Raw genomic sequence first — 72,089 nt, forward strand, 5'->3', positions numbered from 1 at the left:
CAATAGTGTTGCAAGCTGGCACCAAGGTGGCAGCGAGACACTGCGTGAGAGACTGCAAGCAGTCTCACCCGATGCAGAGCTGCTGAGCCCAGCAGCTGTGCTAGTGTATCAGTGTGGTAACCTCATTTACTATTAGGTACGTATACCAGGTGGAAACAGGGTAGGTCTGCGACCTAGTTACCACAGAAGCAGTGTATAGGTATGCCCACCTATATTGCTTCTGGCCAACCCTAACATATGAGAGACTGAGGGAAGCCTGCTGTTAAGAGCCCTAACAGCCTTCCTAATATTGCTGCAAACAGGCACCAAGATAGCAACGAGACACTGTGGGAGAGACTGCAAGAACTCCAACCCGAAGCGTGTGTCATGGTAACGCAAGCCTGCTGAGCCCAGTAGCCTGTAAGAGAGCACAAGTCAGACGACACAGGGTGCTTGATCCCTGGGAAGGGGCGACTGGAGCCGCAGGCTTTGTACCGGGAGGGATGTAATAAGACAACAGCTGCATGCTAAAAATGTACGTATTAGTAAGGCTAATATAACTGAAAAAATACTATTGCATCTAATAGTGATAATTACACAAGCAAATACGCAGATAGAAGTAACGTGTTACCTGTTCATAGCTCTCCCATCAGGTCAAGTGAAAGGAAAAAACGATGACGAGATCTGCGTGTGCAGTCCACGTACGCCCTCGGGGGCGGGCATGACTGTGTCACAGGCTCTGACAAACAGCTTTGATATTTCTATTCAGGTTTACAGGTCATTAGGAGATAAATACCCATTAGGTAATGGTTACATTTTGTACATGATAGGGAACAGGGCCCTGTACTTTTATTTGTGCCTCCACCTCCCTTAGTGCCTGGCTGATTCAATTTCCATGTTAGTTTGTGAACTGTAGAAGCAGTTTGAATTAGGGCTTTAATTCTGATCATTTGGGCAAGGATGGTAGTGCTTTGAAATACCTAATTCCACCCCCAACACCCAATAATGATTCAGTGTTTAAAGGAGGGAAATAGCATTTATTTTGCTTGTGTGGTGAGTGGGTATTATGGTATTTTGTCAACTTGATATTTAACAGTGAACACCATCTTTAATTCAATGCATACATTAGAAACTGACCCTATCTTTCAAATTCCCCATTTTATTTGTTAGCACTATGCAGCTTAAAAATGAGGCCAAAGCATGAAGGCAGCCTGAGCTACTGAGCAGAGTAAAATTAAACCTGTTACTAAAACTTCATAAACAAAATAAACTCTGATTTCATATTAAATATGCACAAGTACAACTTAATAGTACTGTAGTTTTAAACCAAGAGGCTGTTTTGTAAGCTTACATATAAATACACTCAATTTTCTTTATATACTCTGGAAAGGTCTTAGTTCACTCCACAAGGGGCATGCTGCTCATTCCATCATTTATGCTCAAGTCATGGCCCTGCGAGTAATATTGGGATTGGCCTAGCAACACAGGTAAATAATAATACAAGCACAACAGTATTCAGTAAGATTTTAATACGTGGAGAATGTTATAGAACAAAAAAGACACTCTTTCATACAAACAAAAGCTGATGACATTGAGGCTTTTATTCATATTTTGGACATAATTCTGTCTCTAAGTTATCTTTCTGGCGAAATCAGCACTGCTTGTTGAAATTCTTAATTATCTGTCCCGGCACAAAAAACAATAAAAACCAACCCTATGCGAGTGTGTATATATAATACTATAATGGCTAGGGAGAGATTTCATAGGAAATTCACTAACAGGCTGTATTTTATAGGAACACTGTCACTAAAACTACCCCCGATGTGCAGTTACATGTTCTTCTGCTCCAATGCAGTAGTCTTTTTAAAACATGTATAAATATATACAGTACATGGTTTTAACAGACTTATTTAATTTATTCCCCAGTAAAAAGAAAATTATGAAAAATACAGAAATTTACATTGTACATATATATATATATTTTTTTTTTGAGCGGGGCTCTGGCACCGATGGTCTAATCTGCTGCCATTGTGAAAAAGCAGTCACTCATTATCGAGGTTCAGTATTTCTGCTTGTCCTTCGTCCGCAAGATGAGACAGCAGCCTTTTATAGGCATTTCTGAAACAGAATCATGTATTAGTGAGCAGATGGCAGATATTCAAAAGTTTTCACAATGGGCTGAATAAAATTAATAATACAATTACCATCTCACCATTACCCACTGAATGAACAATACTGTACTGCAAAGTGTGGTTCTTGGGGCTGGATGCCCATTCATACCATGGTGTAATGTATTTACTAGTACAATAAGTCCTACATCTCTCACAGACTACAACATCTGGGAATAGTTGTACAGAACACACCAAAGAAGAAAATGTGTCAAAATGAAGGTATACAAACATGATTACATTAAGTGACTTTCACATTTCCAGAAAATTAGTGGAAGAATAAACCCAACCATGTAAAGTGTATAAAGCAACAGGTTATTCCTCCCATTCCTCTGCAGTGCTACAGCACACAGGTTTTACACCTGACCACTCATTTAACCTTTAAATCTTTCTTTCCTAATCTACATGCCTGTTGTTTAACAGTAGTCTAACACTGTAGAACCTCACTCCCACTGGCACTGCTAATACACAGGAAGTGTCAGATTGGAGCTCTCAAGGCAAGGTAACAAATAAGAACCTGAACGTTTACAGGTCGTCCACCACGAGGATGTGCACGCTGAAACAGATTCTTGATTGGAGAATGAAAGTTCTGAGGTTTCTAATAGAATAGTAGTTCTCTTCCCCTGCCTTAGGAGCTCTTATCTGTGCATATGTCTATTATAGGACCAGCTTCTCTTCTGGTAAAGGAAAGTAAAACCTTACCTCTGTGAAGTGTTCTTGCCGAGGCCCCTCTTGTGTTCTGTGTCTCTGAGGCACCGAGAGGTCGTAGGGATCAGGCCGATGACTATGGACTGCTCCAGGACTGCCACTATCTCTAGCACATTGTACACCTGCAGGTCATACACCCCCATGTGCTCTTCGACAAACTGCCTACAAAAAACACACAGACTTTTCAGTCTACTAGTTTAATAAAATATGCTGCTAAGATTACTTAAATCAACACCTAAAGTGAAAGGAGTCTGTAGCTGCTATAGGTGAGTTATACCTCGATAACTATCCAGCAATGTCCACTCTGCACATGTCCTATGTCCATGAAGCAAAACTAGCTGCAAGTAGCTAAGAGTAAATGGTTTGTTGGATTGATTTTAGGATTTATATGTATTGGTTGGGCAACAAAACATGCAACACAATCCACAGGCAGCTAGCTCAGTGAATTTTATTGAATAAAATACAACTAAATTATTGGAGCAATAACATTACAAACATCATAAAAAGGTAAGGAAAAAAAGTCCAGCGCTGGAATTCAGAGTTCATGCAGCTATAAAATTGCTTTTTTGCAACGAGCTCTCATTGTAGTTCTTGCCATGCTTTTGTGGATGCTGGCTGCTGTTGGAGACTATGCTACTTTACCTACCTTAACACTGATGAGAGCTGTGTGCAGGGGCCTCCCCTCGCTACTGCTTGGCAATGCTCCACCACAAGCTGTAGGGTCTCCGTGCTCAGTCTCTTCACTACAAACAAGAATGCATCAAAAGTACAAAACTATTTAAAAATAAATACATTAAATAAAAAACAGAATGTCACGACAAAAGGTAGATATTAATACGGTCTAATATCTGACCCTGCTGTATAATAAAAAAATTAAAAAAAAAACAGTAAGGATGCCTGCTCCTAGAAAAGGCATGCGACTCCATTACAAGCAAACGTCTATGGAGCAATCTGCATGTGTTTTCGCTCTAGTATTTAAGGGCCACAGTTTAGAAGAAAACAGGATTATTTCATCAAAACAAAATGTTTATACATTAAAAAAATGATACTATATTTAGGGATCTGAAAACGGAACATTTCATAACTCCAAAAACACTAGATTTGTTTTGAAATACATTTTCAATATTTGGAAATATCCAACCTTGTGGCTCATTCACGAGTACCAGGCACTTCAGCACAGCTGGGAGTGGTTCTGTGTAGCTGGTCAGATCACTGTCATCGCTCCTTCTCAAAACCTCATGAAGGAAAGACAGGATGGATGCCAAGCGGGGCGGAGGGGCATGGCCTTTAAACTGCATGTAGCCGTCACTAACACAATAAAAAAAACCAAGGGGAGAAAAAAAAGTCAACTGGTCCCAGAAGAGTCCTTAATGTATGAAAAAAGGAAAACAACATTTCTACACTTTATGTAATAGGAATAATTGATTGCTCTGTTTGACAGCTATGGCAAGCCAAATTATCATTTAGGAGCTATCTCAAATTGCATTTCAAGATATCGTGAAATATTTAGAGACATCTGTAAATCATTTGCAAATATCTTTAAATTAATTTGAGATATCTATAAATGAACCAATTTTGAAGATATCGATTTCATTTTTAGATATCTAAAAATAAAAGATCTCTCAAATTGATTTACAGATATCTTTAAATAATGTTTTGCTGGCATGGTATGCTAAACTGTTATTTAGAGATATCTCTAAATAACTTCCTGTGAAAATGCTCTGTTTTGAATGAACTGAGATACCTTAAAATGATTTACAGCTGTCTCTAAATTAACAGAACGGTATTTACAGATATCTAAATTGAATTTCAGATATCTGAATTATTTAAAGATATCTCAAAAACATTTTGGAGATATCTTAACCCTTTGCAGTCCATTTATTAAGTGCGCGTCAGGTCCAATTTATTTTCACACGCGCAGTTAATTTTAGACGCGCTGTTTAAAAGTATTTTTTTTTCACAGTCAAACGGGTTTAAAAGGCCCTACATATCAACAAAGCACTCACTAGGCATCTCCAGCCCCGCCCCACCCTTTCGTTCGCTATCGCTTTCACATATGCTAATAAATAAATAATAATAATAATAATAATAATAATAATAATAGTCGTACATACCGATCGATCATCTCCTGATCACTCGTTTTATCACCAAGCTCCTCAATAATGCAATCCAAGTCATTATTTTATTACTATAACATCTCAAAAAAGCTCTGCAAATGTCCGTGATAGTCTCTGTGTGCTGATACAGTACCATTCAGCTTGTTTCCTTATGATCGCCCCTATGTAATGCCAGGGGCATGTATGACTAATCATGAGATACGCCTTTTTTTTTTTTTTTTTAATCGGCTTGTCTCGGCTCCTGTCGCTCCCACTCGGCCATTGAATGGCTTTCTCGGCTTTTTCCGGAGAAAAAACGACTAGAAACCCGTTTTTTGCGTTTTTTTTGATGATGTCAGACAGGGTCCGACAATGGACTGGATAGGAATAATTGCAATGTCGGACCAGGTCCGACATAGGGCCGCAAAGGGTTAATGATTTAAAGATATCTGAAAATGCGTTTTAGATATAAAGTCCCATTTAAAGATATCCGGAAATCATTTTCAGATATCTAAATGTATTTTTAGAGATCTTAAAATGATCTGTTCCCCACTTTAAAAACATTTGTCACAGGATGTGCAAGATTGCTCGGAAGGGAGTGTTATTTGAATAAGCCCCAAGGATATGACAATAAGCAGAAGAAATCGCTGGTTTGAGTCACATTTCTACAAACCTATGCAGCAGTAGCTGTTCAGTTTCATTTCATGGTACTTATAAGTCGATTTCTACTGTGACATCACCAAACTAACTTCTAAATACACATTGCCATAGGCTAGTAACATATTAAAGATAATTTTGCCATCAGACATCAGTAAATACAAAAAAATGAATCTGCTTACTAAATCCCGGTTACTAACCTTAAATCAAAAAGGACAGTTATCAATAATGGCTTAATTTCACAAGAAGATTGTTGCCTTCACTTTATAATGTGATAATTTCCAAACCACTCCCCCCCACACCCCCCACCCGAGATGGGTATTCTACATCAGGCTGTAGGGGGCTGTGTGGTCCAGTGGTTAAAGAAAAGGGCTTGTAACCAGGAGGTCCCCGGTTCAAATCCCACCTCTGCCACTGACTCATTGTGTGACCCTGAGCAAGTCACATAACCTCCTTGTGCGCCGTCTTTTGGGTGAGACGTAGTTGTAAGTGACTCTGCAGCTGATGCATAGTTCACACACCCTAGTCTCTGTAAGTGGCCTTGGATAAAGGCGTCTGCTAAATAAACAAATAAAATAATAATACTCTACAGTTTTCCAACTCAGATAAACACTTTATCACGTCACTTTATAAAACACACCTCAGTGTCTGTTTAATTCTATAACATTATCAGAATGGAGAAGCAAGTACTTACGTAATGACCTGAAGCACCGTCCTCCGGAGCTGGGCAGTCCTGGGGCTGGATGAAGATTCACAGAGTGCAAGCAGAATTGGATGATTCACAATGGCTGATAAGGAGGGAGATGCAGGGAGAAAACGTCCAAAATACTGCTGAATTATATTGCGGAGCTGCTGCTTTAAGTAGGCCCCCTGGGTCTGGGACACAGTTGATATAACAGACAGCCCCTTTAACAACAAAAATAAATAAAATAAAAACAGAGTCATTAAATGAACGCGAGTGACCAGCATTGTCAAGGTTTAACACAATGTTGGTATTGTTATTACTACATGCTTATCACTGTGGGACTCACTGGAAGTAAGCCGATAGTTTAGTTTCTCAGTGCTATTGTATTTATTTTTATGCATTTACATTTTTTTGCATACTTACACTCTTTACTAACCATTCTTATAAATGTAGACCACATGTGGCCTCACCACTAAAGGCTATTCAGTTCTACACCCCTTCTATTTTTTATTCAAAATTACTGATATTTTGATGTGGAAAAGACTATAAACAAATAAAATAAACATAACATATCTTCTTTTTGGAAATTGCAGGTCAACTGGCCGCATACTTTTCCATGAAGAGGGCTAGCAAGCCATTTGCTTTGCTACCTGACAGAGTCGTATAGAGTAGTGTACAGGCTGCTATATGAAATCTACTTGTTCCACTCACCTGGAGGAAGAGTGGAAGGTTGTCTCTCAAGACAGACAGCATGGGGGATGGGATCCCTTTGTCCTGCTGAAAGAGGGCATGAGGTAGCAGCAGGCAATCAATAATACGGAACAGCAGCTGCTGGGCTTTGGAGGTGGCCAATATCAGAGCCCAGTGCTTCACAAGACACCCTGCAAGACAGAAACAAAACCGGCTCTAAAAAACAAGACCGTAAAAGAGATTCAGCTTTCTTATTACCTGACACAGAACTTGTGACGAGCCCACCATTCAGAACAATTTTTCTGTCAGACCCTTTCAGTTTGGTGTCATCTATGTTTATTGGGATCAGCACTATTAAGACCATTTAAAAAAAAAAAAAGACAGCATCTTACTGTAGCTGTCATATTTTTCTGCAGTACTAATATTTCAGCTGAATGTCAATTCTTCATATTCATTTTTCAATTTCTTCATGTAAAGGAGGTGCCTGTAGGCTATGGTACTGACTAATGATTGGCTAAGACACTGTATCTTGGGAACGGCATGCCCGCTTTAAAAAAGGTATTGCACATACTGTGAATGTTATAAACTTACCTTGTTAATATGTTACACATTTGGTGACTTATTACTATTTTCTTTTTTTTTTACAGGTAACAAATAAAACTAGAACTGAATAACACTTGTGTATTTTTAGATACACTTTTATTCAAGATTTAAAACAACTGTGGACTAACAGAATTTTTTTGGTATGTTTGTTGCACTGTTAATCAAACCAAGCCCAACACCTATGTAGTGATGAGTCTATCAAGATAAATAGAAGTATCAAAAAGTCTTGGGCTTCCCAGCAGTTTTATATTGGTGACTTATCATGGAATGGCCCAGCAGCTCTTGTAAATTCTGTATGGATAGATACATTTTGCAGATTCTTGATAACAGTTGACAAGGATCCAGAAAATGAAGACCTGCATCAGTACTGATCTGCATTACATATTGGCTTGCGAACCAATATTAATGATACTTTTGTAATAAAAACAAAAAACACAGAGGGCAGCACGTCCGCTTCCATGACTAGTAACCAGCTTGTTTTATTTGTTGCACTCTCGCCTCTTCTGCTCATTCTCTTTTCAGCTTACCTTTTATTCTAAGATGAAAGGTCTCTGCTGCAACAAATCAGCTCTATTAAGATGCATGCTGTATCAAAGACAGCAGTGGCAAAGGTGACGGTTACTTCATTAACATCTTACTTAGGCACGATTGAGTTCATAACCGTGAACTCCCACAAACCGTGCATCCACGGGAAAGGCATGAATTAGAAACTAATTTTCCTTCTCATTCACTTTGTGTTGTTTTTTTGCAGTCTTCTATGTTTCACAATTCTTAGCAAGCGCCATCATTTAAAGCCAGGAACAATTTACTAGTAATACAAATAATATCATTACTGGGAGATTTATCAATATCATATCATAACATTTATCAAGGTATGCCTTCCCTAAAATTGAAAGAAATATGACACTAAATAAATGTTAGTAACATACCTGCTATTTAACTAGGTTCTGGACCAATTTAAATCAGGCTATTGCAGTAAAATTGTAGGTGGTAACAGGCAACATTGACATGACACAGTAATTATTACAGTATATGGACACTAATCGGTTTGGTAGAAGTACAGGCAACATAAGACAGAAAGGTTCCATCGTATACCCCCATATTCTGAAAACTGTATTTTTCTGATACATACCCACAGTCCAATATGATAACTGGAGACCTTCTGGTGGACCTTTATTAACCAAATAAGGTTTAATGTACTTCAGGATGTCACCCGCATATTCCAGTGCCTTTGAAACCATGGCTGATTTTTCAGCCAATGTCTGCAATCCAGCATAGGCCCTTCCAACAGCCTGCAGAAGTCAAAAAGGACAGTCAAAGCAATCTTGAAAACTGTCAAAATCCATTGTAGGAGCAAACAGTAGCATGTAGTCACATTTCAGCTGTGACAGATTAATACTAAATGACAAATATCATTCCTTGTTCTTAGGGGGCACAGATAATATGTATGTATGTGAAGCGTAGCAGAGAGTTTTGATGTGTGGAAATAAGTAGCTGCAGTCGGTGACCTAATGTGGAGAATCTGGTCGGGAACCACCTAGGCTTTAAATCACAGACCACAGGTTGTGACCCTCTGGTCTATTCAATTTATCCCACTATGTTATTGTTTAAAATGGATCCCACTTTGGCACTTGACTTTAATGATAGATAACTACAATGGAACTTGCATGATGAAGAAGGATCCTTGGGAGATGCGTCTAGTCAGTAAAAACTTTGTAACTTCTCATTGTTATTTGTAAAAGGTTTACCTTTATAAACAGAGAAAGTGCAGGCCTGGGCTCCACTTTGACAGCAGACTGTTCAATCTGTGCCTTCAGAAGCAGCATTTCCATCTCGGGCAGTTTAAACACCAGTCTGGTCAGCTCTGACAGCTGATCTGCATTCCCTTTGCCTGTAATATTCAAGAGAAATATTGTCTGCACTGATTATATATATATATATATAATCAGTGCAGACAATATATATATATATATATATATATATATATATATATATATATATATATATATATATATATATATATAATCAGTGCAGACAATATATATATATATATATATATATAATTTTCTGTGCTGTAGGTGACCTATTGATTTTGAAATTCCACACAGATGACGATTTCCACGAAAGTGATGCTATCAAGCCATAATCAAATAAAAAATGATGAAAGTTCATGAGACACAAATAGAGTACTGCACTGATTTTTTTTTTTTTTTTTTTTTTTAAATAAATGGATATAATATTAAGGAATATCTGCATGTAGCGTTTCTATTTATTTTTACATTGGATTACTTACCAGCAACACGGCCGATGTCAGTTTGGTCTGCATTGGGTGTCACGTTGATGTGATGCTGGAGAACACAGCGAAACCAGGACCGAACAGACAAGGCTTGGTATGAGCTGGACCCAACACCAGAGAGGGAAGCCACTAAGGCACTGCGTGACATAGAATCAGAGAAAAATAGGCTCTCTGAAAAGGTTCTGACTTAATGAACATCAACCATATCTGTTTTTATGCACATCACTGCTAACTGTATTCTCCACCACCACTTTAAATGCATAAGTAGAGCTCAGTAGCATGAAAAACAAAATCATCATGACCTACATCCACTGTGACATGTAAAAATGTAAATGTGGTTTACAGAAGTTCAGGCACATCATTATATACCAAGATTAATGGTTATACAAACGTTTGATAAAGAATGTCCAAATCAAGTTCAATGGGATAACTGATATTACATGAGGAGCTGACTCTTCATACCTGTCGACAGCGACATGCATTCGCAGGGATGGGAAAATAATTTAGTTTACATTTTGAACACAGCTGATTTTTTTTTTTTTTGTACATACAACACATATCTAAAGACGGATCATTTTAACCAGTGTAATTTTATGTCACCCCAAGCCCCTGCAAATGCACCAACTCCAGGAGCATGGTAAGAACCAATTCTGTACAGCAAATCCTGTATTAAAAAGGGTCAGCTGAATGACAGGGGCCTCTTGAAAAAGCAGCCATTTTGGTTAATCAAGGCTTCACTGTAATTGGTTTGGAACCTCCTAGCAGGACCTGTATTAATACCTGTTTTGAATGAGGTGGCTGAGGTATCTGGAGACGAGCTGTGGATTCAACATCTCGTCCCATCCGAAGTTCTGCATTATTGACAGGAGTGGCTGTGGCTGGAGGTCGGAGGGAGCTGTGCTGGGCATATCCACTGCCAATAATGAAAAACCTACAACATTGATGAGCATGTTGAAAAAAAATATATATTAAAAATCGGAGGATAAATAATTATCTTCTTGTTAATATTCAATATTATTTCACTTTATTGCATCAATGTACAGTCTACCCATTAGTTGAATAGCTTTAGATTATTATTATTTTTTTTTTTTTAAAATAAACTGCATTTTTTTTAATTTTACATTTTCAGTTAAGCCTCAGTAAAAACCTTTAGAATTACTGCTACTATAACACACTTAGAGGAATCTTTAAATTGCTTCTGCTCCACTATAATACATCTGCATGTCTAATTTAGAAGTGATTTTGCCAAGCACAAAAATATGCACTGCATGGCAACTATTTTAAAACATTTTTTTTTTTTTAACAAATCTAAACATCTTCTCATTTTTGGGTTTTTTAATTCTATTTTTGAGCATATATCTATAATAGATCCAGGTTCAGTGGATTTGAAAGGAAAACAACTTTTAAATGTGTCTTTACTTTTGCACTGGCAAAAACATTTTCTGCAATAGGGTTTTGGCAATAGAAAAATAAAAGTATGTTTCAGCTCTGTTTATGTTCCCTGCTGCCACTGAAAGGGCGAATTAGCTATAAGAAATACAGCTCAGTGGTGGTTTCTGGAGAAACATTTCAATCAGTTATTCAATAAACTGAATAACTAACTGATATCTACCTATCTAGCTATATAAAATGGTACATTCAGAAATATTTTAAAAAGGCAACTGATTCTTATTTTACTATAATGAGAAATACTAGAAATGTATTGAAAGCATAACAAAAAAAAAATCTTCATATAAAAGACACCTGCACATTTGAAGTTTATATTTACATAAATTACTTTGAACATTGATGTTACTCGTCAGAGACAGCCATGAATTTTAAAAAACAATTACATTTTTTTTTTTTACTCTAAACCAGTCCTCGCTGAGTGTGGTGTTAGCCCTTTTCAGAAAGCAAAGGAAGGTGGGATTGAATCCCTTTGTGTGTGTGTGTGTGAACATCATACTGACCTGCAGCTGTGTCGGCAAGCTGGGGAGGAGGTGTCTGTGACAGCCTCAGGCTCTTGAGGAAATGAAAGAAATTCCTCCAAAGCGCCCCGGCGATGGCTAGGTGGCGCTCTTTAGCTACGAATGGAGAAGGAGCTTTCTGAGCTGCAGCTGTATGGCTCTGTTGAAGTGACTGAGATGAGCGTTTGTAAACACTCCTTGGGAGGGGGAGGAAATAAATAAATAAATAAATAAATAAATAAATAAAAGTAAGAAAGTAATTAAGAACCAGGTCAGGTTTTCTGCCATTTTTTCCTTCTTTCCAGTGCACGACGTTAACCCTATAAATGCCATTAAATTGTGGATACCTGCCATGGAGAGACACTATGTTGTTCTAGTAGGCTTTTTTCAAACTGGTGGGCTATAGTCTGTGAAAGATGCAAACCACACCTGCCCAAATTTATGCTCCACCTGGTGTCCACAACAGAACCTCTGCTTCAAAGGCACAGCATAAACAAATCAAAGCTAAGGCTCCAGTTGCCAAGTATTGAATTCAAAGGGAGCACCATAAAATGTTTATCATGTTTTTCAATGAAGGCTGTTTTTTATCCTTCTCCTCTGCCCCCAATTTCTGATACTGGCAATTAGAAACCTGTATCACTTTGCAACCAAACACAGTACACAATACAGTCATCGCCTTTTACCAGCTCACATGCATTTCTAAGCAATTGTGCTAATGTGGACATTTTAAACAAGTACAGCCTTTTTTTGGTTAAGACGTTGATTAGACAGAATACAAGTAATTGACATATATAATAAAAATGCCAGTGAAGGCTTACTTGAACAAGTAAGACATGTTTGCCAATTAATAGTTGAGAATATTGTTGTGGTATTTTTATACAATAGAACTTAGCAAATAAAGATGAGGATGACCTGTAACAAACAAACATGATTTATTATTATTATTATTTATTTATTAGCAGATGCCCTTATCCGGGGCGACTTACAATTGTTACAAGACATCACATTATTTTTTACACATTATTTTTACATGCAATTACCCATTTTTACAGTTGGGTTTTTACTGGAGCAATCTAGGTAAAGTACCTTGCTCAAGGGTACAGCAGCAGTGTCCCCCACCTGGGACTGAACCCAGAGCCCTAACCACTACACCACATTGCTGCTCCACAACAGTGTGGATACTACTGAATTATGATGATGATGGCGATATCTGGTAAGGCGATACATTTGAGGTAACTTTCAATAACTAAAGACAATTATGTCATGTATTTTTTTTTTTCTTTGATTTCATATATTTCTTCATTAGGCTAATTATGTTAAATTGGCTTCTAGATAATCTTGTTTGTGTACATGCATGCACGCAAGACAAGAGGATTTAAACTTTACTTTTTCAGATGTGGCTTAGAAGGGCTCACTGTAGGCATGTGAATTTGTGTATAAAATAAATAAATTAAAATGGGAAAATCTGTTTGGCAACATGAGTCAGTACACACAAATCCACAAAAAATATTTTGGAATTTGAGTGCATAGAACAGACTGGTTAGACCACATCAGGTGAGGAATGTAAATCACACAATTCCTTTTATAATCATTTTGCAAAATCCTTAATGACCTTAGTCCTCAAACTTGTGCTCCCAGAAACTTCTTAATACACAAATATCTACATTTTTATTTTCATTTCATATATATATATATATATATATATATATTTTTTTTTTTAGCTCAATATATATATATATATATATATTTTTGCTAGTTCGAAAGTATTCGACTCACTTTTAAAATATCCATATATTCCAAAATTAAGCCACATGGAACAAATGTATTATGAGTTGAACATGGTATAGTAAATAACATATGGCTTGAAATGTAAGCGCAGAATTGGAATTCAAAATCTGGTGTTAATCCCCACAATTAGATTTTGAGCCTTCTGCTTCTGCAGTACACCTCTTGGTTTATGATGTTACCAGGTCTTGATCCAGGATCCCTAGGCTGGCTCGTCAGACAAGGTTCAATGCCACACAGTGTGTAACCGAAGCTCTCTCAACCAATTACAACGACATGACATGATAGAACACATAGTATTACTATACATCGCTGCATCAGCATGTATCAGTCTGTACTGTTACAATATGAAATATTCATAGAACAAAGAATTTGGGAACAATGGTTTATGAAAAAAAACACATAATGTTGGGATAATAATTATGAAAGTACTATTTCATGCTGAATGCCCACCAAAAATGTTTTGCATTAGACTGCAATAGTAGGATATTTCCAGTTAATGGGGTCTGTTAAATGATCTAAATACCACTTTTGTTTAACAATCACAAGTAGTACGTTTTCTGGCGTTTTGCATATTTTTACTGACACTCGCATCAGATGTTTGATTTTCTATTTTAAGGAATCTAAACGTGTGTGAAACGAGGGCTCCTACATTTATGATAGTCATTTTTACATGTTAAATCATAACTGAGCCATGACAACAGATATACATATATACGCATAGCAGATATTTTTTCTTCAGTCTCTTAAAAATTGCAACAAAACTTGATCAAAAGAATTGTATTTTATTTAAACACGTTTTGCTAACAGAGTGTCACAGTCAGGATCGAAAACGCATGACGTGCGCCAAAACACGTGAATATTCCCAAAATTACCACCATATACACGTGGATTCACTGCACGTGCAACATGCAGAGGTGGCTATAAAAGTGGAGGGTTCACAGCTTGCATGTCTTATTGGTGTTCGCTGTAGACACATTTGAAGTTATGCCTAGACTTACTGAGGCTCAACGTAATAATGCTATTGGACATCTGAAAGCCGACGAATCTCAGTCTGCCATTGCCGTGTCTGAATGTTTCCCAGAGCACTATAGGACGACTTTGGCACTGATACCAGCAATGTGGAACAACACTTGACCGCCCAAGATCCGGTAGACCATGTGTGACAACAGCAGCCCTGGACAGATTTATACGCCTATATCATTATGTGATAGGTTCACCACTGCAACCTCTACAACATCTGCAGTACCAGGAATGCATAGCATTTCCGACCAGACTGTCAGAAACCGCCTACGGGAGTCAGGTATCCGAGCAAGAAGGCCAGTTAGAGGTATGATTCTTAAGACGCAACATCGTCAACTACAACTTCAGCGGTGTCAATCACAGAGTATGGCCCATACAAAGATGGAGAAACGTGGTGTTCAGCGATGAATCCAGATTTCTGCTTCAACGTGCACATCGAAGCGCCCGGGTATACAGGCGACGTCATGAACGTTTTGCGGCCAACTGTGTGCAACACGTTGTCACATTTGGTGGTGGGAGTGTCATGGTGTGGGCGGCAATCTCAGACAGTGGCAGAACCAGCCTTGTTCATGTTCAAGGCAACCTGACAGCTGAGCGCTATTGTCAAGAGATCATACAACCTCATGTGATCCCATTCATGAACCATCGTAACGTCATTTTCTAGCATGACAATGCACGATTGCACATAGCTCGGGCCACCACAGCTTTCCTCACTCAGAAAAATGTTCAAGTGCTTCCCTAGCTGTCACCAGATCGGAACCCCATTGAGCATTTCTGGGACGAGCTTGATCGATGTGTACGACGATGTCACCCAGAGCTACAGACGTTACAAGGCCTTTTCCAGGCACTTCAGCAAGAGTGGGTTGCCATTCCCCAGCATGTTATCCAGGCTCTGATTCGATCCGTGGGCAGATGTCAGGCCGTCATCGATGCCAATGGTGGGCATACCCGTTACTGATTTCTGTTGACCTTGAACTTTGTTTGGCCTTTGAAAGTGACTTTATTGAATGTCTTAATGATTTCTGTACAGGTTAAGGTTCTTTGGAACTGTTTATTTTTATTATGCAAACTGCCATACTAATGCTATGAAAAGTACATTGAAAACACCTATGCGTTTCTTTTTTTGAAGAGTATATATATATTAACGAAATTAACGGCGGCCATGCGGCAATGCCACTCAAAATGTATGTCTATTCATGGCCATGATGGCCACAGTGCCCTTCAGCTTCACCTACAGCAACTAGAGATGCCTGTATTAGAAAGTGTTTGGATCCAAACAATAACATGATTTGCGTGGTTGAGTCACATCAGCAGGCGAAAAAACAACTACAAACAAAGAATGAACAAACCCCTTCAAGCACATGGATTTCTACTGAGCGTAACAGCGCCATCTCCGAAGAGTCCAGAAAAAAAGTAGAAAGCCTGGCTCAATTTACAAAGAAATGTGCAAATCTTGGATCATGCAGCGGACAAAGCTTTATTTAACAGTCACCGTTCCAAGCAGGTTATCAGTCACATTTTACTACTACTAAAAATATTAATACTACTAATACTAATAATAATGAACTTACGCTTGTCAAGTGACCCCAGAGATTGGTTATGCCTCCATGATACGAGTCAGTTGCACAGTTTGCATTCAACTTTTTTTTTTAGTTGTCTGGGCATTTAACAAAAAAAATGCACAAACAGCAGAGGGGTTTCGAGACATTTCTTTACATACAGCTTACGCTATACAATGCTTTGCTGTCGTGATGGCGAACGAAGAAATTAAAAGGTTTGCCTCTGGAAAACACGAGCTGGAGAGGGGAGGGGCAGACGGTGCTCAGTTTTTCTAAATTAAAATTATTAGTGTTAGCGTATATTTTGCACGTTTCAAACATATTCCACCATAGCACGTGTCTTACACTGTCTTGTACACTAGGTATTCAGTACATATTTTACTGAAGCAATACAGCCACTAGAGGTACGAGCCCACTGCTTTGGATACTATACCCTGCTCAAGTTGTTTATATATAACGATTTGGTAGCAGATTTTATTAACTTTTTTTTACATGATATGCATTATACAAATCAAAAGATCGAATTTTGCATGCAAGTGACATTTAATGTGTAATTAATAGTATTCACACATTGTCAAACAGTTTCTGTTTCAGTTTGTGTTAAACATACAGTGCGTGAACCCGTCTGACAAACCTTCGAAGGTTTAAAACAATCTTCGAATCCCTGGCTATGTTTTTATCAATTATTCACATTTTTGTGTATCTACATTACCTTATTCTTTATTTTATATATTAGTCTTTATTTTATATATTATTATTATTATTATTATTATTATTATTATTATTATGTATTCATGTTTTTGGCAGTTAATAGATTTATAGCCATAACTGAGGGGGTGGGTGGGGCACTTAAACTTTCAAAAGAAAGTGGTAAAATAATTATTATATTGCTGTTCCAAGCTTTTCACCTGGCTGAAAGGGCTGGCAATGCGATCTATCAGAGGTGGTGCATTGCTAAGTGAAGGCAAGACACTCTGTAATTCCGGCTATCTCACACTGAGACAATGTGGCATGAATTCAATAACTCACTCAATTTTCTTTGATTCCACTAGTTCCATTTCTGCTACTTAATCTAATTTGGAAGTTGTGAGTTTCTAGAGGTTTAATAGAGATGTCTGGAGGGAATCAACGTTCCTGGTGGGGAAAAGAAAAGAAAAGACATTAACAAATGTGTCTAGGAGAGCAGGTTGGGAAGGCATTACAGCACCAAGCTGAAACTAAATAACATGCTTATTAAAATCTGTATGAACGAGCTTTCGTTCCCGTTTCCATTTATCTTCTAGTCAATTCAATTGAGAATCTCCATTAATGCACAGGCGGTATTATTGCGTTTGTGCTATTAAACTCTATAAACAGTGCTGCTGTCTCATTCCTGTGCCACTAAGCCAGTGCTCATTTGGAACAGAAAATATGAAAGTGTTATTAACCTATGAGGAGGCTGAGGAAACAAGGAATCAGTATACATGTCAGTTAATTATAGTATTCCCTTTCAAGGCAATACACCCCCCAGACACACAGAGAACAATTAATAATACTATTATGTATCATTAATAAAATATATAATTCTTTGTGGTGCAAGGTCAAATATTTCAATATTAAAAGACACACTGCTTGAAATCTAAAAATTTAAAAAAATAAAAATATATAAAATAAACCACCTTGTGCAGTTTTGTAAGCCTCCCTGACATGAAGTTTTAACTGTAATGTATTTACTGGCTGCAGCTTTGTAACTTGATAGGCGGTACAAGTAAAAGTCCTGAGATATTACTCAACCATAATTTATATATATATATATATATATATATATATATATATATATATATATATATATAAATATAAACATTTTCTTTGGCCCAATTTAAAATGAAAGACATTTCAAAATGTAATCTGGATTTTAAAATTATATTTAAAAAAAATAACCATGTTTGCTTCATAAACTCCTTAAAAGATCAAGAAAAAATACACCTTGAGAACCTTATCATAGACAGCATTTTTGTAACCCTGCTTAGCAAACATCAATAAGTATTCATGTAGGTGCTTTAAATAAGGAAAACTACTATAGTGCTGGCACAGATACTTGAATATTCAAATAACTACTGCTTCAAATTTTCAATTGCAAAATGTTCTTATTCATTTACAGTATATGGCAGACTTTATAAATGACAGTATCAAAAACAAAATCTTGCAAAGGAAAGTAATGCAAAAATGACTACTGAAATAAATAACACACATCAGGTGTTTCTCTCCTTTATTTAACGGGGTACCAGGTTTATTTGATGGGGTACAAGGTTTATTTTACACCTTTACATTATATATATATATATTTTTTTTTTTTACAGCAATATGGTACAAATCATACTTTCTTTTCTCGAGCTAATTTATAATTAAAGCATATTTAAAAAAAAAAAAAAAACACTAATTAGTAAAAAGTGATGTAAAGAGAAATGAACAATACAGTAAATTGGAACACCAAGGTTTTATCTCTTGCTCCACTAAGAAATTGAGTTACTTGATTGAGAAGCTCTGAACTGAACGAGTCTTCCATGTAAACTGTTCAACATAGTTTGAATCCCAATTGCTGAGAAATGAAATGCTTTGTTACTCAATTAATCTCAAGAGCACTACGAGGAGGGACAGGATACAGCTGTATAAATCTAACAGCATGCAAAAAAGCTGCTGCAGATTATTTCAAAATACCTGCTAAAACAAGGAGGAGTCAGCTGCATTGCTTTTCATTTGCAATGCAGCAGAGTGCTTCAAAGAAAAAGCATTTTGTACTATGAAATATTTTGGATCCCTTGTTGAAACTTTACCGTTCACATTTTGATTATACTTTTAATTTCTATTAATCAAAACAATCAAAACACAGTCTATATTTTTATATTTGTTGCTAAAGTAATTTTCCAATAAACATTTGTACTATAATATACTGTACATTTGATTTTCATAGAAAGATTGTTGGCCATGTGTGTGTCAGGATTACTTTAGTGATTTGCCAACCCCCTTTTTTTTTTAAAATGAAAAATCTACTTTGACAGTACGTAAATGTAAAACATGTGTTCACACCGACAGTCACCACCTTAAATTCTCAGATTCAGATACTCTCAAAAACTTGTAAAGAATATCAAATTGATACGAGTTTTATAGATGTATGTAAAAATATAAGGGTAACATATGGGTAGATTGCTGCCTCTATGTATTCCCTGATTCTGTGCCATTCATCCACGATATTTCTGTCACCGGAGATATGCAAAAGGTTTTCACAAGTTCTCTTAGAAAGGTTTTATTTATTTCATGTGTATTTTTGTTTACAAATTGCCTGCCATTTTTTGGTAAAACAATCTGCACAACAGAGTGCTCTTATCTGCTCTTATCTTCCAGCACACATCTCAAGAGCAAGTTCTTTTTCTTACAGACCAAATGCTTCCCCCTATATACATATGGGTCATTCCACGCCAACTCAACCAGAAAAGGGACATTTCTTTGCCTCAGATTTTCCTAGAAAAATTCACCCGGGGGTTTTCGGACACACTGAGTTCAGAAATGATAGCCATTATTTTTTTTTTTTTAATTTCTCCTTCGACCTATGACCTTGCAAAGGTCAACCTAAAGTGAGAAAGGGACCTATACATACACGCCACCCACTCGATATCGCGGGTGTCGAGGCCCAATATAAATTCACTATATATCGAAAGACCCGTAGAAAAAACAGATAGTATAACTAATATGCATTGAAATTCACTTTATTGTTTAAGAGATATAGAACACAGGCAATCACTGTATGCTACGTGGCAAACGGTAAAAGTAATACGTACATTACATTCTGCACCAGTATTACATGAGCAAATCAAGGTGTTTTTTTTTTTTTTTTTTTAATCATTTACTTACTTTTGTTTTTTCTTGTTCACGTGGATGTTCTGTGGACGTGTGAGCCCCTATAGCAAATTCATCCGCCATAAATGATCGATGCTCTAATGCGGTGAATAATATTCAAGGCATGCGCAGTTAGACTGTAAAAATGGGGAGCCAACTCGAGAACCTCTATATATCCAAACCCGCAGTATAGCGAGGGGCGACATAACGAGCAATGGGTGTGTATATATATATGTTACTAATTACTTGCGGGGGGGGGGGGGGGGGGAGTGTTCTAATGGGGTGCTCGCTTGGGTACAAATCAATAGGATGGGGCTGGCTCTACTGTCACTCACAGCGGCTCACTCAGAATCCCATAACTCTCCAGCATGGAGGAGGATTAGCCTGCGAGCACAGAGCTGGCTGATGATACTCAGTAAACAGTCTCTGTTGTAAACCCCATAGGATGTGCAAAGCCACACTAGTTGGCATTAGCCCAGATAAGCTGCTGAACGAGCTGTAATCTTATTTAGGCTTGAGCTGGTCCTCCGTCCTTTCATTCCGCAGGATGAAAGCAAACCACTGATGAGACAGCAACCCGTTTGTTGGGCGCTGCTGTGCACATTTCATACATTCTGCTCTTTTGAGCAAGTTTGAGCTGAGACAATCGATTACAGTCTGAATTCATTAGTCCCCTTATTACTTTGGAATAGGGGCTTTCACACCCATCATGGTAGATTTTAGGAGACAACGTTCGAAACCTAAATGTATTCTCTTTTTTTTTTTTATATCAAACAAACACATGACAAAAAAAAATAAATCACATTGAGATGTCACAGTAAAACTAGTATTATGATCCTAACAAAATGGTGCTATTATTTCAAATATCCTCAGTCTTCATTATGGCATTGTGCTTTAGAGGGAGTGCATTCGGTGTACTACAATGACAGCCATTTAACCTTTCTGAGAGTGCTGCAATAGATCAGTCCCCACCTTAGAAACACTAGCTGTAAGAAGCCACATTGCATATCCATCAGCATTTGTAACTAAGGGTCAAAATGTTGAATTATAACAGCTGTCATTTTGTAGCCACACTTTGGTGTCATAAGAATAAAGTGATGAGGGCTAATTATTTTTCACGTAAAAAAAAAAATCTTAAAAACATCTCTGACAAAATCCTAAACAAGGAAAGTGATTGTCATTGCATCATAACACGTTATCTTTAAAGTTAAATGTGTATATTTCTCTGTGGTCCTTGGGAGTCATCTTTTACATACAGTAAATTGATGAATGCAAGGCATATGATGTATCCGATTGTAACTTTATGCAGATTAACACTAGCATAATTATTCCTTGTATATAAGGATAGCAACAGACAGGTACTGTTCAGAAATGCCACCACCGATTTGTTTGGTAAGCATGGAATACACAGGATTCCTTAAACTGTGCAGAAGAGTAAGCAATTAAAGATATGTGTGTACCGTAATTACCACCCGTGATCTGTAAATGCTGTATGCAAGTCAACTGCTCACCAGACAACTCTACTATTGCATAGCAGGTCAGGTGCCTACCTATAGTAAAAAATAACTGATTTCTGTCATTTTTAATGCGAATACCAATAGATTGAAACCAAGCGATTTCCAATTAATCATCTACAATCAAATACAGAAAAAGTGGAAAATCAGCAAGGATATGTTCCGACTATGGAACTTGAGAGTTTTAAGCAATAAGACACATGAATAAGCCACCGAAAGTGTGATTATTAACAACAATGCACAGTCTGGAGTGGCTTATTGGGGTTATAAAATGGTGAATATAAAATAAGAAAACAAAAGCAATTTGACATTGATCCCCGCCCCCCCACCAACCATAATTTGAAAAATAACTACTAAGCTGAAGTTCAGTCAATTGCCAAACTCTATTTCTTTTGAGAGAATAAAATATGTTGCCGGTCCCTGCAGCCCATACAGCTGTCAAGGGCAGTGCTGTAATCTTTTCTGGTCATTCGCCCAATGCATTACTGGGCAATGCCTGCACGGCTGGGACATCAGTTGGCCTTTCACAGGACAATCTTTGCCATGCTATTAATTAACATTGCCTGGTCCTTTCAATCTAGTACAGGAGTACCACTGTTAGAAAGTCAGAAAATAGAGGGAAAAAAAAAACAAAAAAAAAAAAAACAAAACACCACCACCAACTTCTGCCCACTCGCTGTGTTCATTTCTTTGCAGCATGATATAGCTCATGTGGTTTGAAGTCGCAGATGTAACTGATTGGTGAGGATTAGATGCCACTGCCATGGATGAAATGTCCTTGCTACAGAACAAAATACATCAACACCCCACTGTGATATTATTAGACTAGAACACTGGTAAGTGTGACAGGCACTGTTGTAAGTCTGAGACAAAGACACATGTAATAAGTAGGATCATATCAATTGGTAGTTTATTATTTTGCAACTCGGTTGCGATCGAGTGATTTGCCATTTTTGATGAATCTTGCAGATATAAAAGGTCCTCCAGTCAATTAGTTAATAGTAAAACTGATAAGTATCAGGAGTCTAATTCTTCTTATATTTGCAAAATCAGCTCCCCACTAATGACGATAATGCCACAATAGCAAATTGCAAAACTATGTAATTACACTTTAATTGTATCGTGAAAAAAGCATTAATCAAAAAATATCAGCTCTGTGGAAGGAATTATAATAATTTGGTAGAGTAAAACAAATTTGAGCTAGCTAAGTAGGTCACCGCGACTCAAACGCAACAGGAGACCTTTGGGAATCTATCAGTTAACGGCTATTTATGTGCAAATGAGTGCCCTCCAACACGAAAATCCAGACCAGCTAAAGGGTCTTAAAGTTAACGAGAAGCTGTGTTTCAGACCCGAGCCAAAAAATTAAAGCACCCTGTTAAAACAGTTGGATTTATTCCACAGCTTGTATTACTGTAAAGGTTTTATGAGACAGGGAAAAATGTACAAAATCAATTTTATTAACATGAGCTCTATTTTCTTCCAGTTTTACCTGATATTGCCTGACTTCTTTAACCGTTCATTTTATATTAGTGAATTCTACTTTACTGTTAGTTTATACAGTACTTTAACTTAGCTTCAAGAAAAGACACCCACTTTTCTCATTTAAGGAGTGGGGGGATTAGGGAAGGCTAATGGCACCTTAAAATAAACCGCAGTAATTTATCATAAATAGCACTCGCTGGCATCTACAAGAACCATTTGAGTAGTCTTACATTAATAACAGCCACTGCAAGTGAAAAAGACCTGCTTTAGAAAAAGTTAATGTTAAAAAAAACAAAAAAACAAAAACAAAACAAAAACACTTTTTGCATAATTGTAATAAAACAGTGTGTTCAGACAATGAAATGTAAATGAAATGAATACGTGCTGCTTCTTCATTCACCTTGTGTAACAGAAATTGGCTTATTACTGTCGCTACTTCGAATGTCTATTTTGTGACAGATACAAACATATACTGTAAGTGACACTTGTACAGTTACAAACATAGGATAGAGAGCATGATTTTGCTGCATGTTTTAAACTAAACTAAAATAACCTGCTGCACATTAGAGTGTATTAACCTCCTGGATGACCTAACCCTGTATACAATTCATATTCTGCACAAAACTGCTGTAGCGTTAAACGTATGCTTCTGAATAACTTCCATGACCATACAGTTTCAACCAGTTCTGAAGATTGCTTTATGAGCACGTCCAATCCAACACCTGAACCTATGCAAATGAGGGCATATATTTTAACAGGTTGTTAAACAGGTTGTCAACATTAAGCTTCATGAAAATTCGGATGAGCTAAAAATTATAGAAAGTGTGACACACAAAAGACTCTACATGGTTAGAGGTAGCCACAGATCATTCAATGTATAAACATATATATTTTTAATTTAATTTTGTATTTATAATTGTGCAATGTCCTTCATATTGTGGTAGACAGGTATATTTTACATATTACATGTAAATATCATTGCTGTTGCCTCATGTTCCTCTTAAATGTATTCATTACACACACATAAGTATAGTCTATCTCTATTGTAAAATGTATGCACAGTAATGTCACCATAAAACCTGTACGTGTTTGTATGTAAAAACAAAACAAAAAAAAAACAACATTACTAATTACAACTATGGCACCTCTATCTATAACTATGGAATTTAATCAACAATATAAGACAAGACCAATAGATTTTCAGGAAGAGATCCTTGATAAGAATTTTAAGACAGAATACCGAACATTGTAAAAATGATTGTGGAAAAAAAATAAACAAATAAAATCAAAACAAAAAGCCTATTTAGTAATAAAAAATGTCCCTTTATTCCACTTACCCACCCCTTTACTTCTCTAAATTCCATTCAGCCCGCAGTCATTCTCTTGTATTTGTTCAGCTCAAAGCCATTATTGGTTTCTTTCACTTGGAAGTAAAATTGGCTATTACAGCTGCACCATTGAGCTCCGGTCTCAGTCTTACCCCTAGGCTTTAATTAACCCTGATTAGCGATTAACTGGAGCCGCTGGCAGAAAAAGGAGTGAATGTTGACTGGGTCTGTAGTGGGTGACATGGAGAGGCTTGGAGACATATCGGGGGGCTTTGGTACAGATATTTGATTTTATAGCTCACACCCCACTTAAGCACTCCTTTACTGTACCTTCAGCATGAACACTTCAGCTGAGCACTCAGAGGAACTCATCTTATTTCCAATGCAAATGCAATGCTGCAAAATGATTCATTTTATTATAAGCCAGATTAAACAGAATTTTAGAGTTGGATATTGTTACTAAAACATTTACCAGCATTGTACAGACATACATCAGCTTCAAATGCAAGCAGAAACAGTCTAATTTCAATTTGTATGTCTTGCAAGGCAAAATACCTTTACAAAACATGAACTTTACATACTCTATCCAGAGTTGTAACGAGTCACCAAAAGTGGGACTTGAGTCAAGTCGAGTCATTGGGGAGTAAAGACTCGAGTCGAGTCTTTGACATGCCAAGCTCAAGTCAAGTTCAGTCACCAATCTGGCTCGTATCACTTCGAGTCATTAGTTCTGACAGTTCAAGATATCTTGATTTAATCAGATTAGTTTTACAGGAGATTAGCAATCTATACATAAAAAAAAATCTGTTAAATACAAAATTAGGTTGTACAATACTGTGGTCATACTTGCCCTACTTATATTCACCATTAAAAGTCCACGGTTTCTGCTTTGTTTTCATCTTTCCATTTTAGTGAATTTGATTCCTTGATCTATTTATAAGCACATTTTGCCACTGTATAAAGATCCCTTTCTCTGTGCTCAATTAGATTGGGTGTTTAGTAATGAATGATATGACAAAACAAAGAACATATCTAATATTTTCTCACTTCTCAACACTTACAGTGGCACTGGAACAATTTTTAAAGTGGGGGTGCTGAAAGCCATTGAACAAAACTGTAACCCCTATAGGATATATGATGCAAGCCATGCAAAGCCAGGGGTGCTACTGCACCCCCAGCACCCCTAGTTCCAGCGTCCTTGCTCCCTTATAGTTTTGTTTCAGATACATTAACCAAATGAAAGGAAAATCGGTGGCATTTAATTTCATGTTGAGATATTACTTCAAGGAGACAAATAGAGAAATAAAGAAACTGAGGCAAAATTGTATATAATTCACAGGTAACATAGAATCTACATATCTCTCCTCTTAGTGTAAGCTGAGCTATGGAGTCTTTTTCCATTAAATGTCAACAAGACATTTTAAAGCAACAGATACTGTTTCACAAAAGCATAAAAGATAATAAAAAGGTGTCTGTTGGAGTCCTAATGGCATAACAAAATATAATACTGTACTGAAAAAAGTACAAAAACAAGTTAATCTTTTAAACTTTCTCTCCAGTCATGTCTTATACTTAATATACACAAACCTGTGTATGTATATGTATGTTAAAGTATAAGATGTGACCAGAAAGAAGAAAAAAAAAAACATTAAGCATTAGTTAAAGTCTTTAAGACTTTAAACATAAACCTTAAGTTTCACAGACCTTGATTTGCACCTTGGACTACCTAATATTAGTTTAGGTAAACTTTCAAATGTTTGTAGTTTTTATTTGTTTGCATTAGCTTAACAAATGTGTACTGTAAACAATGTTTTATTCAGAATTTGATTTAAAGGGGGATTTAAAAATAGATACAAAGCACCAACTCCCTTAAGAGATATGGTGTCCATAAATAAATAGATAAAATACATACAACCATACATACACACATTAAATAGAAAGAGAATAGTGACCACCAAATACTTCCCAAATTATTTACTTTTCAAGCTTTCACTAGGCAAAATGTTTTCCATACATCCATTACCTTTATTTGTGTGCTAACAAAACCTGAAAACTCCTAATCAGTGCTTTTTCTGCCGTGTTGTTTAATTTGCTCTGGCATTATTTTTTTGTATTTTTTAAAATACCGAACATCGACTACCTACTCATTTTGGAAAAATACTGCTGTTGCATTGTGCCCGAGTTTTAATTAATTCAGTTTCTCATTTTAGCCGTTGAAACAAACTAAAAACCTACTGGTATAAAATTAGTGGCAGTTACTGGTGCTATGTTTTGAATGCAGTTTATTCATATTGTCGCTTTACAGTGCTGGCAGGATGCAGCCTGCTTGTTTCTCTCCTGGTCGACTGGATAATTATAAAAACTGAACTCCACCACTGCAGGTACTTTTAGTGTACTCTTCCATGTTGTTGCTTTGTTTTTTTCGTGTCTGTGAAAACTCCAAAATCACTATTTTCCTCAGGATTTCCTGTGATCAGTGATCAGAAATCTGTCTTTGCTTCCCGCCTACACATTTTGATTCCCGGGCTCCCTGCTGCTTGTGACGTTATGATCACAGACCGGTGCTATAAGTGTTTTTCTATTTCCTTAGCAATGGTCTTAACAACCATGGCAGGAACCTGTTTATGTGCAAAATGACAGATGACTGTGTGTGTTAGAGAGGGACTGCATGTATTGAAAATGAAAAGTTTGTTATTGTTTTTATCAATGACTCGAGACAGATGGAGACTTTTTTGCGTGACTCGAGTCGAGTCACGTCTTTCGAGCAGGGAGTAGAGTCTCTGCTTGCAGGGATTCGAGTCAAGTCGAGTCGAGTCACGAAAAATTGCGATTTGATTTAGAGTCGAGTCATTGACTCAAGTCATTACAACTCTATCTATAAACTTCATATTTACCAGTTTTAGTCTGGGGTAACAAAACAGATTTTGTAAAACATGGCCATAAAAAGGTTTAATCAAATTCAAGATTAAGCCTTAAATAGCTTGACATATTGAAAGTTGAAAACCTTGGCCTACACCAACACTATTTGGAGTAACTTTCGAAACAATAACATACAAAAAAAAAAAACACATGCAGGTAATCCACTGGCTACATTCCGGAGACTCTTAACTTCTGGTAAAGCATTTCTATACCATATTAATACTAATAATAATACATTTTAATTTCCTAACAGCCAATCCTGACAGTGGTGAAAATATTAAATGAAAAAGTAAATAAATAAATAAATAAATAAATAAATAAATAAATAATTACTGCATGAAAACTTAATGAACAAAAACACTTCTTAACCAATCCTGTCTGTGACTATATTGAATGGAAAAAATTTCCACAGGACAGAATGCATTTTTTACCCACTCCAAAAAAAGTGATTCAACAGGTCCGTGAAATGATGGAAGTGTTTGTATGAGACGCGGGACGTGGATGGGGGATGGGGGGTGGGGGGGTTAGAAAAACAGTTCTAAGCAGCAGGAGGTGGCAGTGCCGGCTTTGCCAAATGCTTAGCTGCAATCTTTATTCTCAAGTCATAACACCAGATGACAATGTTCCCTAATCCAGCCCAAGGTGATAAGTACCATCACCCTGTCACTTCCTATATTTCAAATTCGAAAACGGCCGGCTTCAAAGGATTTTTACATTTAGATTCCTTTTGCTGGCGGCGTCGGTAGCCTCTCATTCACCGGCGCTGTGCTAATGCAGCTCTCGCACACCAGGGTTACTCCCAGCCTGAATAGCAGGTCGTCCCAGCTCGCTGCACTCATCTGAGGCCTGGGCGGCAGGCAATTTAGATCCAATCAGCCCTTATTTAGCTCAGGAGGAATGAGCAGCACAGTGACACAGGCTTAAGCCTGACCCCAAGGACACTACCCATCAAGCAGTAAAAACATGACAAAATCACTCATCTTCTATCCGCTAGCAAAAAATACTTGTGCTCCCCATTATTAGTTTGATTCTCACACACACACACACACACACACACACAAAAATGGGTTGTTGAATCTGTTGCCCATTGTACCCAACTAAGACCCCTCAGACTGACAACAGTGTGTTCTATACACCACTGACCCCACTGCTCATACAGTACAGCTAAAAACATTATAAAAGCATTCCTACACTACACAGACCTGTGAGTATACTGTAGATGTTTGGGGATCTCTCTGAAATGTTTTTATATTATGTGCATCCACTTACTACATGAATACACACACACAACTTTTGGGTAGCATTTTGGCTGTTATGAAGACAAAAACAAATTGATTACTTCCAACATGTATTTCCTGGGTCCACACTTGGTTTGGCAGAGAAATACTGTACCTGAATTTCTCTTGTGACTCGAGCCATTTTACAACACTGCAATTTGCACAAAAGAAGAATATAGAATATTAGAATATAAACATCTGCAGATGCATTCCATGACAGCACCTGCTGTATTTCTGAATAAATGTAACAAACACGTGACCCCCCCCCATTCTGGAGACATAAGAAAGAATAGTGTTTGTTATCAGCAATAGCCTATTTGACCCTTTAAGCACTGAAACATTATCACGTAACAAATACTGGTGTACTTCAAATGAACTTTCAGTTAACTGTCATTACAAAAGGCTTAAAACAGTTCCCAGTAGCAGCTGACAGACACCGACTAGTCTTCTGCTTCCAGACCTGTGTTCACTTGACCAGGTCCAGGGCTTTCCCATAGGGACCGGTAGTGACTAATCTCCGAGTCTCAGTCTCTCAAGGGTCGTCACTATGGGCACTCCCAGGTAATTTAAGAAGTCACTCCACTTAAGCTTTTTAAGAGTGACATGGGGGCCGTCTACACTGTCAAAACACTTTGGGATGAATGAGGTTGAAAAGAGAAAGGTTCTATTAAAGAAATAGCTAGAGGTTCTTTTATAGTAATTATTTCAATACAGAAATGTATGTATATCTATTTTCGGCTTGCATGAGTTTCAGCTGGCTGGGGGAGCATGCAGTCAGTGAGGGCTTTTGTCATTCCAATTCATCCACTGAATACCAACAAAATGGTCCACACTTACAGTATGAGGTATTTATCTACTTAAAACACTTTAACCAGGAAAAAGATGCTACAGATTGACACAATAGCTTTCCAATAGAAATTAGGGTGAGTAAGGGTAATCTATAATCTTCAAGTACTCAAAATAAAATCATTAAGTACTTTGATTAATATTTATAATTTTATTCAATCAAATTTGTAATTTTGTTGCCCCACTGGCTGTCAGTGGATTAGTATGCAAGTACCAGAGTACTCAAAACATATAGAACTAGACTAGTTTACTCAACTATGATTTTGAAAAATACACACTAATAGAAATCGATAATTCTAAGAACAGTAAAGCAATGAGTTCATTTGTCTTTTTCTAGGAAGAACTTTAAAAAAGTATTGTCCAAAAATACGCAAAAACTGTTTAGTTATTAAAAAGAGTTAGGTTCCGAAAAATATAGCGTTACACATATATTCCGCATACACACGTACGTTTAATTTTTTTTTTCGTTGTTAACGTCCTGACAACTTTTTACACTTTAAAGTCTGTTTCAAAGCTATTTTCAAAATGTCCGCTCTAGTGCACTCAGTGTAAGGATTATTGTCAAACAGGTAACATAGCAATAACGATCCGTGATGTGGTATGGGAAAAGCCAGAGCACTTGCTGTCATGTTTTTACACTCTTCCAGCAGTGATTTAGAGGACAGATCTCAAACCTCAGTGCACTATAGCAACCATTTTGAAAAGAGCGTTGAAACAGGTTTTAAAAGTTACAGGGCATGAAGTTAAGGTCATGAAGGGCAAGGCAATGTTGCCTTCATTGGGTGTGAAAATTTAGGGGCAACAAGGCAGTTCTAGGGGGCAAAGGGGCAACACATACAGTACTGTGCAAAAGTTTTAGGCAGGTGTGAAAAATGCTGTAAAGTAAGAATGCTTTCAAATAGACATGTTAATAGATTATACTTATCAATTAACTAAATGCAAAGTGAGTGAACAGAAGAAAAATCTAAATCAAATCCATATTTGGTGTGACCATCCTTTGCCTTCAAAACAGCATCAATTCTTCTAGGTACACTTGCACAAAGTCAGGGATTTTGAAGGCATATAGTCAGGTGTATGATTAAACAATTATACCAAACAGGGGCTAATGATCATCAATTCAATATGTAGGTTGTAACACAATCTTTAACTGAAACAGAAACAGCTGTGTAGGAGGAATAAAACTGGGTGAGGAACAGCCAAACTCAGCAAACAAGGTGAGGTTGCTGAAGACAGTTTACTGTCAAAAGTCATACACCATGGCAAGACTGAGCACAGCAACAAGACACAAGGTAGTTATACTGCATCAGCAAGGTCTCTCCCAGGCAGAAATTTCAAGGCAGACAGGGGTTTCCAGATGTGCTGTCCAAGCTCTTTTGAAGAAGCACAAAGAAACGGGCAACGCTGAGGACCGTAGACGCAGTGGTCGGCCAAGGAAACTTACTGCAGCAGATGAAAGACACATCATGCTTAGTTCCCTTCGCAATCGGAAGATGTCCAGCAGTGCCATCAGCTCAGAATTGGCAAAAAACAGTGGGACCCTGGTACACCCATCTACTGTCCGGAGAAGTCTGGTCAGAAGTGGCCTTCATGGAAGACTTGCAGCCAAAAAGCCATACCTCCGACGTGGAAACAAGGCCAAGCGACTCAACTATGCACGAAAACACAGGAACTGGGGTGCAGAAAAATGGCAGCAGGTGCTCTGGACTGATGAGTCAAAATTTGAAATATTTGGCTGTAGAAGAAGGCAGTTTGTTCGCCGAAGGGCTGGAGAGCGGTACACGAATGAGTGTCTGCAGCCAACAGTGAAGCATGGTGGAGGTTCCTTGCAAGTTTGGGGCTGCATTTCTGCAAATGGAATTGGGGATTTGGTCAGAATTAATGGTCTCTTCAATGCTGAGAAGTACAGGCAGATACTTATCCATCATGCAATACCATCAGGGAGGCATCAGATTGGCCCCAAATTTATTCTGCAGCATGACAACGACCCCAAACATACAGCGAAAGTCATTAAGAACTATCTTCAGCGTAAAGAAGAGCAAGGAGTCCTGGAAGTGATGGTATGGCCCCCACAGAGCCCTGATCTCAACATCATCGAGACTGTCTGGGATTACATGAAGAGAGAGAAGCAACTGAGGCTGCCTAAATCCACAGAAGAACTGTGGTTAGTTCTCCAAGATGTTTGGGCCAACCTACCTGCCGAGTTCCTTCAAAAACTGTGTGCAAGTGTACCTAGAGGAATTGATGCTGTTTTGAAGGCAAAGGGTGGTCACACCAAATATTGATTTGATGTAGATTTTTCTTCTGTTCACTCACTTTGCATTTTGTTAATTGATAAATATAAACTATTAACATGTCTATTTTTGAAAGCATTCTTACTTTACAGCATTTTTTCACACCTGCCTAAAACTTTTGCACAGTACTGTAAATCCAACCCAAGGGCACCAAGGCGATTTCATACTCATTCACAAAACAACAAAAATAAATACAGAGCGCCTATTATGTTGATGAAATTTGAATTCAAACAAACAAATTAATGTTTTCTGAGTGATTCACACACTTACTAGAAAGTTAAAAATGGACCTCCTTTTCACATTAGCAAAACACCCATCAGTTAACAATGAAAAGAAAAATGACAGATATGATATTTAAGCAGTTGTAGCAACACTTGGGGACATATAACACTATATTTTTCAGAACCCCTTTACTTACTATAGCCTTTGTGAAAAGTATCGGTTATCATATAATATATATCACTGTTCACCAGTACAAACAGCAGGCATGTCTTATTAATGTGTAATTTCTCAAATACCTTCTGCCAATGTACAATACAAGCTGAAACAAAAAACAAAAAAACACCACCACACTTCAGGAACTTGCATATGCATTCATCTTCTTTGTTCACTATATTAATGCATTAAAAAGCAATTACCTTGCATTCCACAATGAGGTTTCATTCATCTTTATCTTTAATTGCCCAACAGCACAGTAATAAGAAGTCACTAAACTAGGACTAAACAGCCCTGTCCATAGCAGAAAACTTAAAGCCCCTTTACAACAATATCAGGTATAATATACTTGTGCCTAGTTTCATCAACATCAGTCAAATGGTTTCCAAGATTAAGCCTATTTTTGACCAGCCAATCAAGTCTCACTACCGTGAAAAAGTAAAAATCATAGTACTGGGACAAATATCAGAATATTCAAACAAATGTTTTTTTATATTAAAAAAGTCACCTTGAGCTACATTCACACTGCAGTATGTGGAATAACTGAACTGGTCAAACTTCTCTGTATCTGCACATTTTGAGCAAGTACAGTACATAGAAAAATGTATGCGACACACACATGCATACTGACAGACAGACAGACAGACAGACAGAGACAGACAGACAGACATATCATCTTGGATTAAAATACTCATAACCCAGCTGTATCACAATTTAATAATCAGCTCCCTAGACAGGCCTAAAAGATATATCCTGATACTCTAAACCCAGATTCTCGTCATCATCAACTAACATTACCAAAAAAAAAAAAAAAAAAAAGAATTCCTAACCTCAATCGTGCTAGCACCGTCTGCAGGAAACCAAGCGCGGTGTGGAGTTCCGACTCTCGGCAGGCAGGTAAAAGCATGACAAAGCCCTCATTCAGCAGCTTCTCCTCTGAGAGGTGCAGGTAGGAGCTGGTCTCAAACACCTCCTGGACACCCTCAATGTAGGTGGACAGCAGAGTCCAAAGGGTGAGCTTGCGTGTGTTGTCTGTGGTCTTCAGGTAGAACTCTTTGGCTGCCTGCTGGAAGGCGACGGATAGCTGATCAGCCAGCACACCGATGTCCAGGCCCTTCTCCTCGTACAGGAGGATGAAAGCGAACAGCCCCCTCCAGATGAGTGCCTTCTGTGTGGTGGAGATGGAGCTGGGGTTCAGCAGGCCCAGGAGGTCTGACACCCGGCTCACCACGTCCTCCACCTCGGCTGTGGCTGCCAGCACCAGGAAGAGGCTTAGGAAGTTCATGAGCCCCGCCTCGCTCAGCTCCTGCATCTTCCGTTGATGGAATTTGGAGTAAACTCTGGGGCAGGGGGTGAAAAAGGTCAACGTTTAAAAACAATCTAAATACAGCCATCCATTAAATCGCTAAATAGAATCTTTCATTTCACTTATTTTTTACAAAAAGTTACGTGCCACCATGTTTTAGATCAATTGAACAGAACCCTGCACGTCTATGCTGACGACTGTGCACATACAGTGGTTGTATAATAAAAATGGGAAACACACTTTTGAGTAAATGGACCGATTAGTTTGTTAAGCATCCCTGACATTCTGTAATATATAAAGTATCCGTCTCTTCTCTCTCTCCCTGTTGCATATCAGCTTCATTTATGTCTGATCGACTCTGATGGAGGGCGGATTAGTATGCATGCAGTTTACAGGTGCCTCAGTCCTCAATACTATGCAAATTACTGATGTTTTACAAGGCCAAGTCTCAAAACTGATAACTCTACTGTGGGCCACCCTGAATTCCATGCTGGAATTTGAGGCAGTAATCCTGGAGGAATGATCACGTACAGAACATTTTAAACACTTTACTGTCCTGGCTACTCTAGTGACAGTGTTATGGATGAATGTGCTTTTATATTTTCCATGTTAATTACTAGCAGTTTTAGTTCTGGTCTCTTCTTGTCATTAAACGCAAGTTTGGCTATACGAGGGATATACAATCTATTATTCATATCTTTCTTAACAGGCAGCCAGTTTCATTTACCAATGGGTATATGCTGAGACCACCCTTGAGAGCACAGAAAAAAAGGTCTAAACAGACAGGTGATCATTAGAGACTGGAGTGTAAAAGAACAGTGAGACATGCTTTTTAGTACCCTTGGGGTCAACATACTTTTTTTTTTGTATTGCATTAATATCTACTTGTCAGAAAACAAGTGGTCCTAACAGGAAAAGTGTGATAAAAATATAATACAATACTTAACCAAACCAGAATTATAATTTAAGCAGACTTTATACTATAAATCGTACTTGTTCGGCAGATGCCTTTTTTTTTTTTTTTTTTTTTTTTAAGGTATCTGGTATTTCAGCGGCAGGACAAGATTAACACATCACTGGGCCCTAGGCAAGCATACACTTGTGGGCCCCCTACCCCTGAACAAACAGCCACACACATATACACACACCTTTATATACATTCTAGCCTTTATAACTAGCCCTCCACCCTTTTACAACAGGTATAATTCTACGTTTTTAGTTATTATGAACAACTGAATGAATCTGGCAGAAAACTAAACTGTAGGGGATGTGCTAAATAAATTTCTGAATAAACCTGGAAAAAAATTAAGCCTACATTAAATCCTGTAGCACAGCTCGACAATGTTCCAGATTTACTGAATAAAAAAGCAACAGTTCAAAAAAACAAGAAACACCATATGAAGTTGAAAAAAGGTAATATATAGAAATTCACTAAACGGTAGCTCCACAATAGTCCACGAAAATAAATAGTAAAAAACAAACATACCTGTACATTGTTGTGTAGTCAAGTTACAATTTACTGCACGCAAAATCGTCAATAATGTTTCCTTGTTTTTATGTTTTGTTTCGACTCATGAAAGAAAATACCCTTTTCTCCAGAGCAAAGAAACCGTCATGTTTTGGCGTACAAGTAAGTTCAGGTTTTACATATGGTAGATTTCTATATTCTTGATGATTCCACGCCGAGACAGCTGCATTTTTTCAAAAATTGCTGGACGTGACCGCTTGATGTTTCTGAACAGTATTTACTGTAATAAAATGAAAATGTGTTTTAAAAGAAAGTTTTATAAATCAAGGGTTTCGTGTATTTCGTGTGTTTCGTGCAACGTAGGAGGCTGAACGTACTGTACATCTAGAAAATCAGTGGTGTTAAATGTGCTATTTTATTTTGCCACATAATTAGTTTTGTTTCGTTTACAATATGGCAGTGCTTGAGAACACAGCGGGGCTCAGGCACAGAAATAGCGAGCGTGCAAGTCCAGCGGTCTTTGAAAAACTGCATCTGCACAGGCAAGGAATCATGTGGGGATGCAGAATTCTATGGGGTACAGAAATCAGCATAACACCTGTAAGAACAATTTGATTTTGAGATACATGACTCTGTTTGAATGTCAGTGAGTTAAGTTTTTTCCAGTTGAGGTGCAAATCTGTATATCTAAAAATAAAAAAAATAAAAAAACAACACATAAAACAAAAAACAAATGCATAGCTGTTTTGGCCCTCCCCCTTGCGTTCCTGCCCTAGCACATGCCTAGTTTGCCTATGTGTTAGTCCAGCCCTGGTCAGGGGTAGTCAATAGGCGGCCCGCGGGCCAAATGCGGACTGCCAGACGGACCGCAGAATCTTTATTTACTTATTATCATTATTTTAATTATTATTTTTACCCTCTCATTCCCTCACAATGAGATCTGATACAGTGTACTGTAAATTTGAGCTATCGTCAGTTTCCACTAATAAAAAAATGAACGAATGAAAAAAATGAAAGTTCCTTTTTTTTTATTACACTTTCCACTGTACGCTCGTGCGCACTGTTGAACGCTGTAATCTCGCCTCCAGTGCTTTCGATGTCAAGTGAACAGCAGTGTGTTTAAACATGGCAGCAAAAAAAAAAAAAGGAAAGTTGATACAGAAAATCGTTCATTTAAAGAGTGGACCGATGCTTATTGTTTTGTTTTGTCACAGCGACTAAATGCTCGACCGGTATGTTTAATATGTACAGAGGCTGTTGCTGTTATTAAAAGTGGGAACATCAAAACATTATGAAACGAAGTACATGGATTTTGACCACAAATATCCACTGTGCTCCCGTTTAAGATCAGACAAGATCGCTTCATTAAAAGATGGATATTCTCATAGCACAAATATTATTTCAAAGGCTACTTGTGCTCAGGAAAAGGCAACTCAAGCTTCACTGAGGTGTGTGTGGGTTATGGCAAAACACAGGAAACCTTTAACAGATGCAGACATTGTTAAGCAGTGTATGGCTACTACAGCTGAAACCCTTTTTGTGGAGAAGAAAGACGATGTTGAAGCCTTCAGACAACTACCGCTCTCAGATACAACAGCTATTAGGTGCGCTGAGATAATGGCACAAGACGTTTTTAAACAGTTACGCGAGAAACATGGGAACATTTTCCATGGCAGTGGACGAATCCTGTGATATCAGGATTTGTTTAATTCTGTTCAAACTTTTTTGTCTAATGAAGGTTTTGACTTGACTTAGACTTGTGTCAATTACAACAGATGGCGCTCCTGCCACGATCGGTACTCACTGAGGGCTTGTGAAACGTCTGCAAGGCCTGAACCAATTTGATTTCCTATCACTGTGCAATCCACCAAACCGCACTTTGTGCAAAGCTCAGCAATGAGTATTCTAACGTAATGTCAATGGTGTTAAAACTTGTCAACTTCCTTCAGTCCACGTCAGCACTGTAACACAGGCAGTTCAAAAACGTTTGTTCAGAAGTATCTGCCGATTACAATGACCTCTTGGTCCATAATGACATCCGCTGACTGAGCAGAGGGCAAGTACTAAGGAGGCTGTGGGAAATTAGAGTTCATGTGGAAGAACATCTACATACAATTCCAGGGAAAAGGGCAGAAGAACTATACGCATGAGCATCCTGGCATTCTTTGTTTGACTGGCCACTTAAATTATTTCAACTTAAAGCTACAGGGTCGAAATCGCAATGTAATGGATCTCCATGGCAGTGTCGTGTCATTTAAAAACAAACTGAGTCTCTTCCAAAGTGATTTGGAAACTGAGGAGATGCTGCATTTCCCAATGCTGATAAGCTGCCGGGATAATGCAGACGTGAATCAGATGGCGTCATCTCTCGACAGGCTTCTTCAAAACTTCCAGCAGAGGTTCCAAGAATTTGAAAGTGTTAAAAGAAGTCTTCTTGTTTGTAAATTTGTGGTACAAGCAAATGGTGAATTCAAGCAAAAGCATCCTTTCCGGATGTTGAAAAAGCAAAACTACAGCTGGAGCTTATTGATTTAAAAGCTGATGAAGTGCTTAAGATGTGGCACACTGAAACTACATCTTTAACTTTCTGGACAACCCTTGTGCTGGACTCCAAGCATCCGCACTTGAGATAGGTGGCATTTAACATCTTGACTATGTTTAGCTCGACATACGTGTGTGAGTCTGCGTTCTCAACAATGAACAACATTAAATCGCGTAATCGCTCCGTTTTGACTGATAATCATCTGTGCAGCTGTCTCCGTCTTGCCTTGACTGAACTCACTCCAAACTTCAAAGCCCTTGTCCACCAGACGACCTGTCACTTTTCCCGCTGATGGTTAGTATTATAATTCTACATTATTCACGTATATTTTATTTCAAATTTGTATTGCTGTATAAAATGACATTTTCTGTAGTGATACAGTACTGCAGTTTTAAAAGGTATTTCACAGTAATTATTCATGATTCTTTTGCTTAAAACTCGTGTGTGCTTGGGTGTGTATTTGTTATTGGAAAGACTTGAATCATAAAGCTAAGATAGAGAGTTCATCTGTACTAAGTATTATTTTCTTTCAAACTCTGATACTAATATTAAATAAATAAGCCACAAGGCTTTGTTTATCTATCTATATTCATATATGCCTACAATAATTGTATCTGACAAAACCAAAGTTGATACTCTTTGTAAACTCTAATTCAAAACTTAAAACAGTTATCTGAAAGTGTTTTAATGCTAATATTTACATCTATTTGACATTTTATCTATGTACTTTCTCAAAGTCTCAGATTTAATTTATTACATCTTTATTTTTTTAAATGGACTAAAAATATAAGCAATGGTGTATATTACTAATTCACAGCATTGTATGTGTTTGCTGGACAGGGGCACTTGCGGCATGAAAAATGTTTCTCTGGAGTCTGGACCTTGACCAAGAAATTTGGATCTTGACAAAAAATAAATTGACTACCCCTGTGGTATATCTTACTTTCATGTACTTTGTTATACAGTAACTTACACTTCCATTTCACCTCAGCAGTGTCTTTTTGGGAGAAAGAATTTTGCAAAGCATATCATTGTGTTTCAACTACAATGTCAACTACGCTAACTGGGATGGGTAACAAGACTTGGTTTTATTATGGTGTAAACTGGAAACTGGGTTATACTCCATTATAACCGGTTATACTTCGTGTTGGGACGAACACAGGATTTTCATGTTCGGATATTCGCTCATAAATTTAAATATTAGTTTGGATATTTGTTAGTTTTCAAAAAGTAATAAAATACATTATATTGCTCAGAATGCTGGCAGAGACAGTACAGCAGCATGGGCAGGGGGCATGACCCGTGTGTGTGCATCGATTTTACAGCAAGACATTACAATGAGTAACGTAACACGTTAAAGTAGAAAAATATCCCAGGAGTAAATAATAACTTGTGTAGGCCTTAATTTGCCCAAGTGAATTAACTACAAAACAAAACATGCCAAATAGCAGTTAAAGTTAAATGTTTTGTTTATTCCCCAAAAGTTGACAACGCATTTATTTATTTTTTGCCATCACCGTTTATTCACAGTAAACAGTGGCCATAGACACGTTTCCATAAAGTAATAACATGAGGTTTACTTGTACCTTTTTGTAGCTGAACAAGCAAATAAAAACTGAAATTTAACATAACAGAAAGTCGCAACAAAAAATATATAATATATATAATCTATAGAAAAATCACTACATATTTCCAGCAAGTTGGGCACTGTTTAAGCAAGGCATTTCAGAATGACGTGCTTGCCTTTTTTCTGCTCCATGAGATTCTGACTCGCTCTAAAGCACCACAAAGCATTTGACCCAGATGGCCTTCCAGAGGTCACTATGCATGCGCGCGCATAATCTGGTTTGTTTACTTTTTGCTGTCTAAAACATTTAAATAGAGCCTCAAGAGCTGCTGTGTTGATCCCGTGTTTTTTTTTAATATATATATATATAATCATATATCACACAGAGCTTTTTCAAATGCTATTTTTGAAACTGTCGCGCAACTTCTGCTGAGGTGGTAAATAAGTGCAAGGTATTTTTGTCATTTCTAGCGAATACGAACATCTGATTTTTGTATACGAATACATATCTATAAAATATTTGTTCGAATATTTGTCCCAGCACTAGTTATACTGGATTGTAGCTTAAATGTACAGTATAAAGATCTAGCCTCTCAAAAGCATGTGTAAGCCTCAAAATGAGTGCAGCCAACAGAAATCAGCATGGGAGCTAAAGTATTGGAAATGCACATCATTGCACGGCTGTGCCAAACTCCCTGGATCTCTTCGAGTTGGAAGGACCGTCCTTTACCAAGGTAAATGAGGCCTTATGCTTTTTAGTTAATTAGCTTTAATATTTGTTAATTCTAGGTCCTTCTCCAAAATTTGAGAAAAGTGAAGAAAAACCGCATTAATCTGGGGTAATTTAGTCAACTCCATTGTATTATCCATGGCAGGCTTTGGAATCAGATTCAACTGGCATCATTTAAAAGTAATTATGGAATGTAAAGCCTCTGTTGCACACACACACACCAAACAGAGAGCTCTCCGAGCCAAACCGAAATATTTTTTGTGGTGTGGATCACAGACAGCTAGCTCTCCAGTGACAGAGCTCAGACCTCCTTCAGATATTCTGCCAAATGTTATCCTCAAAGTGATGTGGTTTAGGCCACCATGTTAAAACAAAATCTGCAGTCAAATAAGGTACATTCCTCCTCTGAGTGGAACAAAGTTTAACTCTGTGCTGCATGGAACAAATCTAAAGTAGCAAAATGGTTTAAGCAACTTCTTTTCATGTACCCAGTTGGACAGGACAAGCACAAATGTATAATTGTGTAGGAGGCTGTGTGGTCCAGTGGTTAAAGAAAAGGGCTTGTAACCTGGAGGTCCCCGGTTCAAATCCCACCTCAGTCACTGACTCATTGTGTGACCCTGAGCAAGTCACTTAACCTCCTTGACGTAATTGTAAGTGACTATGCAGTTGATGCATAGTTCACACACCCTAGTCTCTGTAAGTCGCCTTGGATAAAGGCGTCTGCTAAATAAACAAATAATAATAATGCATTAAAAAACAAAACAAAACAATTTTTTTTTTATATATATATATATATATATATATATATATATATATATATATATATATATATTACACACACATTAACTTAGTAAACATTTTAAAATGTGTATTTATTTAAAAAAACGGGAAAATTACCATGCATATCTCTCTGTCTTTCCAAATGCTTTTAGAAAGAAGTACAGACACATTTAAGTGATAAAAAAAAAAAAAATAGTAGTACTGTGAAAAAATGACATCCCAGTACCTTCCTTTAATCTGCTTCCATGGATGAGTCCCGGTTGTCTCCTTGTTCATCTGCAGGGCCACTATCCGGAGGAATATCTGAAAGCTGTTTGCCATCCTGTAAAGATCAGGACTCTGCTGTTCACTGCAGCAACTCTTCACCAGCTCCAGCATGGAGAACGGGGTTTTACTCACACTCATCAGGCCTTTTAAACCCAACCAGGGGATGGTAAATGCATTATTCTGGAGGGGGAAACAAATAAGAAGGAGAGATATTGGAGTCCACCAAATCAAAGGTTTACGCAGGATAGGGACAACTAACCAGAATGCAAATGGTTTTCAAATAACAGCCAGTTATGCATGTCCTGAACGTCAGAAGGTAGCCTCATTTGAGTCAAGGCCTGCATTGTAAAACCATAGCTATTAAAATACAGCTAGGTGTAAGTTGTTTTTTCAGATGCTAATTGCAGATTGCTTGTTCATGAATTCTCTCTCAAACAGTTCCAAAGCCAACTACATTCCGTTCTGGATTTTAAAGCAGAATAAAAACCTGTTAAAAAGCGGACAGGATAGAACAGTGAAACAAAATACAGACAGGAACGCTTTGGAACAACGCGTGTGTAAACATGACACCGTATTTTTTCGACTCCTACCAACTTGATCTTTATGCACAACTGATTTGCACTATCCAGTACGGTTTGCTAATTGCCATTTACCTACCAGGTTTTTACTGTAATATTCCCAAAGAGATGTAACTGTTTTGACGTTGGAATCCCACAATCGGCACAATGTCAAGCAGCACTGTAGATGCATTCGTAATTGCTCCTCTAAGACACCACCCTGGAACATTAATAAAATAATCAAGTATACAAATTCTATTTAAAAACAATAGTATAAAATATCAGCAGCATCCACATTGAAATGGTGACCCCCACCACCCAAATAATCATAGAAGGGGAAAAAGAGGTTGGTATGTATCGCAGCCTAATTTTTCAAGTGTTTTTCTTGGAACCAGTACAATGAAACGTAATGTTTAGGAAAATGTTACATTAAAGGTTATAAATTAATGTGTATATCTGAAGAGTACCACCTCCCTGCAGTTTTACAAATTACCACCATCATCACAGGTATTTTTCCAATGAGAGATGCCTAACATACAGTAACATTGTACAAATATTTAAAACACACTCAATTATGGAAACACTACAGAAACCAAGTACCAATAATGTTCATTACAAAACAAAATGATTATATATATTTTAGCTCAAAGAGCCAGCTGCCCAACGTTTCGGTATGTTGTACATATCTTTCTCAAGGGAGCCTGTGTTTGAATCAAAACATTGGAGGTATTTATAGGTTTTTGACGGCATGACAACTACTTGTTATTGTTTACATTCAAATCCATGATTTATTCTTACATGATGTAATGGTGTTGTATATATTGTGACATCATTTTTACTTCTATCTTTAAATCTGTATTAATTCTAATTAACACTACTTTATATAAACTTATATTTTTATTATATCATGCAATGCTGGCTCTGAGGATCAGTCTAGATTTGGCCTTTGTTTATTTATTTAAATGTTATATATTTATTGAAGTTAATTAGTGCATTCTTTTCTGTTGAGTCCCGCTGGCATAATCGTGTTCAGCCTATTTATCCATTTACTTTCTTTTATTCTTCTATATGTCGCATTGTCTAATTTGAGCTGTTCTAATACTACAAACTTTACATAATTTATGTCATGTCCCTGACTGGTGAAGTGCTGTACTATTGATTCATTCATTTTTTATTTCTAATTAATGAAAGGTGGTTCTGAATTATTTTATATAAAAGTTGTTCCAGTCTCTCCAACATATTTGATTTCATCACATTTCTCACAGGCTATTCCATAAACAACATTGCTATTTTTACAGTAGGTATTAGTTTTTAGTGGATATGTGGTGTTCTTATGTTTAATTATATTTTTACTTTTGTCCATGTATTTACACACTTTACATCTACTAGTGCACATGTTCGTAGAACCTATTTTGTCAATTATTCTTTTATGTTTACTGTGAACTAAAATATCACCTAAATTAGCTTCTCTTTTGAATGCTACAACTGGGGCCTTAAGAAATACTTTTTTAATTTTTCTGAATTATGTAGAATCCGCAAGTGTTTCCAAACTATTTTAGAAATATTGGGCAAAAGTTTAGAGTAAGTCATTATTAATGGGACTCTCTTGACCTTTTTATCTCTATTTTTATAATCTAGTAGATCATCTCTTTTTAGTTTATCCACTTTTCTTAACTCCGTCTCTATAATTCTTTCTTTGTATCCTCTTTTTTTAAGATTTGTTTTTAATACATTTCTTTGTTTTACATAGTCACTTTCTTTTGAGCATATTCTTCGTATTCTTATTCCTAGACCCTTTGGGATTGCCCTTTTAGTGTGTATCGGATGTGCAGAGGACATGTGTAAATACTATATAGATATATATAGAGATATAGATATAGATATAGATATAGATATAGATATAGATATATAGATATAGATATAGATATAGATATAGATATATATACACACACACACACACACACACACACACACACACACACACAGTGCCTTGCATAAGTATTCACCCCCCTTGGACTTTTCCACATTTTGTAGTGTTACAACCTGGAATTAAAATGGATTTAATTAGGATTTTTTGTCACTGATCTGCACAAAATAGTCCATAATGTCGAAGTGGGGAAAAAAAATCTACATATTTTTCAAAATTATTTACAAATAAAAAACTGAAAAGTCGTGATTGCATAAGTATTCACCCCCTTTGCTGTGACACCCCTAAATAAGCTCTGGTGCAACCAATTGCCTTCAGAAGTCACATAATTAGTTGAATGGAGTCCACCTGTGTGCAATTAAAGTGTCACATGATCTCAGATTAAACACACCTGTTTCTGGAAGGCCCCAGAGTTTGTTAGAGAGCATATCTAAACAAACAGCATCATGAAGACCAAGGAGCTATCAAAACAAGTCTGGGATAAAGTTCTGGAGAAGCACCAATCAGGGTTGGGTTATAAAAAAATATCCCAAACTTTGAACATCCCCCGGAGCACCGTTAAATCCATTATTAAAAAATGGAAAGAATATGGCACAACCGCAACTCTGCTTAGAGAAGGCCGTCCACCAAAACTCAGTGACCAGGTAAGGAGGGCATTAGTCAGAGAAGCAACCAAGAGGCCAATGGTAAGTGACGAAGCTGGAGAGATCCACAGCTGAGATGGGAGAAACCGTCCATGGGACAACTATAACCCGGACGCTCCACAAAGCTGGGCTTTATGGAAGAGTGGCGAGAAGAAAGCCATTGCTGAAAAAAACCCCATATGAAATCCCGTTTGGATTTTGCCAAAAGGCATCTGGGAGACACAGCAAACATGTGGAAAAAGGTTCTCTGGTCTGATGAGACCAAAACTGAACTTTTTGGCCTTAGCGCAAAACTCTGTGTGTGGCGCAAAGTCAACACTGTTCATCACCCTGAGAACACCATCCCCACGGTGAAGCATGGTGGTGGCAGCATCATGTTATGGGGATGCTTTTCATCGGCAGGGACTGGGAAACTGGTCAGGATTGAGGGCAAGATGGATGGAGCCAAATACAGGGAAATTCTAGAGGAAAACCTGTTTCAGTCTGCAAGAGACCTGGGACTGGGGCGGAGGTTCACCTTCTAGCAGGACAATGACCCTAAACACACAGCCAAAGCTACACTGGAGTGGTTTAAAAACAAGAACCTGAATGTCTTAGAATGGCCCAGTCAAAGCCCAGACCTCAATCTGATTGAGAATCTGTGGCAAGACTTGAAAATTGCTGTTCACCAACGGTCCCCACCCAACTTGATAGAGCTTGAGAAATTTTGCCAAGAAGAATGGGCAAAAATTGCAGGATCCAGATGTGCAAAGCTGGTAGAGACTTACCCAAAAAGACTTGTAGCTGTAATTGCTGCCAAAGGTGCCTCTACCAAGTATTGACTCGGGGGTGAATAATTATGCAACCAACAAATGTCTTTTTTTTGTTTAATTAACTTTTGTGTCACAATAAAAAATATTTTGCACCTTCAAAGTGTTAAGTATGTTGTGTAAATTAATTCCAGGTTGTAACACAACAAAATGTGTAAAAGTCCAAGGGGGGTGAATACTTATGCAAGGCACTGTACATATATAAAAATATACTGTATATATATTATATATATATACTGTATGTATGGTACATTTACCTGATTATCACAGGAACGTTTCAAAAGTTCTTCAACAAAACTCCAGTTATCTTCTACCTTCTGCAAAAAAAAAGAACAAAAAAACACAGAACAGCTTTAACAATTTACCTAGTGTATGTGTATATCAATATAAAAAATTGAAAACCCAGCATCAGCATCAATAATATAAACCATCACGAATCTACTTGGCAACGCTATGATTCAGTTCATGTGTAAATACAATGCTCCACCCGTTGTCACGCTACAGTTAGCACTCATAGTTATGAGACCATACTATTTGTGCTCCGCCTTATAACGACAATGAAAGGGCTAGTGGAACGGCCTTTTGGGGCAAATAGGAGACATGACCATGCCGTCTTAACTGGTTCTACGGTACAAAGAGGGAGCACTGTAATTATAGTAATGCAATTCCAATAATTCATTTAACTGTGAAGCAAGCCAATAACAATTTATTGTCCTATTTTTATATGTAAAAGTGACTGACTTTAGAAATGATTCTTCATAACTTTGAGAACATTGTAAAAATCAATTCCCAGTTCAAAATTACCTTTCCTTCTACAGCCCCATTCCGACTGTACTGATAGAGCTCTGCCAAGTGTGTAACAAGCCACCAGCTGAAACCCAGTGGGTCCTTGCAGTGTGCAGTGAAATGCTGCCGTGTTTTGTCCACATGTGTTCCTTCCAGGAGGATCCTTAGCAGCTTGTTCACATAACTCCAGAAGAACTAGTTATATAACAAATGAAAAAACAAATGACTAAACTTGCATCGGACATTCCTAATATAGCATTGCAGGTGTGATGTCACAGTCATCAATTCTGTGATTTGTTGCCACCCTTTTCTAAACAAGTCAATATTTACATTGGAAAAAATTTATAGTAGCTCTAGCACAGTAAATGACAGCAGAAATTTCTATTTTTCTAAGTTGTCCAGTACTTTGATTTTATTGAAATTTTTTTTTATATTTTGCTGCAAAAAAAAAAAAAAAAAAGACAACTAACAATGAATAAGCAGCAAGTTCCAATTTAATACCACTTATTTCTTTACTATATATACAGTTATTAAAATGAACACAAGAGAGACCATTTTCTGAACCTCAAGATTATACTTTTATTTTTCATGAAACGTGCTTCTGAAGTCCAATTAGGCTGAAAATAACATCCCTTGATATACAAAAGCAGCAGCATGTAACAATTTTATTGATCAAGTTTACAAACATAAAATTCTCAAGAGCATCAATTTATGTGCTTAAAAAAAATCTATATAATTAAACAAATCCCTAGTTTTGAAAAATAATCAAGGTTCACTGCTAACTGCTTTGATTTTACTCATTAAGCATTCTTGTTATGAAACATCTTCAAGAGGACGTCTTCAGATTCTTTATTAAATGTTTTAAATGTTTATTCATTAACATTCCCAGCCTACCTCTGTGTGAGATGCTTTGCTTCTGTGGTCGAGAAGATGGATAATCATTACCCAGAGTTCTTTGGTACAGTCGCACAGATAATGGCAGCTTGTCAGAGCATCAGTTGGTCTGACCTAAAGACAATGATCACAACTTTAAAACAATAATTCCACTCCATTACAATCAAAGTATCTTTCAAATTCCAGGAGGCCATAAAAAACAATGCAAATGCAAAGAAACCATTTCCAAGTAGCGTACTGACCCCAGGACTTTGCCCAGTGGGTTTCTATAGCATCCCAATGACTTGGTAGCAACAACATGATTCTTTTTGTACCGGTATGTTTTCTATCTCCTACCCTCCCACAATAGAATCTCCTACAATAGAATTGGCAGAAGGCACAGGTGTCATTGTCCATCAAATCAACAGTATGAAGGTCACTCTTGAAATCAGGATTTAAAGGATGTATTGCAGTAACAATACCTCTGTAAGAAATGGGAATACAACTACAAGGCTAAAATATGTACAAGAAGACAGAAATTGGACTATGGAACAATGGTCAAAGATGCTTTGGACTGTTGATGGGATGGACGACACCTGTGCCTTCTGCCAGTTCTGTTGTCAATTCAACGCTTGTCTTCTTTCTATTCCTTAAAAGATATTATCTTCAAGTATTGCTCATCCTTGTTAGACCGCTCTTTCAGTCCAGGGTTTGTCAATTACAGATGATGTTTCTCTGTACTTGTTGATTATGCTTGTTGATTAGGATACCACACCTTGAAAATCGACTGATGCAAGCTATTTCACTCAATGTTTTTCCCTCTTTATGAAAGTCAAGGTTGTTATAATAGTAGAAAACACTAGTGGAGGCTTTGAGTAAATTGCTGATGCTCATAATGCATCAGAGTAGAAAAATGCAACATGTCTAACTTTTGCATAGCAGCGTATGTCCCTTGTACCTTAAAGGGTTAAGGATTTAAAGACTTCTTAAATTATACCTTGTAGGCCTGTGATTAATCTAGATCCTCTCCACTGGGCTTATAGCAAAGCCACAATTTTGGTTTATAACATAGGTGAAATGCAGTAGCAGCCGATTGACAAGAAGACATGAGCTCCATTCACAGTGATGCTAAATTACTTTTTTCAAACACAAATACAGGAATAGTTATTCCTTCATCCATAACTTCAAAAACACTTGATTAAAAAAAAAAATGGACAGTACCTTGGTGTACTTGTTTATTGCAAAGCCAACAAGGTCACACAGAAGATGGGTGCAGTGTTCCTCAAAGAGGCTGATATTGGTGAGGTTTTCCCCAGTTTGGTTCATGAACTGATGAGCATAAACTACTTGACCTGAAAACACCAGGCAGTGGAAACTTTAGAAAAACACAATAGTGTAAAACAACAAAACAAACAAAAAAAACATGAAAAATGGAATTGCAACTTGGATCTAGAAAATGTTAGTTTTTTAATAACTTAATAGTAAAGCAATGACTGCATACAAAGGCTGTATTTATAAATGTTACAATGGAGTTGGAAGGCTTTCATGTCTATAGATATTTGTACAGTAAATTCAGTAAACTAAAAACTGGTCTATTTTCACCAAATCATGATTAGCATATTTTTTAAAAGAGGAAAAAACACACATCTAAATAAAGTTACCAAACCAGAAATTAACAACTTAGACCTTTTTAAGTGTGGAGTAATCAATAACGTAAGCCCCACCCAACCCATTTTTTCAGCATCAGTAAATATCATAATTTAAAACTGTACCGTTTAGGACACTACAGTTAGCTTAAACATGTAAACACTAGAGACAAGTGAAAAGTGCACTGGGGTTCAATACAGTTATGATGGCTTGATTTGAAGAGTACAGCAAGTACACATTTTACTTTAGTTACAGTAATAACTTACCAAGCATCTTCTCTCCCAATAAATGAAGAATTTCTAGAATTGACCAATGGATATCTAGGTGGAGGTGCAACAAGTGCCAGGATGGAGGCAACAGCTTTAAAATAGAAAAACATTTGTCAATACAGAAATAAAATTAAAAGCAAAATTCAATCTCCACAGCTTTCCGCACAAACTACAGTACCAAAACAGAAAATAATTATTTGACTCTAGTCACTAGAGGAAACCAATGCATGAATGACTTTTGAAATACATAACACACACACACACACTACTGTACAATGGGGTGTTTCTCTCCTTTCCCTAATTGGTCATTTGATGGTGTAGCATGTTTATATTCCTCCACAGAGATTTTTTTTTACTGTAATATGGTACAAATATGGTATAAATATGGTATAAAGTTTACATTTTGACAGAATATTCAAAGAAGAAAATGTTTGTTACAGCACTACTTGAACCTAAATGCATACTGGCCCGGCTAATATCTAAACTGTAAGCAATTAACACAGTCTAGAGAACATCAGCTTTCAGACAAACACCTGTAACTCACCTTTCCCTGGTTTTGTATAGAGAAAGCCCCGTGGATGTTACTGGGCAGATCTTGAAGCTTCCCGATGTACAGCACAGTGGCATGAAGTTCCCCCAGCAGGACTGAGGGCAGCTCAGCTTCTAGCTTCTCATAAGGATGTACTGTACCATTGTCCATACCCCTAGAAGGCTCCAAATACCTGCCAGGTTAAAGAAACAACTGCTTCAAGTGATCTGGTGGATGAATCATGGATGGATACAGGATAAACAGGTATTGATATTATATTATAACAACTGGTGAGCAATTTTTTCAATGGGATTATCCAGTTGATAACTCCTGTAATAGCTAACCGGTCACTATGGGAAACACATGCTCCTTAACAACAGGAACAGAGCGACCCCGGTGCAAGCTGTCAAAATGAAAGGAATTTGACAACAAGCAAAAAAGAAGTTTAAAATGGCAGGAAAAAAAATGCTCACCAGGAGATTATAAACAAATACTGCATGGGGTACTGTGTGATAAATGAGAATGCAATACCCACCCTCAGGGTGGGATGCTTGGAAAATGCATGGTGGGCATTATATTCTCATATCACACACTACCCCATGTGTTATTCTCCATAAAACACATCAAATACTTTTTTTGTGAACAATTATTTATTACATTTTCCTTTCTTTTTCCCTCCCCTTGGGAAGGGGGAGACAATACAGATCAAAAAAATATCACAACAATACAGATATACAATATCAAGACAAAAACAAGAATATTACAAGTTACAATAAACTACTGAAACTAAAATATCAAAAGAATATACCTTAATTAATTGAATGAAAGTTATCCTAGGGGGGAAATGCCATAATATGCACTTGATCTTACTCAAACAACTGTGCCTCTTTAAAATCGACAGCAGTATCCCATGCTGCCATTGTGTTAGCGGTGGCTAAGTGTAGCCCAGTTGCAGATCTTTCCAAAAGAATTAAAAATTCAAAGTGTATGACAGGGGCGTGGTCTGAGACCAATATATTTTGGATCTCTGAGGACTTCACAAACTGCAAAATATTACAGGATACTTATGCAATTACCTTGTAATGTTTATTTTAAAAATGAGCAACATCACTTGAAACCAAATGAGCTTCCTGCAAACAAACAATATCAACCTTTTTTCTTAAAAGATCATCTAAGCACTGTGCTCTCTTTACAGGATGATTGGCCCCTCACAAATTTCAGGAATTAATGACAACACTATCCATGATCAAAAATAGAGATAAAGATCAGGGAGAACGAATGAGTAAAAGACATAGCACAGATAACAAAAAAGTTGTTATCGATCAGTGTAACAAAGGCATTGAAATATCCTGGTGCAGGTTTATTGGAATACCGAGGGCCACCTGCGTATACGCGATGCGCTCTATTTAACTCCAGGAAAGGGTGGTCATCCTAGGACTTGAGGGTTGGATACCAATGGGGGATTTTCTGCTGAAGAAAGTGGATGTGGTTACAGTGACGATTTCTGTCCTCAAGGACCGCCACCCTATCCTGTATAGCATCAATACGAGCGTGGCACTGATTGATTTTGGATTCCAAATATAGGCCACCATCCTTCCAACTTACCTTGAAATAAAAACTTTCACATACAGAAGAAACGTCACACAATGTTTTCTTATTTCTTCGGCTTCAAAATGAACACTGCTTGCTTGACCTGGAGAACGCAAATGAAAGTCAGTATTACTTCAAGGCCTAAAGATTCTGTTGCAAGGACTGTCTGTTACAGCCTGGGTTACTTTTTCACAGCTCTGAAGACAAAAATGGAAATCTAGGCTATTTCACAAGACAGATTGTCTACAGTAAGAACATATACAGAGGAATACAATTTATGCCATGGTAAACTTATTTTAGAATACCACCTGTCCATAGTAACAAATCTCAGTTTATAACAAAACACCCGCAAAGACAGACTGTCAACACATACTACAACAAGCTTAGGAGTATATATACAGCAACCTGTCCATTCAACCAATTTGACTGAAACCTCTGGGTTTAATATTGACAATCAAATGATGCAGAGGTGGAGTGCACATTGATGGTAACTAAAAGTGCATCTGCTAAAATACCTTGGTTAAAAATAAAGGGAAGTTTTCTAAAGACAGACATTCTGAAATTATCAACTTGCTTTAGCAGTGTTACCTACATAACATTCTTATTAGAAGGAAGTTCTTTCTCAAACATTCTGGTCCATGAGATGTCAACAGCTTTTTAAATGTACTGTATTTTAAAGAGTCTAGCCTTGGTTAAAATATCCTATAAGTTTTTCATAGAGAAACCTGTGTTTTAGGTTTCTAGAGCTTGTAACCAGCATGTTTGTAAATATTTACCAAAATCATGTGAGCTTGATTGAATCAGGTTTTCTAATCTGTGTAACTGCTGCCTGAAAAACAGAATGAGATCATTAGCAACTCAAATGCATTAGCCAAGACCTTAGTGTTAGAGAACAACCTGCAAAGTTTACAAGAAACACATTGCATTACCTTTGCTATGTCCTGTGTTGCCCGTACAGCAGTTATATTTTTAAACATTTTGCCAACTCTTTTTTTAATCACATATCCTATGTCTTAAATCAACCAGTAGTTCACCAGGAGAAATACGGACAAGTAGTATTTAGTTTATGTTTTAACTGCAATGGTCTATCTGCACACGTAACCATTTTTTTTTTTAGCAGAACCAAGAATATTCTTATGACGCAATATGAACGAGAGAGACCAGGGTACAATGGTACTGCGTGGTGTCTATACAGTAAGCTTGCATTGCAGCAGCACCAACTGCAGCGGACTTTGGCAAAACAAAGCTTTATTTAAGTCACCATTTCAAACAGGTTATCAGTCATATTTTACTACTACTAAAAATATTAATAATAATAATAATATTTTTAGTAGTATGAACTACGCTTGTCAAGTGACCCCAGAGATTGGTTGTGCCTCCATGTTACATCAACAGTTTGCATTCAACTTTTTTTTTTTTTTGGTCATATGGTCATTTAACAAAAAAAAATCCAGACAGCAGAGGGATTTCGAGACATTTCTTACGCTATACAACGCTTTGTTGTCGAGATGGCGAATGAAGAAATTAAAGGTTTACCTCCAGAGAACACAAGCTGGAGCGGGGTGGGGACAGTGTTCAGTTTTCGAAATTAAAATGATTAGTGTTAGCGTATATTTTGTATGTTTCAAACATATTCTACCATAGCACTTCTCTTACACTGTCTTGTACACTAGGCATTTAGTACATATTTTACTGAACCACTACAACCGCTATAGTATAGGCACCCACGCCCCGGATTTGGTAGTGGACTTTAATACAACAACTTTTGTTTATGTAATATGCATTATACAAATCAAAAAATCAAATTTTTGCATATGAGTAATATTTAATGTGTGATTTATAGTATTCACATATTGTCCAATGGTTTCTCTTAACAGATAAAAAAAGAAAGCAAAAAATAGTTCAAAAAGTGCATCCTAAATTCGAAGGAATATGGTAATACTGAACAAATAAAAAACACACCACAGGGTAGGGAATGGGGCTCTAGTTTCTGGTTCTTATACACCCACATCCATGGGTAGACTATCACAGACTTCACGTTTAAAAATGAATGAACAAATATGTTATTTGGAAAGTATCCTTTCAGTTTTACAAAATCTGTTTCTTAGCCTGCAGCTTCAATATGCCTTCTTCCAGTAAATAAGTCTCCCAAACTTGTTCTTTGTTTTTCTGACTCTTTCAACCAGAATGAGCCATCCACAATGTTTATATCTAATGTATTCATCTGCTATTGGGTACTCAGTGTTTCCATATTTCTATGCAACTGAGCAGTTTTAAACATTGGTTTTATAAAATGGTACTCCACGGATTTTCAGCTTGGTTAACCACTGAAGTCAGATTGTTTATATGGTGTAGACCAAGCATACTGTGTGCTACAGTCGTTGCAGGAAACAACAGTAGGCTTCTTTTGAGAAAGCCAAAAAGTATGCTGTGTTATTAATTCTTTACCTGAATAAACCGAAGAGGAGCTTGGTAGACTCTACCAGCGCTGTTTCAGTCACCCAGGGAAAACCAAACAAGTCCACTGTGTCAGTCTCATAATCAGTAGGAGAGGGATCCAGCCTTAATAAAAGTCTATAAACATATATAAAAACAATATTAATGTTTCAATTTTTACTACTATGGTTCTTGACAATTAGCCATGTGTAAAGCTTGCATATATGTATTGGTTTGCCATTCCAATATGTACAAAGGTGTACAGTACGTATTTACTGTAACTAAACAGTGCATACAACCTGATGTGCACATACAGGTACTGTATCGTGATTTATTTACACAGCAAATACAAGATGTAATCTCTAATTTCAAAAGTAATTCCTGCATCCACTTTAGTTTCTGAAGTATAAAATGCAGTATATTATAATAATGTCATTTTTAAGTTGCTTTGAAAAGGACAGCAAAATAAAATAAAAAAATAAAAAAACTGTGCACACACATACCGCTTCAGGGATCCTCTTCCAATGTAGCCATCTGGAGAAAAGAGTCTTCCCCCGTCTCTGCTGTGGTCCGACACACAGCAGAACAACGGAGGCTTGGAATGGCTCAGCTCGCTCAAGCTCTCCTCAATGTAGGGGGATATAGGAGGAGTGAGAGAAGGACTGAAGTCTTCCTTTTCCATTTCATAAAAAGAGCTAAAAGGATGAAGCAATTGCAAAGTCAGAATGTATCCTCAGGCATGTACAGTATGGCCCCATTATATTTTATCATCATTAGTCTTAGTGGTCCTCATAAAACAGCCAAAGGACTACAGCCCATCCCAGAAGCTAAACTACACACCTGCTGCTGTGTCCAATTTGAAAGTCTCCAGTTCTCAGAATAGCAGCACACTAACAAGCCTACAACATTAAACAATGTGTGACCTACATTAACATTAAACAATTTGTGACCTACATTACATGACTGCTGAAGGAGTGGAGATGCAAGATTTAATGACTTTTGTACCTGGAACAAAGGTTTGAAAAATTAATTTTAAATGCTTGGGTGATAAAGCTTTTTAAAGAATTGCCCTGAGTGTCCCATCTTTTTTTTATATGAACTACAGTTATATTATAGTATGCCTATTGCTCATCGAAGTGATACATGACTCCAAAGACTTAGAGGAGTGCAGGTAATTGGCAGGTACTCTGGTATAGTGGTGATGGCTTGCCTCTTAGAAAAATGCAAAAATGTATATTTAATTGTGCATATATGCGAGACTCATTTGAGCTATTGGACAGGGCAGGGTTTACCGCAGAAACACATTTTAACTGCCACTGTAATGTAATTATGTTTCAATAATTTCCAAATGTATACTGTACATTTATCCTCGACCAAGGGTGATCATTTCTTCCATATTATTTATGAACACTACTTATAACTATGTTTGGGTGGCTACTGCCTTTCTTGTTGCTATGGACGTTCCAGCAAATAACACAAGACTCAACTCGAGCATAAAAGTTACATGTTTTTTTTTTTTTTCTTAAATAAATAAAATAAAACAAAATTAAATAAACTGTGCTCGCTGCAAAGCAATCTTGTTGTAAACCCTGTGTTAGCCCTTAAAGTAACCATTGCGATTAATGTATTTTCTTTACTCTTTACTTACAAAATATTTTACAGATAATTATTTATATACAGAACATTTTGACACTAAGCAGCATGTGCAGGAAAAGGGGTCATCTTAGACTTCATTCACCATGTAACTAACTTACAAACGAAATTGTCCAAACACATTTTTACTGAAAAACGTTTAACCTTTAAAACTATAACTTCTACGCACACACGATATAGACTCTATAATACGAGACAGGGAGCATGTACACAGCGGTACTACAGATAGGCTTAAGTGCAGTAGAAAAAACACATTCATTTTTAGTATAATCTAGACACATTTCTTGACAAATCAAACATATCTGTCTCCAAAACTAAAGTTATTCGTGAATTACACTTTAAAAACAGTATTTTTGTGAGGCATTATTTACCAACCTGCTACAGCAAGTTCCACTGTTTTAGTCTCCCGCGCCAGTGCAATCTGACACACAACGCAGGCGCGCACTGAGACCTCCAACCAGCCCCTTTCCTTTCATTGGTGTAAAGTTTCTACTGGCTCTGCCTCCAGCCGCTGCGCAAGGGTTGCTACAGTTGTCATTCAGCAGTAGGGCAAGTAAGGGACTGTTGCTAAACAGATGTTTTTTTTTTTTTTTTTTTTAATTAACATTTTGAAAAGTATACAACGCTGCTGAAATACAGTATTTAAATAATACGAAGATTCCCTTTAAAAGACGTTAATAGTATTATGTTACTGTTAATATTGCAACATAAATTGGCTGTCCTTGGTTTAGTAGTTGATACTACTACAATACTCTGTTTTGAAACTTTAAATGTGGCCTAAGCTACTCGTTTTGTCGTCTCGCTTCCTGTCTGTTTATTTTCTCCAGAATATCCATATTACATGATAATAACATTTATTTTATTTTTTTATAAGCATTAAAATAAATCACAGAAAATCCCCAAACTAGGCTCTTTTTTTTTTTTTTTTTTTTTTTTTTTTTTAAAGTTTCCTATAGCAATTAGCTGTACGAGTTACAGACCGGTAATTATAGTTATTCATGTTTTAGTTTAATTCAATACATCTATCATCCACATAGTAAATTATATAAAACGTTTTATCCAAACAAGACACACCTGTTAACGAATACTGTAAATTGTAACATGTATTTTAATTACCCTGTACAGATAAAAACACAGTGCATAACCCCCCCCCCCCCCCCCCCCCAAAAAAAAATAACATCTGTTGAAATATTTCTGAGCCTGTGTTATGAAACATGCGTATGAAAAGCACGTGTTCTCTTTTAAGAGCCTGACTGAGTGTTGGTTCCTGTCTAATTTTGTTTTTAAAAAAGCAGCACATCAGAGTTAAATAAAATTGGACCCGGGGAACCCCTGATTTCCATTATGCAGATGTATCTGCATTGACAGCTTCCTTCTCTGGTGCATTGTGTCTGCATTCAATATTGTCCCGATTATCACAAAAAATCTCGACACAAATGAAAAGGCATGCAAACAGCCGTCGCTTGCCCAAGTGATGTTGTTATTATCTGCGCGTTTGTAACGCTAAACATTATTATTATTATTATTATTATTATTATTATTATTATTATTATTATTATTATTATTATTATGTCTGTAGCTAGCAAGTCTGTGTCGATCATGCAGCTGCATTGTGCCGAAGCCTGGAGTTTTTATGTATTTATTTAATTTATTGCCTGTGTGATGCAAAACTGGGGAAAAAAAGAAGAGAGAAATGTTTTAAAATGAATATATTGGTCATGACAGCAGTTTACAATACACTCACTGTGTAGGGCATCAACGTGCTGTGCAGAATCAGCTGGACCCATTTTGCTGGTTAAACAAATCAATTTATGAAACGACAAACATAGATGCAAAGGTAAGTGACTTCATCATGTAGTACTACTATTCAGAATGATCTGTTATACAGTATATACTATATGTATTAAACAATACTTGCATTAATATACAACTATGACATTTAAAGTTAACCCTTTCAACTCTGGGACTGTCATAACAAAATATCATTTGATATGTTTTATTTTATGTTATTAAAATGCATAATGATTTATGCATTCATACATGCCAACAGTCCCTATATGGTCGGGACAGTCCCGATCACTAACTTATTGCAAGGTAAGAACGCTTCATTGTGTCTGTTTACTGTCATGCTGGCCCTGTGGTGTTGAGTCGTGGCGATACATCTATTATTATATGGTGTGTTTTTTGAGTATGACCCTTCCGATGTGTATGTTGCGCAGAACCCCCCCCCCCAACCGCAACCCAACCGCACCCCACCCCACCCCGGGGACGAGAGTCCCGCTGAACAGTTTCCAAATGTTGGCAAGTATGTGTGCATTTAGGTTGTATATAATTGCTATACCACGTTTTCTACAACAGTGTTAAACGGTTATAATTGTTCCTTAGATTGTAAATGCCGTTCTGTGAGTTAAAACAAACACACACAAAAACCAGAACTTAACTTTGCTGCACTGATACAAACACAATTTAATTGTTGTTATTAAAGAATGCAATCCTGTGGTATTTTTTTCTTGTGTTAATTGAGTTAAACAATGACAGTGCTTATTATAAATTCTAATTTCACAATGCAGTACTGCCAATTCACTCCGTTTGTGAATTATTCTCATCTTTAATTTGCCCATTTAATGACAGTGTTCTGTAATCAGGGTGCAGAGACTGCTTTCCATGCATTATGTATGATGTTCAAGAAGACTTAAATGCAGGACATTCTGGAGCTCATAGAGTGATTCAGTAATTAGTTTTCCACAAGGCAGTAGTTAGATGTTAAACTACTGGAACACATATTTCACACAAAGTATATGGTGTGAATAACGACATCTTATCCCCTAGGTAGCCTTACAAGCCATACAAATCTATTGTGTATTATTATATACCTTTTTAATTAGCCAAACTCTGATGAAACTGGATATAGGAAAGAATCTATTGCCAGCCATGGTTGTACATACAGTTGTTGAACGTTTTTGATTGGCAGTGAGAGGAATCAGCTCAGGAATCTTTCTAAGATGTTTATGAACATCTACACTGTCACCCCAATACTTTGTCACAAAGTAGCTACTGGCCAATGCAACAGGATGGAGACTGGGCATAAACCAACAACCCTGCACGCTGCAAGAGAGCGTCTCAACCACAATGCAAAAGCCAGGCTTGTCTGCATTTGTGGTTTTAGAGCTTTTAACCGCATCTCATCTCCCTTACAGGGGACATAATTCGTAACAGCAGTGCATCACACAACACTGCTGTTATAAAGGCCACTCCAGTCTATCCTATGCTGGATCATGGGAACTCAGGTCAACAGGTTACTTAAACCACTGCCTTAATTTTATGTATGTATGTATGTATGTATGTATGTATGTATGTATGTATGTATGTATGTATGTATGTATGTATGTACTTGTTACTCAGACTTGCTTAACCCATGTATCTGTGCCTACTTGTTATGTTTTGTAAATCAAACTAAACCAATAATACAAATGTATCACACAATACTGCCCAGTACACTAACAAACTTTCCTTGTTAGCATAGTACATGTTTTTTAAGTCGAATATAGAGTGTTGTTCTAGTTGGGACCCCCTTTGAAGTGACTTGGGTCTACCATGACCTCCCTGTGCAAAAAAAGCTGAAAGTAATAGGCCATTATAAAATAGTAAAAATAGAGGGAGCAATCTTATTGGCTAACAAGTGTTCCGATCTGTGCAGATATGTCACCATATCAGCACAACTTGGCACTTTTGTCTCCTAACCTCTATCCCAAGTCTGTCTCCACTTAATTTCTAACTGTCTACTCTGGATCTGGTTCTTTGCTTCACTTAAAATATTGGCTGGGGTTAACTTTGTCAATTCATATTAACTCCCCTTGTTTGTTTATATGCAGTATGGAAGCTAAATCAGTTTGTGTGCACAATCCAGACAAATGTGTTTATTCCAAGTTCTTTTGCACTGAAGTGTGAGGTAAATTCAAGCAGAACCTACTTTGTTTTCTTTTTTTTCAAACATACTGAACAGGATTCATTAGGAAACTAACCACATGAAAAGGTCCAAAACACATACTTGATGACAAATATTGCAGTACTGTTTCCATGACCTTTTTAAAGATATATACCGGTACTGATATAACCGTAATTTTAACTATATATTTATAACACCCTGTCATTGGCACACTAATGGAAGACAGTAAAATGAACAGACCTCTTGCTAAAGACACTGGGAACTTAAGGAACGAAGAGAAGGAATTCAATGTTTTCAAGACTTTATCAATAAAAAAAAGCTGAAAATGATTTTAAGCTTTCACATTATTGGGATGCTTCATCTACAGAACTTTCATTTTATAGTAACAGTGTGATCCATTAAAATTCCCCAAAAGCTTCCTTGTTGCTCTTTAGAACCAACCCATTTTTGTGTTACTGTCTCGGTAATTTAGCAGTGAAATAAGCAGAGTTGGGAGTATTTGTGTGAAGCTCATATCTGGAATGCTCCGAGCCTTGGTGCTCTTTTCAGAAGGGTTTCCATGTGGAGTACCAAGAATTACGGTGCTACCCCGCTATAATGCGGTTGTCGGGGTCCATAATTAGGCGACTGCATTATTTGTGTTTCACCTTATAATGAATATTGGCATTTTGTTCCCAAAATGATTTACAATGCCAACAAGCCAAATTAATATTGTAGCCTATGGTGGAAGATGAAGAAAGGAGACACACACAATTTGCAGGTTTATTGGGACAATTATTCCTGGCCCCTGCTAGCCTGGGCCAGACCAAAAACAACAAACAGTCTTACACTCTCACAGCAGCACATTCCCACAGCACCTTGTCTCACTTGGCTCTGCCTGCGCTGATGTGGGTACCACCCTATATGCTTTCATAGACCCGCCTCCCTGTTGACGTTCCTGCAGAAACCAAGCAAATAAAGAGTCTAATTCATTGTCTTTAGTGCAGCGCATTTTTTCCCTAGATCTTTGGAGTCAATCTTATCAAGAAAAGCTCTTCATCTTTTAGCCATCCACGCAATATAGATTCTGCAACATTTATATCTTTTGAAACTGCTGCTTGAATTTCACCTTTTCTTACTGTCCACTGCATCGAGTTTCATTTTAACAGAGGAAGATTTTCGTTTTTTGCTGTATGCCATGCTTCGTACTGTATATCTGGAACGCTCACCCAATGGTTGCGAGTCAAATTGCATTATGGGGGAAATGGGAGCCACAACCTTACCATGTCATAACTGATACCGAACTATAACAGGTCGCATTACAATGGGTTAGCACTGTATCTCTAAATATATTATAAGTTCAGCTGGTACATTAACCTGTCTCCCTGCAAGTAGTACCACTTTTGTTCCATGTGGTATTTCTTACATACTGTACACTAGGGCAGAGGGTTGCAGGGGGTCAGGTTAATGATTACACCCAGCTATACTTAACGAAAATACATGTTTGAGAGCGCTATTGAAGTCACATGGGTGCTTTCAGTTTAAAAAAGAAAAAGTTTAGACATATCTAAATATTAGTGGTGTAGAAATTCAATTTCATGATACGATATGTATCAGGAGAAGCTGGCCATGAGACATGTGGTGGTCCTGATGGGCTTCTTGTATGAGGCATAATAAGACCAAATGGTCATTTAATGATAGACCATTTTGTTAAAACAAATGGTATAGGGAGAGTATGTGTTTATATTAACTATAAAACATATGTATTCTTCAATCAAGAACCATCTGGTGGACTACAGTGAGCTAAGTTGTGATTTTGGTCTTGTACCATACAAATGATATATATATATATATATATATATATATATATATATATATATATATATATATATATATATATATATATAATACATGGATGAAGGCTATATTTGCACCCTGAGCCATTCGAAAAAAAAAAGTGATAATACCACAGTAGTGACATCAAAAGTGATAATTCCTCTAGAGGAAATATACTTGAACTTTGACCCATTTGACTCCTCGAGACCATCACTTTGAATTCAAACACAAAATGTCTCGTTTTTAATCACTCGACAACACCCACAGTACAGAAATGTTCATCAATGATCAACAAAATGAGAATATGTTAAAAAAAAAAAAAAAGATGTAAAGCTGGTACATTCGTATCTCAGAGAAACTAAATGGATAACGACATGGAACGTACAGCACTGAAAAACACTATTAAAGGAAAACAAACTGTACTGCTGAACCTCGTCTTCTTTAACATTAGCATCACAAGGGTATCCGTGTATTATTAAAAATAACACTGTGTAACACATTTTTATTTTTTTTTGGTTCCTGGGTAGTAAGTGTTATTTCCTAATCGCTTATGCCTCAAAAGTATAGAAAATGGCTATTATTCCCCACAAACTTTGCTTTTGTGACCAGGACAGTGATATTTTGAAATTTACCTATTTTCCAGAACATTCCAGATAGATTCAGTGCTGAGTAAACTTGGAGTAACTTCTAGAACTTTCTAGAACTTTCCAGTAATATAAATAGTAGTATAAATACAGGGGCCTTAAGCCCACCAGTTCAGTTTAGTTCCAGCTGCCTAAGTGGATACATATCTGCATTTTTCTGAGATGGCATCAAGAGGCTGCAAGCATCCGGCAGACGCATTTTGCTATGTCTGTGGCCAATTTATCAAGACAAGAGCGAAAAAGTACTCCGTGGAAGCATCTGCTAAGATGTGTGAGGCCTACATGGCATATTTCGGCATGCCTGTCTGGGATCAAGACAAACCCTGGGCACCTCATTTCACCTGCGAGCACTGCAAAAAAACTCTGGAAGGTAAGATGGACAATTGTTGCTCGGAATTTTATGTTATAAAATTTGTTAAAATTTTTAAAATTGTAAAAGTTTTTAATTTTAAAATGTTTTACAATTTTCAATGTTATTGAAAAAATATATCATATATGAAAAATGTTGCGAGAATCTCTGTGGGGAGGAACAACATCAAGTGGGAGCCACTGGTGGACCCCCGGAAGGTGCTGATGCCACCACTGCACATCAAATTGGGCCTTATGAAACAATTTGTCAGAGCTCTAGATAAGGAGTCGGCAGCCTTCAAGTACCTTCAAGACTTCTTCCCTAAGCTGTCTGAGGCAAAGGTCAAAGCCGGTGTCTTCGTCGGACCACAGATAAAGATGATCCTGGAGTGCAATGAATTCCCCAAGAAGCTCACTAGTAAGGAGAAAGCGGCTTGGAACAGCTTTGTCGCAGTGGTTCGGGGCTTCCTGGGCAATCACAAGGCCGAAAACTATGTGGAGCTGGTTGAGACTCTGGTGAAGAACTACGGCACAATGGGCTGTAGGATGTCCCTCAAAGTCCATATCCTTGATGCTCATCTTAATAAATTCAAGGAGAACATGGGAGCGTACTCGGAGGAGCAAGGTGAGCGCTTCCACCAGGATATACTGGACTTTGAACGCCGCTACCAAGGACAGTATAACGAGAACATGATGGGAGACTACATTTGGGGGCTGATTTGTGAAAGTGATTTACAGTATAATCGTAAATCTCGAAAAACTACTCACTTCTAAATCTTTTGTAGTCATTTTTGTATTACTTTAGTATAATACATGTTAATTTGGATTCATATGTTGTTTTTTTCTGACTATGTGAACGAAAAGACACAAATTCGTCCGTTTTCGCATTGAAAATAGGTACATTTCAAAATATCACTGTCCTGGTCACAAAAGCAAAGTTTGTGGGGAATAATAGCCATTTTCTATACTTTTGAGGCATAAGCAATTAGGAAATAACACTTACTACCCAGGAACAAAAATTGTGTTACATAGTGTAATAGATGGGCCTCTTCAGTGAGTTGCAGGAAAACAATTCCATCTCGGGTTTCTGTGACAGTTTATAAATTACTCGACCTTCAGGCTCGTAATTTATGACGTCACAGAAACCCTGGATGAAATTATGTTCCTGTAACTCACTGAAGCCCATCTATTATTCTATATATTATGTGCAGATCTATATTATAGGTTAGTAGTATTATAGGTTGGTCATTTCAGCCAGTAGCATGCTTTGTCGCAGAGGTGACATGAGGCAGTAACAGACTTCCTAAGAGTAAGGCCTGGAAACTTTCCTTAACCTAGTATCACATATCATGATTTTTCTACAGCATTTGACTTCACTTCAGGGCCAATAGCATTAAAGTATATGTGTGTTATGATGGAAGTCGTTTTATCAGTCCTGAATTATAGATGGGGGCACTACTATAGTAGTCTAACATAAACCTTCCCCCTGTAAGAATAGAGAAGTAAGTACGCTACTATTTTGTTCCTAATCTCTTTGAAGTAGAAAAGGAGAAAATAAGGTATATGTTGTGTCTCCATTAGGAACTACAAAACAAAACAAAGAGTAAAAACATAAAATCTGTCTCAGATACTATTTAGAAGAAAAAAGTTGCCATTATACATTTACTGTATTTAATATGTATACGTTCATGAGTGGTGTCATGCTGGATTGTAGACTGGATTGCAGACTGTAAATGGACCCTGTTTAGCATTGGAATTATATGAGGTCATGTTTTACGTGGTGATTTTCATGGTGAAGAAGAAGACGTGGCTTTAGATTCTTAAAAGTTGTATCTTTGTTAAATTATTAGGTATCTTGTGTCTACAACTTTCCCTCACCCTTTTTCTGTATTTTTCTGTCCTAGTCCAGTTTAATAATGTCTTTCACACAACATGCTATTTACCGTTGTTGGAAATGGCCATGAAGTATATTTCAGAGATTGTACAAGTGTGTTATGAATGCAAAAGTACATCTTGATAGCATAATAGCCTGCTGTGATCATAATGACATGTAAAGAATAAGACATGAATCTCAGAATACTAGTTATCTTGTCCAGTTCCAAGACTCCTTTTTAAAGTGATTTTTCAGAAATGTAATAGCATTTTTTCCCTACATATAAAAACAGCATGTTTTTACGAGCATTCTGCAAAATATCAAACAATGAAGATTAAAGGGATATATCATCTACTATTTCATAATATTTTATTTCTCTTTAATATCCTATTATACAATATGAGTTATCTATCATTCTCGATTGTTGTTTTTGTTTGGATCATTATTTACCAGGCTTAGTAACTGTTCAAAGACTTGATGGTCATTTCTAGAACCAGTCTTTTCAGAAGCAAATTCCAGTGCTTGGAAAAGGACAGTGGTTAGTAAGCAACAAGACTACCTTTTAAGGGATTAAACAAGTCTACACTTAAATGGATTAAACAAGGGCTATATAATCTACATTATATAAAGCTACTGTATTTAGTTTCTTGGCTGTTTAATTTCATAGTACCGCTCTGTCTCTACTGTTGCATCCTCTTCGTTCAATATTTGCCATGCTTACTAGTTATGAGGTAGGGATGCATATTAGTGTGGAGCTGTGCACTGAAACACATAGGAGAAGCAATGTGCTCGGAAGTGTTCTTTTAAAGAGACTAAACTTTTCGGGGGGAGGCGAAACACTGTTAAAACTTACAATTTAAACAATGTGTTTTTCCTTTGTCTTTGACGCCATAGTATGATAAAATGAAGAGACACAAAGGTTAAATAACTCAGTTCGGTCAACTACCAAAGAGAGTTTATTAGAAATTAAAGGCTGATTCTGAAGTACACAGCCATATTCCACTACACCCCTCTCATTCCCCAAATACTGCTTAGGTGAATATATCCATGTCACGGATAGCTCGATGGTGACTTCAGACCAGGACATAAACGGACAGGCTGATGTGCGTATTTATTGTAAATAAAAGTTTTTTTTTTAACACAAAACAAGCACTGATTAAAATAAAAGGCATGATGGCCAAAACAAACAGACAAACAGTGATAAACAAGTAACATGCTGGTTTAAAGCCAGCATGAGTAGCAATTGTTATTGATATCTTTCACTTCCATTCCTCCTCTGAACAAAACCCAACCCTGATTGAGAGGTTCCTGCCTCTTTTATGCATCTGTGCTTGAGCTTGACTGTATGTTAATCATTCAATCGGGCTCAGGCACATTCTACACGTGAAGTGATTTGGCAGGGGAGGCAATTAACCCTACCCTGTCGATCTAAAACAACAGTGCCAAGAAACATACATTTAAATAATAACAAAACAACACAAATACAAAATAAACATAATCTGCACAGGGGCGGGGTGTACCGTGCCACAATCCACCAATAATATAAACCAATTTGTGCCAAAAACATTTAGCATGCAGGAAGGGAATGGATGTGGGAAATCTAAAGGGCTTGTTTTGCATACTGATAAAAGTGAAGACAGCTTTTGTTAAACTGAGTCAGTCTATTTGAATAAGGCAAAGAGATCTGATTAGGTAATTGTAACAGATCAGTACAGATTGGTGCTACCATCCGATGTGGCTGTCACCGGTGCTGCCATTTGTGCTGCAGACAAATTGTAGCCAAATAAGTGGAGTCTAGTTTATCTCATTTTTAAACTATGTTATTAATGTAAAGCTGGAAATATTTATTGTTGCTCAATACAAAAATACATTTTATAAGATCATAAAGATCTGCTATTGGCATTGTAGCAAAAAGAATGACCACAGTCTACACTATAGCAGTTATATTGCTTAACGGTATCTTAGAGGTGGGTTATATTTTCAATATTGACAAAAATGTTTTACTTTAGTGCTTTTTTTTTTAAAGATAAGCTTCAGCACAACTATGAAATATTAGATTATATCAGAAAAAAAAAGTATTTTATCAGCTGCAATACTTGTCTGAGCATTGTGTTATACCGGTATGCAGAAAAATTAATTTTAGACAATATTTTATTAATCTGTACTCCAATATATTTTATTGCAATTTAAAGACAAATTACATTATTCACAAATCTGAAAAATGGTTGAATTAGGATTCCATGGATTGGATGTGATTTCCAATAAGCAATTAGACAAGAAGTAAAATAAAACAGAACTGGCATTTGCAACTTTAAATATGAGACTACTTGGAGTTCCTTGTCTTTACAGAGGTATACTGCTCTTCATCAACAGCTTGGTTCCCTGCCCTGGAATCTGCTGTCCAATTGCGGCTTACACTCTTTCTCTACAAACTACATCTTACAATACAAACATACTTCACTACTACACAAAACACTGCAGAACTCACAGTAGATTACTGAATACTGTTAGCTCCCAAGTTGTCAATAAATTCTGATTGTTCTAATATGAAATTATAATAACAATACAATATAGCTAATGTGTCATAATTCCAGAATTTACCAATACCACCATAAAACAATACAATACAAGTAATACATTTAATGACTATTGCAATACAGAATATTGAATACAGAATATTGAAAATAATAACTAGTTCACTGCAATATATTATAACCTTTTTTTAATCACCACCTGATTTCATAGGAACAATTAGGAAGATACAAGAGCAGGAAAGGGGGGCTATCACTGCAAAATGTCTATCTGATAAAGTTGCTATGTGTCTTCATGGAAAACCATATGCAAAGCACAACCTTTTTATATACAGTTGTAGTCAAAAGTTTATATACCCCAATGGAAATTTATAATTTCCAGAAATTCCTCCAAAAAAAATAATTTTAGAAAAAATCTTTTGTAGCAAAAGTTTTGCTTTTGTGGATGAGGAAAACATAAATTCAAGAAATAGATGTCTACAATTATTTATTTAAGCAATTTTCTTTGCAAAACTCCAAACATGCTAATTCAAAAGTATTCATAGGCTTTGATGCTATGATAGTATTATAAGGTCCTAGAAATTTCAATATGATAATGCAGAACCTAATTCTAGAAAAGTCTAGAAATGCTAGATTGTAGGTGAACATTCCTAGAGAGTATAAAAGGGTTAGGCATAGGATGATTGCTGTCAGTACCATAAAATCTTTTTGTGAAAAAGTAAAGAGCTATCTGAAAGCAGAACATTATTTATTGTCATAAAGATGGAGAAGGATAGAAGATGATTTCCAAGTATTTGAGTATCCCAACTTTAACTATTGTTTCTATTATCAAGAAGTACATGACTCATGGTACTGTCACAACACTCCCTCAGTCTGGAAGAAAGAAGGTTCTTTCACCAAGAACAAGTACAAGAATTGTGAGGAAGGTTAATAACAGTCTGATATTGACTGCCAAAGATACTCAAAGTGAATTGGCTGCAAGTGGGACTGGGTTTCCATTATAACCATAGGTCAAGTATTGCATGGTGAAGGTCTCAATGGTCGCAGGCCAAGGAAAAAGCCACTCTTAGGAAAACGTCACAAGGACAATTGCTTAAAGCTTGCAGAACAGCATTTGAATGATGGATAGGAGTTCTGGTCAAAGGTTTTGTGGAGTGATGAAACAAAAATTGAGCTATTTGGTCATGCTGATAGTCGTTACGTTTGGAGAAAGTCTGGTGAGACGTACAAAGAAAAGAACACCATACCTACTGTCAAGCAGTAATATCCTTCAATGGGGCTGTTTTTCCTCTAATGCAACAGGAAATTTAGTTACAATACATGATAAAATGGATACCATAGCATACCAAAAGATATTGGCCAATCATCTGAAACCCTCCACTATAAAACTTGGTTTAAAGCGCAACTGGACGTTCCAACACGACAACGATCCAAAGCACACGTCAAAATCTACTTGAGAATGGTTAAAGAAGAATAAAATCAAGGCTCCGATTGAGAATCTTTGGTATGAGTTGAAGGCTGTGCACAAGAGATGTCCTCAGAATTTGAATGAACTGGAACAATTTTGCGTTGAAGAACGGTCAAAAATCAGTAAAGAATCATGCCAAAAGCTCATTGAGAAATATCCTAATCATTTAAAAGAGGTTATTATTGCTAAAGGTGCCTCAACTAAACATTAATTTCATTTTGCTTGTCAGGGTATGAATACTTTTGAATTTGCATTTTTTGAGTTTTGCAAAAAAATTGCTGAAATAAATAATTGTAGAAATAATAACCTATTTCTTACTTACTTTTTTTCCTCATCCACAAAAGCAAAACTTTTGCTACAAAAGATTTTTCCTATAATTATTTGTTTTCCAGAAATTTCTAGAAATTATAAACTGCCATTGGGGTATGTAAACTTTTGACTACAACTGTATTATGTATACAAACTGTACAACTATTAAGCACTTTGGGGACTGAAGTATATTATTCATTATGATTTATTAATTTATTGAAATTACCTTCTCTATTAGCAGATTAGATCTTAGATTTTCACCTTCAGTTTCTTTTTATTGAGGCTTGTATTTAAGATGATATATGCAGTGTATGCATTTTATTCCTTCTTAAGTTTAGGTTTAGTGTAAAACTATCTTATGGAAAAGAGTTTAGGGTAAATAAAAGGGCAATAAACAGAGTGAATGGAGTGAAAATCATTTTGATTCAATTAATGTCTTGCCCACATCAAAACAAACATGCCCAGCACTGGTTTAATTTATTGTTTGTATTTAATATTTTCTAAAAACAGGTTAATTGAATCCCCTTCCCTTGGATATCATTTATAAATGTTTCCCCTAGTAAAAACAGAGCAGTGTAATGGTAAAGCAATGATAAGCATGGTAAAGCTCAGAGAGGTATGGCACAGCACTGTACTGTGAAAGCATTTTATTAAGGCCAGTCAAAGGACCAACACATTGTGATGATCTTAGTACTGAAGGTACATATAATTTCTTGGAAATAAAACCATAGGAAATTGAATATTTAAAAAGTCCTTAGTTTAGCCAATGTATTGAACCATTTACACATTCTACATGTTATTTGTTTTAGTTTTATGCAAACTGATTTTAAGTTGCTTTTTTAAGGCAGTTGGTAGTTTACAGCATGTTGGTCTTATTAGAGAGTACATTTAACTGGGATTTGGGTCTGCAGATGGTGGCCGTAATACTGAATACAGGGGAATGGCCTTAATATTGAAGGTGTAAATTGAAGGAGTAAATTGGGACTGTAAAAATGTGACCTTAATTGTGAGGTGGTATTTATACTGATATGGCCTTTAAGCAAGATTTTACAGTAGTTTAAATTAAGGAAATGTTGTAATAGAACAGCATGGTCAATAATATAGACTGAAACAACAATTAAAAATGAGAACACATATAATAGAATATTAAACAGAGAAGAAAATATAAACTCAGTATCCTTTTTTAAAATATGTATACACACATATACAGTATAAAATGTAGCATGCCACGGAAATGGCTGATTTTTTCTCATCTGTCAGAGAGATGTTATTGCTGCTGCTGGGACCCAGTATGTTGCGATACCTACTAGTGTCCATCAGAGAGCAGGCCAGCACCAAATCCGACGCATTCTATGCAGAAGAAATGGAGGGAGACATCCGTGCAGCGAGAGCTTTGGCCAAACAACACGGATTGCAGTTCATTTCAAAGGTCAGTGCATATTTAAACTTGGTTTATATCAATATGCCTGTGATTTTCATTTTTTTCTAAATCAGTTTACTGAGGATCCTTTATAGACAGAAATATGAAAGTGCTGACTTTCATTTCCATTTGGGCTTTTATCAAATTACAACATTCTGTTCAGCATTTCTGAATATTTCATATCTGATCAGAAGATAAATCCCCCAAAAATAAAATAAATAAATAAATAAATAAAATAATACATTATATTATATGGAATTCTGGCGAGGAAGGACATTTTTAATTCAATTAATTTTTTTTATGAAGCACGGACGTGTGAAGACTGCATGAGGTCAATTACTTTTTTTTGCTATGCACTTTCAGTAGCATGTTGAATCAAAAATATATTACAGTAATGTGTATGTGTAAATACGTATGAAGTTTCAAAGTTCAGGTTTATCACAGTGGAACAGTAACTGGGTCAGTCTAAAAAAAATAATAAGTAAAATTCTAAACAATATTGAAGCATTCTGGTGGGTGGGCATGTTAGTGATTGCTCCGCAATAGGAAACACAAGTCAGGGTGGGCTTATTTTGATGTAAATAGTATGGGCAGCTGAACATATATTTCCTTAGTCAAACACAGTGTGGACTAGGCCCTAGACTTTCCCTTACACAACACCTCTTTCCTTCTCGTGTCTTTCTCTGCCTCGGCCTCTCCCTCAGAACAGTGTTTTCTTTCTCTTCTTTCTCGTGCTCTCCCTGTTGCTACCTGTGCTTAGCCTGTTTAACAATCCATGCCCTACACCACCCAGGAGTGGAGGACCCCCAGTCCATCCCAGACAGACCAGTCTTACTGCCCATGAAGGTAGGGACTTGATTTAGGCCTTGTCCTCACTACATAACCAATCTCGAGAACAGTACTCAAAAACGTTTTAATTAATCCAGCCCATTAGCATCCACACTAAAGTACCGTTTCATGTTTAATGTGTACACACACTATTAAAATAGTTTGGCAACAGTTCCTAGCAGCGCAATGAACAGTGGGAATTAATAGGATTGTATCCCACCATGCACTGTATTTTATTGTAAAATAACGTGCTATGCCCCATATTAACTGAGATGCATATTGCTAAAAAATAAATAAAACAAATATTTTGGAAAAAATAAATGCGAACACACATACACACAAATGGGGCTTGAAGTTTTCGGTTTTTATTTTTAAGTCTGATTTTTAATTTTGATTCTCTTTCATAATTAAATTAAAAAAAAAATTAAAGAAAAAGCTGTTAATTATAAAACAGTCTTTGCTTTTACCTTCATATCTTGCCTGAGCCTAATTCTGATCCCCTTAATTTTATTTCAAACAGCTGACAAATGACAAATTAAATGTGCTTTTGTTATTTTCCACACTAGTTTAACAGAGATGTCCGGACAGATTTTTTTTTTAAAACATAAAAATGAATACCTAGTGCAGAGTGTACACTTCAGGTGCCTATTCTGAGTATTTTGCCAAACATATCACAAAGCATTTTGGGACGCATAGTGGCTCTTCTCTTGCATCTGGGCAGGCAGTTGCTGATGGACCACCAGGCAAAGCCATTCCTCTGGAAACCCAACCTCGTCCTTGTGGTAAACCTGGTAAAAGTGTTGGTGTAACTTGTATGGGGAAATGGGTTTATTGTGTGTGCATTTTGGAGTTGTTTTGTTAATTGATTGTTTACAGACGGGCACTCGATTGAGACTTGCTGCCTGCTAGGCTTGGTTGAGAGGAAGGGAAGCAAGTGATTGGCTGTGCCGGTCATCAATCAGCAGGTGGGTGGGTCTCAACTGAGTGTCCGTCAGCATAAAAACATCCGGTGGGGATCGCTCTGGACGACTGCAATGCCATGCTACAGAGAGGGGCGCTGCTTACTCAGGAGGACAGCGTCCACTCTGCAGGAACTACAGCTACGCAACCCTTAAACTGCATCTTGGTACTTGTGAAGGCAATGCCCAGCCAAGGCTGTATTAAGAAGCAAGAGTCATCATATGAATACCGGCTCATAAGTAGGTTAATTTAGAGGATATTGATCCCAAGTAATGTATAGCGAGGGTTGTGTATTGTAGCAGGTTCCTGGAGCGGGATGTCTCATTCAATAAGGCTAGAGCTCGTCCTGTGTGGCACCTTTTATTTGTAGGTTTTGTACTGTGTTTTATTTTGCCTTTTGTACAGCCTGCTGTATGTCTCCTCTGTGCGCTACCATCGTTGGTAGCGGCACATGACCCATTTGTTTATTTGTGTTAATAAATCCTGCGTGCCTGAGCGGCGTTTCAACTCCAACTCCCATGTTTCTCTGTATTGTCTATCAGCGGTTACACATGTGACACGAGTACCTTGTCACATGCTCCAACTGCGCACAAGCATCACAGATTGGATTCCCCTTCTGTCTCCAACTGGTGTTGCTGGTAGTACCGTCTTCCATTTTTCTCTTATTTTTTTAACTGCAGTTCTGTTCTGTCTCAAGGGGGCGTTGCAAGGCTGATTACCGGCAGGAGGAACAAAATAAACATGGTACAGGGACCCACAATTCTAAATAATACATCTTTATTAAAAAAAAAAAAACACACAGCCAAACAGAACACTATTTACAGGCAGGTCTTCCTCCCTATCACACTGTATATTACAGTAAGGACAAAAGCCTTGCACTTTTAACTTTCTGGTAACAATGTTTATTGTAAATTATTTTTTTTAATTTTTTTTAGAAGGGTATTATAATACTTAAGTATTCTTATACTACATAAGAAAAGTCAAACAAGATGAGGCTGTTTGTCCCTCAATTATCTCCTGGTTCCTAGCAGTTGATTGTGTAGTCGGTTCTTAAGGTTCTTCAGGAGCAACAGATTTACTTGGTAATCCATTCCATACACTTAGTCCACTCAATTGCCATTGTATGTATGTATGTTTGTATTTATTTATTTTGCTTGTTTACATGCACACAAGGCAAAATCTGGCTTGTATTCCTGTTTCATATTCTGTAGCACTGCTTCACAGTTAGTTACATGTAACTGTTTTACCTTGTGCCACAAAGCAGACTTGTGTTATACAATTGATAAAGATGATCTCATTCTGCTCAGTCTGTCTGCATGTCGCAAAGCATGCAGTTCTTGTGCTGTTTGTTTTCAGCTCTGTGTTACTTGCTGCCTCTCTTTTCTGAATTGGCAGTGGGTG

The 72,089-nt window shown here is 37.0% G+C and overlaps 1 protein-coding gene across 1 annotated transcript; it reads right to left on the reverse strand.

The window, feature by feature from the left end:
• Positions 1-1,486: 1,486 nt before the first annotated feature.
• mms22l (MMS22-like, DNA repair protein) lies at positions 1,487-55,024 on the reverse strand. Its single transcript, XM_034017803.3, has 25 exons — positions 54,922-55,024; positions 53,397-53,588; positions 52,906-53,031; positions 51,234-51,286; positions 50,473-50,560; positions 48,883-49,060; positions 48,336-48,429; positions 47,644-47,774; positions 46,444-46,557; positions 45,568-45,744; positions 45,021-45,080; positions 41,484-41,603; positions 40,786-41,006; positions 32,994-33,503; positions 11,832-12,025; positions 10,663-10,813; positions 9,880-10,019; positions 9,335-9,477; positions 8,719-8,878; positions 7,005-7,174; positions 6,303-6,514; positions 3,997-4,163; positions 3,502-3,598; positions 2,850-3,017; positions 1,487-2,097 (listed from the first exon to the last, which is right to left on the reverse strand). Exons 2-25 carry the CDS (start codon positions 53,573-53,575, stop codon positions 2,022-2,024), a joined length of 3,729 nt encoding a protein of 1,242 aa, XP_033873694.3. The 5' UTR covers positions 53,576-53,588; positions 54,922-55,024; the 3' UTR covers positions 1,487-2,021.
• Positions 55,025-72,089: the final 17,065 nt, after the last annotated feature.

This window comes from Acipenser ruthenus, chromosome 6, assembly GCF_902713425.1.
Source record: "Acipenser ruthenus chromosome 6, fAciRut3.2 maternal haplotype, whole genome shotgun sequence".
NCBI classification, from domain to species: domain Eukaryota; kingdom Metazoa; phylum Chordata; class Actinopteri; order Acipenseriformes; family Acipenseridae; genus Acipenser; species Acipenser ruthenus.

Coding starts and splice junctions, on each gene's coding strand:
- mms22l (XM_034017803.3), bottom strand. CDS start 53,575: ATGGAAAAGGAAGACTTCAGTCCTTCTCTCACTCCTCCTATATCCCCC. Junction 48,430..48,882: donor CTATACAAAACCAGGGAAAG/GTGAGTTACAGG, acceptor TCTATTTTAAAG/CTGTTGCCTCCATCCTGGCA. Junction 8,879..9,334: donor CACTTTCTCTGTTTATAAAG/GTAAACCTTTTA, acceptor TGACTTCTGCAG/GCTGTTGGAAGGGCCTATGC.